This window comes from Gorilla gorilla, chromosome 15 (assembly GCF_029281585.2).
Source record: "Gorilla gorilla gorilla isolate KB3781 chromosome 15, NHGRI_mGorGor1-v2.1_pri, whole genome shotgun sequence".
In the NCBI taxonomy this organism is placed as follows: domain Eukaryota; kingdom Metazoa; phylum Chordata; class Mammalia; order Primates; family Hominidae; genus Gorilla; species Gorilla gorilla.
In genome coordinates this window covers 65,246,081-65,318,169 of record NC_073239.2, presented here as the reverse complement: position 1 = coordinate 65,318,169, position 72,089 = coordinate 65,246,081, and the positions used below count along the sequence as shown (strand labels likewise).

The following is a 72,089-nucleotide window of genomic DNA, read 5'->3' as shown; positions in this document are numbered from 1 at the left end:
CTAGATGTATTTGATCTAAACTGCTACCGAGAGAAGTTGAGAAATTTAAGGGAACAGTTAATAGAAATGATTAATTTTGCCTCCATTCACATTGATCTCCAAGCTCATTTTCTCAGCTACTTGATAATGTATCTATCAGTATATAGCAAAATTAGTAGGAATATAGAATCTAGCACTGGATAGCAGGAGACTAAAAAAGAAACAAACAGGAGATTTGAATAGTCACAAACTCAATTATGTCCCCTAATCTTGGGTGGATTATTTTAACACTGATTTAGAATTACTCCTCAATTCATAAATATAATTATTGCTGTTATTTGGGATGCCTATTGAAATTCCCTTAACATCTTTATCATAGTGGATTCTTAGTAAATATTGTTGACCTTTATTCAATTTAAACATTTGCAGAAGCTCACTTTTCAGTGCCTTTCAGTAATATTTTATATGCATGGCATCCCATGCATATAAAATATTAATTAAAATGAATTAAATATTTTGAGAAATATGATTTACCTTACCTGGTATGACTAAATGCAGAAGAAACTTCTGAGGTTTTATTTAAATATATGTTTTAATATAAATTTATAAAATCCTGTAACCTAAATTTTCTTATAATAGTTAATGTGAAGATTCAGGCTCAGGAAGATCAGGTGTATTTATTTCTGGTCTGCTCAGTATCCTATTCTTCAGAGATGTATTTACCATTATTATGATCATTGACTGGTTCTGGTGTGACTCAACACATTTCCAAGGCCCATTGGCAATAGTGTGCACATACATATCTGACCAGTCAGAGTTCTCCATTCATAGACAAGTAATTAGTCCATAAATCAGTGTATGATCCAAACTGGGTTAATAAGAATCTGGGCTGGGTCTTGCACTGAAGCTATTTGGCAAAACACATACTTTTATTTTTCTTGCATGTCAGTCTCCAAGGAACATGTAAGTTGACAGTTGCCTGGGAAATTTGCTGCTGTATTGGACCACATCTATCTGAGAGTGAATCCGAATTGAAATACGGATAGAAAGATAAAGATTTCTTACAGCTCTTTGAATTCCTGGAGCCAGCCATGCCTGAAGACAGTGCCATCCTTTGAGTCAATAAGTTATTTTTGTGCTGAGGTTAGATTGAGCTGTGTTGTCATTTGTAACAAAAATAGCTGTGACTAATAAGAGGGAGTAAATGATTGTTTGCCTTTATCAGGGGTAGGATTCAAAATTCAATGAAAATATTCTATGACTTTGTTTTCTCTGGGTGAAAGTCTTAGTCATGCCAATATTTCAACAGCTTCATGTTTCATGTCAGAGATAATTTTTACATGGTTTTGAGTACAGTGTAAACTTTGCTGTAATTACAAGGAAAATCTCTATCCAAATTATAATATAGGAGATGCATCCAAGAAATTACATCATAAAAGTACTGAATGTGTGAACTTGGATATCATAAACTTGGGGGAAAATAAGCACAAAGCCATCCTTATAAATTTGAGGAAATGATGTTGGTTTTGATTCACCAGGATAATCAATAATTTTCCTATATAGCCATGCTATCTAAAAACATTGTATGATAGACATAATCAATTTTTAACATTTTAATCCTGTGTATTAAATGTGTAAACACAAAGAGAAGCATTTTTTCACATAGTTTATAGGAATTTTTATTTGTATATTTAAGCTAGTTCTTATAGGATATTTTTATATCTGACTAACTTCTATAAGTTCACATCGAATTGTGTACAACAATTATATGTAATGTTTAACATCATTTTAGAATATTATGGATAAAGAGTTTGTATCTTTTTTTCTTTTTTTTCCTTTTTGAGATGGAGTTTTTTTCTTGCTCTTGTTGCCCAGGCTGGAGTGCAATGTCATGATCTCGGCTCACCGCACCCTCTGCCTCCCAGGTTCAAGCGATTCTCCTGCCTCAGCCTCCCGAGTAGCTGGGATTACAGGCATGCGGCTAATATTGTATTTTTAGTAGAGACGGGGTTTCTCCATGTTGGTCAGGCTGGTTTCAAATTCCCGACCTCAGGTGATCTGCCAGCCTTGGCCTCCCAAAGTGCTAGGATTACAGGCGTGAGCCACCGCGCCCGGCCAAAGGTTTTGTATCTTTAACAGTAAAATAATATTTAAGCTTAAGTAATCATTCCTTATTATGGGGGCGTTTATATGAATGCTAAATAACTTTGATTTAATTTCCCAGTTAATAACCTTATTAACAATATTTATTCTAGTAAGCAAGGATAACTACTGATATAATGATACAGGCAGGAGACAGAGAAATTCTAGAGGTGGGTCTCTGGCAAAACCCCACCTTCAAGCCGCAAAGCCTGAAACCCTTGACCCAAAGTGAGAACTATTCTTGTATTCCTGCTTGAAATTTGCCTTTTCCTAAACTACCCATGGCCCACCCTGCCCCCCCATCCTGTGCCTATAAAGACCCCAGATTCAGCTGACAGAAAGAAGAAACATCTGGGCATTGGAGAGAGGTGACTTTGACTTCCGAGACGGCAGCTGAGGAGAGGCAACTTGACTTCAGAAAAGAGGCAGAGGCATCTTGACTTCAGGGGAGAGTGACCTTCCCTTCCCGTTCCCTTTCCACCTTTCCTCTCCACTGAGAGCCGCTTTCATCACTCAATAAAATTCTCTACATTCATCATCCTTCAATTTGTGCACATGACCTCATTTCTCTTGGGCACCAGACAAGAATTCCGGATGTACTGGGTGCGGGTACCCAAAGAAGGCTGTCACACTGGCTCTTTGCCCTCGCTGGCAGAAGGCAGCCACGCTATGCAGCAAGGCAAAGGGCCCCTGAGCTATTAACACTTAACCGGTCCACAGACGGCAGAGCTAAAAGAGCACTGTAACATGCCCTCTGGGGCTTTGCGAGTTGCACGCACCCCCACCTGGATGCTGCCACGAGGCCCACAGGGAGTTTGCTCCTGTTGGTGCCCGAAAGCAGCTGGCCGGATCCCGCACTCGCTCACCTGTGTGCTCCCTCCCGCAAGGGTTTGCACGGGGTGGGTTGAGTAAATGAGGCACCCCTGTTGCAAGTCCTGTGAAGGGGTCAAGGAAATATCTTGCATCACGACCACATTTGGCTTTGTCAGAAAAGCCCTCCAACATCCATCATCTATAGAGCTTTATGGATTTTAAGGATTTTATCTGAGATAAATTCATTGGTTGCCAATTTGTGGCTTAGCTAATTTCCTTTTTTTTTTTTTTTTTATTTTGAGACAGAGTCTCACACTGTCGCTCAGGCTAGAGTGCAATGGTGTGATATCAGCTCACTGTAACTTCCACCTCCCGAATTAAAGTGATTCTCCTGCCTCAGTCTCCCAAGTATCCGGGACTGCAGGCGCGCACCACCATGCTGAGCTAATTTTTGTATTTTTGTAGAGACAGGGTTTCACCATGTTGGCCAGGATGGTCTCGATCTCTTGACCTCATGATCCGCCCACTTCGGGCTCACAAAAGTGCTGGGATTACAAGCGTGAGCCACCACACCCAGCCAGCTAATTTCCATTTTTAGTGATTGTTTTTTGTCATTGAGAGACACCAGTTTGAGAATACAGTGCTATGAATAGTGCAAGACTGGACATATTAATATGTAGCTAACTTACTTGTAATATGGAATATATAGTCTATGTGGTAAAGGTTATACTAGCTTAAAAAAACACAAACACACATATACACACATACACTAATCTAACAGCATCAAAGAAAAGTTCAGTCTAAATGTCTTCACAGGAGTCAGCAGGCAAAGGCACTAGAACATTTGCTGAAGGGGATTCTTATCTATACATTCACCTTTGTACTTATTTATTACAATTATGTTTGGTTTGTCCTTATATTTACTATCATTAATAATTTTCTAAAATAATTTTATTTTCATATCACTTACTATGCCATTAATCTATTATATTTGATAATTGTCATTTGTAAACATTAAAAATAACTACAGGATCTATTTTTCTACTTATTTTCTCATTTATATTCATTTCATAATGCTGTAACTAGATACATAATATCTCCATTAGGGAGAGTAAACAAGTAATATTGGATATCAAACAGGGACTTATATTATCTAATATAACTTTGATTCAGTTACCTTTTTACTTACTTCTGACCACTGAACAGGCATGAATAGCTCAATGTTTTATTACTGTTTATAGATCAGTTCTTAAATACATTTTTCATATCTAAGAAAAGAGAGTGCAAACTGAAAACATCTTTCTGTCCACTCAACTTGGTCCCTGCACCGAACAAGATAGAATTTACCTTAATGAATTCACCTCTGTTAAGAATCTAGTAAAGACAAATATAATAGACTCATCTGGAGGGCATATTTTAAAAATCTGTATACCTCAGAGTGAAACACACATTAACTAATCTCATCCAGACCACTCAAAAAACCTAAATGTGAATATGCTAATTTATAATAAAAATGCAATGCAATAAGAATGTGGGTTAGTGCTTTTTTCCTAAAGCTTAGTAACTTATAAAGTCAAATTATAATCCAAATAACATTTTATAAACTAAACAACAAACGGGAAATATGAATTTGTTTTTCCTTACTGAAGGCAAGTACTTCAATCATCCAAAAGGGAATTACCGGATATTAAGAAGTATCTTTTAGCTACATAGCCACAAGTGTTATCCTTCACTTTGGGAAACCTTAATAAAGGAACCCAGATGCTGGGTTCTATATAGCCAAAAGTCCCTTCTCCAAAACCATCCTCACTGCTGTGCTTGCTTTCCACTTATGTCCAACCCTCATGCATCTAATAGGTCCTATGGAGGTCTTCCTTAATGTGATACTAAATTACGTCTCTTTTATAACACTGGAGTATTGTCTTCATAGCACTTGTTGAAATTGTGATTGTAAATCAATTTAAGTGATTACTTAGTGTCTGTTGAAATGTGAGCTCCAGAAAGTCAAGGATCTTACCTGTTTTGCTCATTATTTTGTACACAATGCTTGACACAGTAAGCATTGGGTAAATATTTTGTGTGTGCTGCAAATGATAAATGAGTCTCAGTCTCTAAGCTTGGCATGACATATGTTTGATCAAATTTTGATTTAAGTGTAAATCTGGCTTCCCTAATTTAACTCTTTTAAGATTACTGTGATTTGAGTTCTGGGTCCTCCTACACATGCAGGATCTAATTGTTCACTCCCACATATGGTTAAGTTTATTGCATGTAAATTTCCCAGTTAACTCTCAGGACAATCATATATTTTAAATGTCTAGGGTGGTCACTTCTGTCATTACAATGTACCTTCCTCTGTAGCACTTACAGTCCACAACAGAAAATATTTATTTGAATGTATATACATACAGCAGTTTTTTTATTGTTTAAATTCAATTAGTTCCAATATATATTTTTATTCAATTAATTATGTATACCACAGCATGTAGTTCATCTATATAAGAAGTTATACCTAAAGGAATATGTATGTATTTATGGGCAAGTAAGACTCTATTTGCTGATCTGAAGGCCTAAAATAAGAAGTCCACCATGTGTCTGATTCAATTACAGACTTCTTCATAATGAATGAATAAATAGATAAACATAAGATAAAGAGCGGTAGATATTTACACAGTACTACGGAATTTCCTTTTAATATGATTTGGTCTATACAATGCAGAAAATGTCATAATGATATGACAAGAGTTAACTGGAGATAGATATGGGAAACAAAAAGCATTGCTTAGTCCGTAGACTACTACATCAATACCGATAACTGTCAAGAGCTGTGAAGGGTCTGAGATTTTAACCTACTTACAAAAAAAAATTTAGACTACCATCATTTTATGAATGTTAGCAGAAGACACAGACTCCTTGTTATACACAAAGATAGTTGATTATTCAGAGCAACTGTAGTAGCCAAAATATCATAATTTTGGTAGAAAAATAAATAGAAGGTGAGACAATGGAGATACAAATTAAATTGTAAAAGATGCTTTGAAGATTTTCCTATGAAGAAGAATAGAAAATGTCCCTCACAGGAGGAGTTGTAGCATCAAGTAGGAAGAATTTATTTTTGTTTTGTTTTGGGTTTTAGAAAATAGAGTCATAATTATTTTGGTAGGAGGTACTGGATCAGCTAATACTTATAATCCAGTGGATCCAGATAATTTGATGAAGAAGAAGGTGATGAATAATGAGTAAAATTTTGAGTAAAGTCAAATGAATATTCAGAAGCGAAGACAAGAGAGGACTTCGATAAGATTAAGAGGATAAGATAATAGACACATGAGGAATAAAAAATTTTATTGGATTATTGACGTATTGGTTGATAAAATAGTTTTTGTTCTGTGTTAGATTATATTTTCTCAATGAAATAAGAAGTGAAATCATTATCTAAGAGTCAAGGGTGCTAGAGAAAGGAGGTAGTAAGGACTTGGAAGATAAAAATACACTAATGGAAATATAGTAGAAGAGGGTGGATTATTTGAGGTCAGGAGTTCGAGACCAGCCTGACCAATGTAGTGACACCCCATCTCTACTAAAAATACAAAAAATTAGCAGGGCGTGGTGGCTCCTGCCTGTAGTCCCAGCTACTCAGGTGGCTGAGTCACGAGACTCGCTTGAACCCAGGAGGGAGAGGTTGCAGTGAGCCGAGATCGCGCCACTGTACTCCAGCCTGGGTGACAGAGTGAGACTCCATCTCAAAAAAAAAAAAAAAAAAAAGAAAAAGAAAAAGGGAAAAAAATTATAGAGTTCTTTGGCAGTGAGCTTTGTTTATTTGTGTTTGTAATTGTGAATTAATACTGAAACTAATTATTATGCTTGTGATATTTTCTCCCACCTACAACCAACAGCTTGATGGCACATGCAGAGATGGAATACCCTGTGTTCAAGGATGACAGAGGTTAAGTGGGCAAAAGAATCGTGAATGTTTTCAATGGAGTCAATAAAATTAATGATAGGTAAATAAATCCAAATTGAATGAAGATGGAAGTGCACTCAAGAGTGTTCTGATGAATAAAGAAAATAGATACAGTAGAACACATCAATTGAACCAATAAGAAATGGTGGTAGGAAAGTGAAGTATTTAAAATAAAGCTTTTGAAAGTGGTATATATCTTGCCACTACCTAGATTTTAGGGATGCAGGCAAAGCATTAACCTTTACAGAGAGTGAAATTTTAGTTAACATCAGGAGGAGCACAGAAGAAAAAGATGGATGATACATGCATTTTTAATTCCATATATCATCTGATTCAGAGTTACTACCAAGGGCACTGCATTGTAGTCTGGGCGCTCACTAAGGGGATGAAAGATGACAGATAAAATCAGATTAGGGCATGTCTAAGATAGTAAGCAAGTTAGAGTGCAGGCAATTATTCATAAACTCAGGAACTTGGTTCTAGAAATGATAAATATTCCCCAGAATGAACAATGGCAAATAATAGGATTTGTAATGATTGCATCACAGAACAAAGTGAGCCATTAGTTCAAAATGGTGTTACGGGTTCTTGGAGTCATTAGTCTGTCTTATAGCTAGGAATCATATAGCACTGCTCAATAGGAATATGATAGCAGGAGTATTTCCCCTAGATCCTGAGGCAATATGGTTAAAAATATAAAATCAGAAGTAAAATAGACATAACTTCAAATACTAGCTACATTACGTAATTCTCTTAGCTGTTAAGTTATTTCAAGCCAGAGGTTTTTCAATTAGGAAAAAAACCTTGGAGGGGTGATGGGAAGGTTGAAGAGTAAATGAAATGAAGTGTAGAAAAATACCCAACACGTGTCTGAATGTTACCTTCGTTTCTTTCCATTCTCCTATGGGAGCTGTGCCTCCCCCACCCCTCTTCCCTACTTCACTACCATATTAACTGTGTACATTTGTGTGCAAACTTTGTCACCAGGTAAGTAACAATAACTTTAACAATTAACAGGAGTGGCATTCATTGTTTTTTTGATAACCTGGCTCATAGTAAGCACCACTATTTATTTACTAAATTAATGAAATGTATAACTGTGGAAATGTTAAAGTTTTATATCCAATAATGGCAATTTTTGTACTGAGTTACTAATATCATTTTTATTATTAAGAAATGTGTTAAACATATTTAACAATAAATAAGATAGACAACTATTGATACTTTAGTTTCTTCTGATTTATTTTTTTCTTAAGGAAACTTTACAAGGTAAAATTATTAGAAATTCAAGATGGAATTATCCACTTCTCAAAGGAGTCAACCTGCCCTAGAAACAAGGTCGTCGAAGTAAGAAAGACAGCCAAATATTTTATTAAATATTTTAGTCCATATTTTAAATGCCAGAGCTACTACAGTTTCTATTGTGTTTTACAATTGTTTACGTAATACTATTTTTCTGCTTTGTGAATTCTCATAAGCTCCCTTGATTAATGTTTACTGAGCTCCCACAAAGAGCATGACACTATACCTGGCATTGAATTTAATGATTTCTTCAAGCTGATGAATCAGCACTGTTGGATGAAACGGTAACCTAAGGCTGGGTGTGGTGGCTCGCGCCTGTAATCCCAGCACTTTGGGAGGCCAAGGCAGGCGGATCACGAGGTCAGGAGTTCGCAACCAGCCTGACCAACATGGTGAAACCCTGTCTCTACTAAAAATACAAAAATTAGCGGGTGTAGTGGTGTGCACCTGTAATCCCAGCTACTCAGGAGGCTGAGGCAGGAGAATCACTTGAACCTGGGAGGCAGAGCTTGCAGTAAGCCAAGATTATGCCACTGCACTCCAGCCTGGGTGACAGAGCTAGACTCCATCTCAAAACAAAAAAACAAAAAACAAAAAAAAGAAAAGGTAACCTAAAATAGCAGTACTCCACAAAAAATAAATAAATACATTGCTTTCAGCCATGCTAATTCATTCTCCTTTTTAATGCTTTTGTTTTTAAGGGGCCGGCAGTCAGGCACTGTCTTTCCTCTGCCTCACTTCACAAAATGCTACCTTAGCACTGCTGATATCATTCTTGCTATTTCCATTTTCTTTTTCTTTTGCTGCCTTTAGTTAGAAATAATAAATGGACTAATTTTCTACAAAGAAGAGAGTTGATTCTAGCCTTTTGTTGTTTCAAAGGAAAAATAATTCTATAATATTTTATCAGGTACTTCATTTATAACACGATTTTCATCTAAGGTTTTTTCCACTCTGAGGACGTATTATTTCTCATCATCACTTAATTCCTTTGTTTCTTTGTTACTTTTTTTTTCCATAAAGCACACTTTTTGGAATTAAGTCCTGCTAAATCCTTTCTGGAAATTCAAATAAGAAATTGCTTTAAAAGACAGATCACAAAATTTGGCACGTATCTTCATTTTAATGGTTTTGCACAAATTTGATCATCCCCTCTTCTGCTAGATACTGGACATATACCTGAATTCAGATTAATCATGTTTTAAGAAGCAAACTTTTGGTATAATCTGCAACCTTTTCTTGCTAATGTAAACTGAAAGTATTCTATTCAAATTATTATAAGAGATATAAACCCAGGGTGCTAGAACTAATGTACTCATTGCTTGGTGTAATTTACTGACCTGCTCTGAAGGAGCATATCCTCACTTAGAGCACTAACATGAGGCAAATGTTACTTTTTGCCTGTTCTCTAGTGCAAGACAGATAAGGAAAAAGACAACCTATTGTAAAATAAATCATTTGGAAACATGCAAATCAGGGACAACCTTGTCCAAATGGTGACTATATTAACAAGTAGCTTTACCATCAATCTAAATGTAATTTTCATCTGGGTTAAGGTTTTTAACTGTGCAAAGATGGGTCTCCTTCATTTGGAGCTTTGACAAAAAGGCATGATGACTAATTTAATACATTTAACTGAGTTTTAATAAACAATTTTGGGGTTTTTGTTTTGTTTCTTTTTTTCTTAACATAGTAGTTCTCTTTTGGTCTTTTGCTATGTTTCATAAATCAAATTGCATTTTCTTCTTTCACTTGGTTAGGAGCTAGGATCTTGTATCATTCGTTATTAGGAAAAAAAATCTATAATGAAATCTCTGATGGTAGGAAGAGAATCAGCACCCTTGAGTATCTGGAGCAATTTCAGGAATATTATAAGCCAAAAAAAGGAAGATAAAGTCTCCCTGAAATACAAATTTTCTTACCATATTTGTTCCTGATCATTATGTATTATGAGTTGTGGAAAGACTGAAATAAGAGGAGTTGATTAAAGAAAATAGAATAAAATATTTAAAATCTATAAAAATTGATACAACCTTCTGAAATATTGTCCTGTCTGAGGCAAACTTTGAATGCGTCACCACCTGCTTCCCTAATAATTGTCAAAACCAGGAATTAAATAAAATTTTTCAAGATTGTATGAGCTGGACTACCTTTTTTCTTCTCAAATTTGTCTCTTGGATCCTAAATTGCCAAAATTACAATGTCTAGAGTCTTGGTAATATCTATACCCTAAGTAAGAAATTCAGGATTTAACCTTGCTTCAAATAGGTTGGAGCATAAGACCGGCCCTAATCTCTGTCTGAATTTTAAATTATTTTCTAAATTTTGTGTTTGCCTTTCTTTGCATGGGAAGACTCATTGAATTCTCTCTGTTTATTTAAGTCAAAATTCTAATGCACAGCTCATGTTCCCAGTTTTCTGTTTCTGCTACCATCGCTTTCAACTTTAAACAATTTCTGACTTACATTTCCTCTGGCTACATTCACTGTGGGGCTTTTTAATTAGAGGTCTTTTTGTTTCTGTTCTTGGATACACACTTTCTCCAGCTGCTCCTCAGAGCTATCAGAACCCCTTGACTTGTCTTTGATCTAAAGGCATAAAACCTTAAATATTATATCTTTAAGGTACATTGCTTTATCTAATAAACAATATTACCATGAAAGCTAATTTTGTTCCCAGGCCAGTATTTCCTTCAGTCTGATCATTTTTATGGTTCACTGACACTTCCAGTAGTTTTTGAGACTTGGGCCCAGTGACTTATGTTCTTTCTGCCTAGGCTGATGTGCTTGATGAAAAAATTTTTGAAGTTGCAATTGTAAATGAGACACACATTTGGGATAACTCAGAGCATACAATTCCCTTGGGTAACTGAAGAGAACAGCCCCCTTTATTCTATTAGTCTTTGCTATTTTAGGACAATTCCTATTCCTTTCCACACTACTGTCCTACAGAGTAAAAATCTCAGCATTTAATATGCAAAAGGTGCCTCTTGCATTCAAATTGTTGATAGCCCAGCAGAAAAATATTCTTCAACATTTAAAGTTAATTAATGCTTACTTTCTCATTGTATTTGTGGTTTACACCATAGGTGCTACACAATTCTAAATGATTTCCATAAATAAGGCATTGTCTTTCTTTTATCTTCTAATAACCTTTCTCCTTGTCTTTAATCATACCTCATGGCATAGATCTGTAAAAGCAATTATGAGACAACACATGTTTGGCTGCCTTGTCATTATCTATGAGTTAAGAAAGGTCAGACTCTCTCAGTACTTTGGGTGGAAATCTCCAAAGAAAAGCCAGGTGTTTCATGGATAGGCACTGGGGATTCACATGGAGGAACTTTGTCCTTTGAGAGGGAAAAACACAGTCTTCAAAAGACAGTAAAGTTCTTCCCCTCCTCCCAATGAAGCAGCTCTGCTGCTTTCAGGTGAGTAGATAAAATTGCCCATGAAAATATATATTAAAAAGAATGAACAAATGGACATCAGTGACTTTTTAAAACAAGGCTCTTCTAAGAAAGTAAAATAATTGAATAGGATTCGGAGTTGTTTACACAAACGTGGTGACTCTAGCCCTCTCTCTCCCCTCTAATCTCCACAAGGGAAAAGAGGACAGCAGGTATTCATCGTGATTAATTACACACACATGCCTCCCCAGAGTCATATCGTGGTGATAGATGTCTGCATAATGTTGAAGTCCTCTAATTAGGGCTGACTGAGTATGGTAGATTAAAATTCTAAACATTAGGCTTTGAGGAGAAACTCCAGCCCCCGTTCAATTTTCATTAATTTAGAGTCACTTCATATATTGAAACTCATCTGAGAGTATTCATGGATTCTCTGAGAAATTTAGCTACATCCCAGGAATGCAGAAATTTGACAATGATTTTAAATCCTTGAGCAGACTGGATTGTTTCAGTGGCACCTTCTGCCTAGAGGCACTGTCTTCATAACATTAATTAAGATAATAAAGAGAAAACAAATAGAATGTCTTCTAAATGATTACATTTATTTTGTTTGTTCCTTAGTTTTAAAGCCTTAACCTAGTTTCCCCTAAGTAACAAGTTCACACCTTGCTTGGATTTTTCTTACTCTACCCTTTTAAAGCAAAATTTCCATTTCTTAAATATGTTAGCCCTAAATGCATTATTTGGTGAAGAAAAATAATCCAAGCAAATTTTCATTTTATCTGCTTTTAAGTTTCCAAAAAAATTTTTTAAGGGAATGTTTTATTTTAGTACATAATGTATATAAATGAAATGATATCATTACCACACTTAGTAAAAACAAAATCAAAGGAAGAAAAACAATGTAGTCAGTCCGCTGAGGGTTATTGTAAGTAACCTATAAGTTTAGTGCAATAAATAGATTTGGTAAACTTTTAAAAAATGTAGGTATTTGGTCTTAAAACTGACTTGTTATTTCAACAAACTCATGGCAGTTGATACTGTTCCTGGTGTCAGTTTCAATGTTTGCCTGTTTTACCTCAGCCTGAATTCCAAGAGGGCAAGACTGCTTAAATAAGTGCACTAAGACTGAATGGAAGGGCTCGGGTGGAGGGAAAGTACTAGGAGAGAGTTCTTGATCTATAATCTGCTCCCACCTCTAAAAATTCCCTCTGGCAGGCCTCTCCCTTGACACTATTCTGCCTCCGAAATGCTGATAGAGCCTCAAGCGAGGATTCTTATTACTGAACTAACTCCAGGTTTGAAGACTATCACTTGACTGTCAGCTGAAAGTTTAATGAAAAACTTCATAGGCAAAATGACAATCTGAAAGTGGGAAAATGGAAATCAAACCTTGAGCATGTAACAAAATAAAATAAATAGTTTTCCCACGTGGTTCTAGCTGTTCACTTTGCATTTGGCGGCAACTGTCATTGTTGGCATTTTTGTATTTGTTTCCAGCTCTATACTCTTGGATAACAGTGGTGTATAATGTGAGTCTTCTCTTGCATATCTTCTGCATTGTCTGTGATTTCGTGATTGAGACAGAGCAGAAATGGGAATTTATATCTGCTTATTTTCTCATTCTGATGACTTTAGGTTAATAGAGAAAATTTCAAGTACCGATCATGTTCCTGTTTATAGCTATATTTACTACTTCAAGGCATATTTATGCCATCTCTGATCTCAAGGTGGTGCTGAGAAAGAGAACTGAGCACCAAACCACACTAGTTATAAGATACAAGTGAAAGGTAGTCCCGAGATACAAGGGAGAGAGGTTTTGTGCACAGTTAAAAAGAAACTATGTCACGTTATATCTTCATGTTCATCATTTATATTTTGTTGAGTTCTTTGATCCCTTTTTCTACTTCTTCTCATACTTAACCATAGCCAGAAAGCCCTCCAAATCCCTTGATTGAAATATTCCTATTTCTTGCTGCTGGGTTATTATTATTCTTGAGGCTTTTCAGTTACTGTTTATCTAAAAATTTGAAACCAATTCAGAGAGGGGGAAGAGCCAAGATGGCCAAATAAGAACAGCTCCAGTCTACAGCCCCCAGCATGAGAGACACAGAAGACAGGTGATTTCTGCATTTCCACCTGAGGTACTGGGTTCATCTCACTGGAGAGTGGCAGAAAGTGGGTGCAGGACAGTGGGAGCAGCACACAGAGCATGAGCTGAAGCAGGACGAGGCATCACCTCACCCAGGAAGTGCAAGGGGTCAGGGAATTCCCTTTCCTAGTCAAAGAAAGTGGTGACAGATGGCACCTGGAAAATCGGGTCACTCCCACCCTAATACTGCGCTTTTCTAACGGTCTTAGCAAAGGGCGCACCAGGAGATTATATCCTGAGCATGGCTTGAGGGTCCTAAGCCCACGGAGCCTTGCTCATTGCTAGCACAGCAGTCTGAGATCAAACAGTAAGGTGGCAGCGAGACTGGGGGAAGGGCGCCCGCCATTGCCAAGGCTTGAATAGATAAACAAAGCAGCCTGGAAGCTTGAACTGGGTGGAGCACATCGCAGCTCAAGGAAGCCTGCCTGCCTCTGTAGACTCCACCTCTGGGCGCATGGCATAGCCAAACAAAAGGCAGCAGAAATCTCTGCAGACTTAAATGTCCCTGTCTGACAGCTTTGAAGAGAGAAGTGGTTAACCCAGCACATAGATGGAGATGTGAGAACGGACAGACTGCCTCCTCAAGTGGGTCCCTGACCCCTGCGTAGCCTAACTGGGAGGCACCCCACAGTAGGGGCAGACTGACACCTCACACGGCTGGGTACTCCTTTGAGACAAAACTTCCACAAGAACGATCAGGCAGCAACATTTATGGTCCACCAATATCCACTGTTCTGCAGCCTCTGCTGCTGATGCCCAGGCAAACAGGGTCTGGAGTGGACCTCCAGCAAACTCCAGCAGCCCTGCAGCTGAGGGTCCTGACTGTTAGAAGGAAAACTAACAAACAGAAAGGACATCCACACCAAAACCCCATCCGTACATCACCATCATCAAAGACAAAAGGTAGATAAAACCACAAAGATGGGGAAAAAACAGAGCAGAAAAACTGGAAATTCTAAAAATCAGAGCACCTCTCCTCCTCCAAAGGAACGCAGCTCCTCATCAGCAATGGAACAAAGCTGGATGGAGAATGACTTTGACGAATTGAGAGAAGAAGGCTTCAGATGATCAAACTACTCCAAGCTAAAGGAGGAAGTTCAAATCCGTGGTAAAAAAGTTAAAAACCTTGAAAAACATTAGACAAATGGCTAACTAGAATAACCAATGCAGAGAAGTCCTTAAAGGACCTGATGGAGCAGAAAACCATGGCATGAGAACTACAGGATGAATGCACAAACCTCAGTAGCTGATTCGATCAACTGGAAGAAAGAGTATCAGTGATGGAAGATCAAATGAATGAAATGAAACAAGAAGAGAGGTTTAGAGAAAAAAGAATAAAAAGAAATGAACAATGCCTCCAAGAAATATGGGACTATGTGAAAAGACCAAATCTACGTCTGATTGGTATACCTGAAAGTGACAGGGAGAATGGTACCAAGTTGGAAAACGCTCTGCAGGATATTATCCAGGAGAACTTCCCCAAGTTAGCAAGGCAGACAAACATTCAAATTCAGGAAATACAGAGAATGCCACAAAGATATTCCTCCATAAGAGCAACTCCAAGACACATAATTGTCAGATTCACCAAAGTTGAAATGGAGGAAAAAATGTTAAGGACAGCCAAAGAGAAAGGGCAGGTTACCCACAAAGGGAAGCCCATCAGACTAACAGCAGATCTCTCGGCAGAAACTCTACAAGCCAGAAGAGGGTGGAGGCCAATACTCAACATTCTTAAAGAAAAGAATTTGCAACCCAGGATTTCATATCCAGTCAAACTAAGCTTCATAAGTGAAGGAGAAATAAAATCCTTTACAGACAAGCAAATGCTGAGAGATTTTGTCACCACCAAGCCTGCCCTAAAAGAGCTCCTGAAGGAAGCACTAAACATGGAAAGGAACAACCGGTACCAACCACTGCAAAAACATGCCAAATTGTAAAGACCATCAAGGCTAGAAAGAAACTCCATCAACTAATGAGCAAAATAACCAGCTAACATCATAATGACAGGAACAAATTCATACATAACAATATTAACCTTAAATGTAAATAGGCTAAATGCCCCAATTAAAAGACAAAGACTGGCAAATTGGATAAAGAGTCAAGACCCATCAGTGTGCTGCATCCAGGAAACCCATCTCACATGGAGAGACACACATAGGCTCAAAATAAAGGGATGGAGGAAGATCTACCAAGCAAATGGAAAACAAAGAAGGCAGGGGTTGCAATCCTAGTCTCTGATAAAACAGACTTTAAACTAACAAAGATCAAAATAAACAAAGAAGGCCATTACATAATGGTAAAGGGATCAATTCAACAAGAAGAGCTAACTATCCTAAATATATATGCACCCAATACAGGAGCACCCAGATTCATAAAGCAAGTCCTTAGAGACCTACAAAGAGATTTAGACCCCCACACAATAATAATGGGAGACTTTAAAACCCCACTGTCAACATTAGACAGATCAACAAGACAGAAAGTTAACAAGGATATCCAGGATTTGAACTCAGCTCTGCACCCAGCGGACCTAATAGACATCTACAGAACTCTCCACCCCAAATCAACAGAATATACATTCTTTTCAGCACCACACCACACCTATTCCAAAATTGACCACATAACTGGAAGTAAAACACTCCTCAGCAAATGTAAAAGAACAGAAATTATAACAAACTGTCTCTCAGACCACAGTGCAATCAAACTAGAACTCAGGATTAAGAAATTCACTCAAAACCGCTCAACTACATGGAAACTGAACAACCTGCTCCTGAATGACTACTGGGTACTAACGAACTGAAGGCAGAAATAAAGATGTTATTTGAAACCAATGAGAACAAAGACACAACATACCAGAATCTCTGGGACACATTCAAAGCAGTGTGTAGATGGAAATTTATAGCACTAAATGCCCACAAGAGAAAGCAGGAAAGATCTAAAATTGACACCCTAACATCACAATTAAAAGAACTAGAGAAGCAAGAGCAAGCACATTCAAAAGCTAGCAGAAGACAAGAAATAACTAAGATCAAAGCAGAACTGAAGGAGATAGAGACATAAAAAACCCTTCAAAAAATCAATGAATCCAGGAGCTGGTTTTTTGAAAAGATCAACAAAATTGATAGACTGCTAGCAAGACTAATAAAGAAGAAAAGAGAGAAGAATCAAATAGACGCAATAAAAAATGACAAAGGGGATATCACCATTGATCCCACAGAAATACATACTACCATCAGAGAATACTATAAACACTTCTAAGCGAATAAACTAGAAAATCTAGAAGAAATGGATAAATTCCTCAACACATGCACCCTCCCAAGACTAAACCAGGAAGAAGTTGAATCTCTGAATAGACCAATAACAGGCTCTGAAATTGAGGAAATAATTAATAGCTTACCAACCAAAAAAAGTTCAGGACGAGATGGATTCACAGCTGAATTCTACCAGAGGTACAAGGAGGAACTGGTACCATTCCTTCTGAAACTATTCCAATCAATAGAAAAACAGGGAATCCTCCCTAACTCATTTTATGAGGCCAGCATCATCCTGATACCAAAGCCTGGCAGAGACACAACAAAAAAAGAGAATTTTAGACCAATATCCTTGATGAACATCGATGCAAAAATCCTCAATAAAATACTGGCAAACCAAATCCAGCAGCACATCAAAAAGCTTATCCACCATGATCAAGTGGGCTTCATCCCTGGGATGCAAGGCTGGTTCAACATATACAAATCAATAAACACAATCCAGCATATAAACAGAACCAACGACAAAAACCACATTATTATCTCAATAGATTCAGAAAAAGCCTTTGACAAAATTCAACAACACTTCATGCTAAAAACTCTCAATAAATTAGGTATTGATGGACGTATCTCAAAATAATAAGAGCTATTTATGACAAACCCACAGCCAATATCATACTGAATGGGCAAAAACTGGAAGCATTCCCTTTGAAAACTGGCACAAGACAGGGATGCCTTCTCTCACCATTCCTATTCAACATAGTATTGGAAGTTCTGGCAAGGGCAATCGGGCAGGAGAAGGAAATAAAGGGTATTCAATTAGGAAAAGAGGAAGTCATATTGTCCCTGTTTGCAGATGACATGATATTGTATGTCTAGAAAACCCCATCGTCTAGCCCAAAACTTCTTAAGCTGATAGGCAACTTCAGCAAAGTCTCAGGATACAAAATCAATGTGCAAAAATCACGAGCATTCTTATACACCAATAACAGACAGAGAGCCAAATCATGAGTGAACTCCCATTCACAATTGCTTCAAAGAGAATAAAATACCTAGGAATCCAACTTACAAGGGATGTGAAGGACCTCTTCAAGGAGAACTACAAACCACTGCTCAGTGAAATAAAAGAGGATACAAACAAATGGAAGATCATTCTATGCTCATGGATTTTCTATATCATGAAAATGGCCATACTGCCCAAGGTAATTTATAGATTCAATGGCATCCCCATCAAGCTACCAATGACTTTCTTCACAGATTTGGAAAAAACTACTTTAAAGTTCATATGGAACCAAAAAATAGCCCACATTGCGAAGTCAATCCTAAGCCAAAAGAACAAAGCTGGAGGCATCACACTACCTGACTTCAAACTATACTACAAGGCTACAGTAACCAAAACAGCATGGTACTGGTACCAAAACAGAGATATAGACCAATGGAACACAGCAGAGCCCTCAGAAATAATGCTGCGTATCTACAACTATCTGATCTTTGACAAACCTGACAAAAACAAGAAATGGGGAAAGGATTCCCTACTTAATAAATGGTGCTGGGAAAACTGGCTAGCCGTATGTAGAAAGCTGAAACTGGATCCCTTCCTTACACCTTATATAAAAATTAATTCAAGATGGATTAAAGACTTAACTGTTAGACCTAAAACCATAAAAACCCTAGAAGAAAACCTATGGAATACCATTCAGGACATAGGTGTCGGCAAGGACTTCATGTGTAAAACACCAAAGGCAATGGCAACAAAAGCCAAAATTGACAAATGGGACCTAATTAAACTAAAGAGTTTCTGCACAGCAAAAGAAACTGCCATCAGAGTGAACAGGCAACCTACAGAATGGGAGAAATTTTTTGCAGTCTACTCATCTGACAAAGGGCTAATATCCAGAATCTACAATGAACTCAAACAAATTTACAAGAAAAAAACAAACAACCCCATCAAAAAGTGGGTGAAGGATATCAACAGACACTTCTCAAAAGAAGTCATTTATGCAGCCAACAGACACATGAAACAATGCTCATCATCACTGGCCATCAGAGAAATGCAAATCAAAACCACAATGAGATACCATCTCACACCAGTTAGAATGGTGATCATTAAAAAGTCAGGAAACAACAGGTGCTGGAGAGGATGTGGAGAAATAGGAACACTTTTACACTGTTGGTGGGAGTGTAAATTAGTTCAACCATTGTAGAAGTCAGTGTGGCGATTCCTCAGCGATCTAGAACTAGAAATACCATTTGACCCAGCAATCCCATTACTGGGTATATACCGAAAGGATTATAAAACATGCTGCTATAAAGACACATGCACATGTATGTTTATTGCAGCACTATTCACAATAGCAAAGACTTGGAACCAACCCAAATGTCCAACAATGATAGACTGGATTAAGAAAATGTGGCACATATACACCATGGAATACCATGCAGCCATAAAAAATGATGAGTTCATGTCCTTTGCAGGAAACTGGATGGAGCTGGAAACCATCATTCTCAGCAAACTATCTCAAGGACAAAAAACCAAACACCGCATGTTCTCACTCATAGGTGGGAACTGAACAATGAGAACACGTGGACACACGAAGGGGAACACAACACGCAGAGGCCTGTTGTGGGGTCGGGGGAGGGGGGACGGATAGCATTAGGAGATATCTCTTATGTTAAATGACCAGTTAATGGGTGCAGCACACCAACATGGCACATGTATACATATGTAAAAAACCTGCACATTGTGCACATGTACCCTGAGACTTAAAGTATAATTTTTTAAAAAAACCTATTCAGAAACATTATTTTAAAGGCTATTTCATTACTATTGGTATCAGGCGAGGCTAGGTTATCCAAAGGAAAAAAAAAAAAAGACCAAACGTATCTGTGGCTTAAATAATATCTGCTTTTATTTTTCTCACATGTAAAAGTTGAGGTAAACCAGCCAATTGATTTCATGTTAATTTTCCTCTACGAAATCTCTGGGAACTCAAGTTCTTCTATGGCATTATTTTTATCTTGTTTTAGGAGTAGTTTTGATCCTAAAGGCTATCTTATATTCCAGAATTGTTGCTTCAACTCCAGACAGCATACTCAGATTCAAAGAAAGAAAGGGGAAGAAGATGCAAAGGACACGCGTATTGGCTTTCTTTTGAGGCAGATTTCCAACTGTTCACGTCTCTTTGGCCAGATTATATGATATACATAATTGAAAGTGGGTTGAGAAATGCTGGGTCCAACTAAAATTAGGCATTCTATTACTATTTTAGAATGGGAAAAATGGATATTGAAACAATAATCTCTGATTTTTTTTCTAGAAATTAAGGTTTTTTTTTAATCTAAGAACTTTGTAAGCAGCAGATAAAAACTTTGGCTTCTGATATTACTTTTAACTTGCCCTATATAAACGGCAAGTTAACTACTTATACTTTGGAAATCTTGACAATAAAATGGGGATAATAATAACATAATTCACGGAAGATATGCTGAATACTGATCATATGTAAAATAAATAGGATAAAAGCCTATAAAAAATATGTGTTCTATAAGTGTTGTCCTCCTCCCTTTCTTGTAACTTCTTTTCTTGTAAGTTAGTTTGTAGTCTTACAGGAGCTTTGCTAATTACACAAAATTAACCAGCACCGTGCAACGGAAAAAAACATAACCTACAAATGTGAGCTACGAATATAAATGCATTTAATTTCACATTTTCTGTAGGCACATTTTTAAAAAATGTTAAAAGCTGGATGAAATTAGTTTAATGTCATATTTAATTTTATGTAGATAAAATACAATTTCAACATAAAATCAATAGAAAATTCTTGAGATAGTGTTTATTTTTCTTTTTCATACTAAATGTTACATATTGCTGTGCATTTTACACCTATTACCCATCTCAATTTGGACAATACACATTTTGGGTGTTTTTTTTTTTTCTCGTCACTCTGTCTTCCAGACTGGAGTGCAGGGGCACAATCATACCTCACTGCAGCCTCCAATTCCTGGATTAAAGCAATATTCCCAGTCCTCCTGCCTCAGCCCTCAAAAGCACTGGAATTATAGGCATGAGCCACTGCACCTTGTCCATAAGTTGTTAATTAATATTAGAAATGAATATGTAAAATAGGTCATGGAGTCAATGGTACTAAACATGGTTCAACTGTACTACTGAGTAGGAAGAGTCAAATCAACACTTGATTTTGCAGTGCCATCAAAATCCATGTTTGAATCATTGTACCTCACAAGTGAAAAAGAATGAATAGATCGAAAGCAGACAATTGAAATGCAGACAACTTACTGATAGTCTCTATGACAGTAATTAAATAAAACTGATAAACTCTATACATGTACTAATCAACCTAACACTTTTATGGTAAAATTAATTGATTTTATGTTTAAAATTTATCTGAAAATTACAATGAGATTATTTTAGAGAAAAATTGTTTCTTCTGATTTGAAATCCCTCATTTAGTGTATGAACACAGGCTCAGGGAAAGTAATTTACCTCTAGAAAACTAGTTTGTGACAGAATTACTATAACTAAGTCCTAAAACTAAACCTAAAAATCCATGTAAATGCTAAAGATTATTTCAGCAAATGTATAAAACACAGATTTTCATTCCAAGTTGCAATTCTGCCCCAGGGCACTTGCCACACTTCTGCTTGTTCCGTGCACACTCATGCCCAAGCCTCTGCACTCACTTGTGCTGATAATTTCATTTCCTCAAAATATTCACAAGAGCCAACTGTGTTCACAGTGAAGTCAGAGGCAGCCCTTTTATTACATAGGAGTTTATAAGTCTCCATATTTACTTAAAACAGCAGAAACATATTCATTCACAGTTCTGGAAGCCAGAAGTCTGAAATCAAGGTATCAACAGGGTTGGTTCCTTCTAGAGACTCTAGGGGAAGAATTCATTCTATGCCTCTCCTGGCTTCTGGTGGCTAATGGCACTTCTTGCTTACGGGACCACTGGCTTGTAGCAGCATTCCTCCAATCTCTGCCTCCATCTTCACATTGCCTTCTCCTCTAGGTGACCACATCTTCTGTCTGTCTCAACTCTTCCTTAGTCTTTCTCTTATAAGGATATTTGTCATTGGATTTAGGGGCCACCTAATAATCCAAGAGCACTTCTTACTCTCAAGGTAACAGTCACAGCTTCCTGTGATAGGACATAGACTTCTCTTTTTGGAAGCAACCATTCAACCTACTAAGGAGGGGTGTTTAAAATCCAAAAAGACTAAGTTAATTAACCAAAAATTAGTATAATGTGACTATTAAGCAGTAAGATTGCTTTTCTTATATGGTTTAGTTAATTCAGAATCACAAAAGAGGGGTTGTGTAATTTCAGAAAAAAAGAGTTTTGGGAAAAAAGTGCTCTTTTAGATACTTTGAAAGTGAATTTTGCATGTACGTACTGTTTTTCAAGAGACGGGTGAAACAAGAACATTTAATAAACAAAAAGCAAAAGCAAAGAATTGTGTTCTATAATAATAAAATATACTCAACAATGGACTAAGGGAGAATGGCTTTTTTTCTTCAGTCTATAAGATTGATAATAAAATTTGGCAGTTTTTGTCTTTGACACTGACTACCATTTAAGGAGGATGATTGAGTTATTTTTATATTGTGAAGCAATAATAGTTAAAAAACCAATATATAACATTCAGTGACAAATTTTTTTAAAGGTTGGCTTCTACATTTCATATCATAGGCATATTTGCTCTCACAATATTTTGTTACTTGCTATACTAAGGTTATTATTTGAAGAAGGAAATTTTCCTTTTTCAATTTATTTTTATCAAACTAATACATGAACATGTGTATTTTTTGTAATTTTTTTTTTTTTTTGAGACAGGCTTTCTGTCACCCAGGCTGGAGTGCAGTGGTGAGTCAGGGCTCACTGCAACCTCTGGAATCCTGAATTGAAGAGATTCTTGTGTCTCAGCCTCCCAAGTAGTTGGGATTACAGGGACACACCACCATACCCAGCTAATTTTGTTGTATTTTTTGGTAGAGATGGAGTTTCACCCTGTTGCCCAGGCTGGTCTCAAACTCATGACGTCAAGTGATCTGCCTACCTCAGCCTCCCAAAGTGCTAGGATTACAGGCATGAGTCACCACACCCGGTCCATACGAACATGGTTTTAAAAGTCAAATGGATATCAGTTTAAAATGGAGATTGGACATGTGCTTTTATTTCTCCCCCAGAAGTCACACTAAAAAGAGGATAGAACAAAAGAAGCCTAAGTATGCTAGGACAGAAAGACGAAAGAAAAGCCAACATCAGATAAAAGAGACTAGACATGAGAGCCAAATTGTGGAAAATTGAAAGTGTATGAAAGAATAATAACTGACTTAGGATGCTGGGAGTGTTACAGCCTAAGATTGTAGTGTGAGGAGTCAATTAGATGCGAGGTAATCCAAGCTAAAGAACCCCTAATTTCTCAGGAATTCAAGGTAAGAAACTGAAAATGACTTTTGGTTAAAAATTCTCATAAAGAGAAATTGGACTCACAGGTACCCCCACTTATCTTATTTCAAGGACTATACCTCTCAATCCTAGGAAGCTACTGGATACTTAGAACAAAGTTATACATCAACAGACACAGAAGACTGGAGGGGCGGTGTACTGCAGAGGTACATGTGAACTTCTACCTGATTATTTTTCTACTCTCTTTGAAGAATGTAGAGACCTAGACTTATACTCCTAGGAAAGATATTGGACAGTTCTTCTAGTAGAATATGAAAATAATCCAAAGAGGGTAAGATGTATACACGTTAACTGATATTCAGGGATTTTATAAAGTGTTGTGTTTTTAAGCCATACCCATACACAGAGGTTCCTGTATGCTTATGAGTGCCAAAGATTGACAGATATTTGGGAAAAGTATGTAAACTTGCAGAAAAAAGTAAAAACATACAATTATAAGAATAGATTCTGAGAAAATAAAGGCAGAGATATTTCAAGAAACAGAAATAACTCAGAAATGAAGGAATGTAATACTTACAAAAAAAGAGATTGCATCCATGAAATAAGAACAGAAGGCAATAAAAAGAAACATTCAAATAACAAGAAAGCTCTTAAAAATGAAAAAGATGATAGTGGATATTTATTTTAAAAAATAGAAATAAAGTTAAGAAAAATCTCACAAAATTGAAGCCAATGGACAAGGACAAAAAATAGGAAAAATTCAAGTCAATTTAGATCAGTCTAGAGTAGTCAGAGTTGCTTTAGGAAAACAAGAAGGTGAAAAGTAGGGATCTTCCTTTTATCAAAAAAATTGATACAATTCTTTTCAGGACTAAAATTTGTGAATTTCCACACAGAAATACCCCTGAAGTGTCCTGCACAAGAAATGAAACACATACATACACTCATGCAAGCCTTTTGTCCTGACACTGAAGAATAGAGATGATAAAGCAAAGATTCTTAAAGGTTGTGTATAAGGGAAAAAAATCAAAAAGTCTCATTGTACAATGAGACTAGATTTCTCATTACCAGCAAAAGAAGGTAGAAAGCAGTGTAGAAACGTCTTCAAGATCATAGGGAAAAAAAATTTTTCAAACTCACTTATTGTCTATCAACCAGTTAAAAGTTAAGACTGAGCTGATTACATTTTGAGACATGAAAGGGCTCAAAGAGCTACACTTTGTGTGCCATTGAAAGGTGTAGTACAACATGAAAGAGGAAAATCGTGGAATTCGGGAAACTAACAGGCTTTCAGGCTTTTACATGGGAAATAAATGAAAGGCATTTCTGAGATTAAGAGGAAGAAAAATTTCAATACAACAGCTATACAGAAAGCCCAGGAACAATAAAATCATACTGGATTAGGGCAACAGAGGGATAATTCCAAGGTAAAAGAGGCAGCAGGTTAGGATGGAGTATAGAAATAAAATAAGTTTCCTGATGGGTTTGAATGTTTTATGAGAAAGCAGGAAATTTGTCAGAGGTTTTATAGATGAATTTCTATAGGGGTTCTCTTTCCATTTAATTTGGTACAGGTTGGGTTTCTCTAAGACTACAGGTCTTCATACACAAGGAAATACATAAGCAGCACCATGACGCTGCAACTGTTGAAAACAAAAATGTGGAACTCTGAGCCTAGGTAGTGTAGGGAAAATTGAGAATAATTGCATTTCAGGGCAGGAGTTATCAAGGCCCTCCTATGCAACAGTGAAGCAGTTAACATATCTCCAGCGTTTTATTGGCCCAGACCACATGTCCAATGAGGGTCTGTTACCCAAGTTATGGTTATAAAATGCTAGAATGCTGAATTTTTTTTTTCCCTATTTCGAAAGACCTTTGTTAATGTGCTATAAGAAAAAGACAACTTCAGGGCTGGGCGCAGTGGCTCACGCCTGTAATCCCAGCACTTTGGGAGGCCAAAGCGGGCAGATCACCTGAGGCCAGAAGTTTGAGAGCAGCCTGGCCAACATGATGAAACCCTGTCTCTACTAAAAATACAAAAATTAGCCAGGTCTGGTGGCATGGGTCTGTAGTCCCAGCTACTCAGGAGGCTGAGGCAGGAGAATCACTTGAACCCAGGAGCCCGAGGTTGCAGTGAGCAGAGATGGTGCCACTGCACTCCAGCCTGGGTCTGGGTGACAGAGCGAGACTCCATCTCAAAAAAAAAAAAAAGAAAAAGACAACTTCAAATTCAGTTGAACCACCTGGAGGAAAATAGGGAAGAGCAGAACTATTTTATAATTTTGTTAAGAGGCATTCTGGCTGCTTGTTTTCAGTGGCCTGAAACAATCATCTGATTATAATTCATCTTGAAGAAGAATGAAAGTCAAGTTTTCTGCCACAACTTAAAGTTAGATCAGAAATCATGTAATTTTAGACATTTTGGAATGGGGAAATGGGAAACTGGGGACGAGTCAAATCGTCACTAGAACCTGAGCCTCAGACCCTTGACAAGTACTGAATACACCCTGCTTAACAGGGGTGATGGTGTCATCTATTATTGGACTCACCTTTTAGAAGCCATTTTTTAAGTTCTGTAACTAACACATTCCCTAAGCCATAGTATCCCCATCTATAAACTGTACTATCATCTGGAAAAGCCACATTTAGATAATGTGATCAATAAACACCCACAAGTACATTCTTTAGAACTGATGAAATAGTGGGGATTTATGGTTATCTCCACTGAATTGTAGGTTTCTGGCCAGTGTTCTGTACATCATACTTGTATCAATATCTCCTTCCATCTGACCTGCCCCCTGGGATTCCCCAACCTACCCCTGGTCTCTACTGCAGGTTTGGGCTTAAGCAGCCTTATTTGCAACCTATGGCCCTTACTCCAAATGACTAGCCAGAGAGTGAACCCATATCTAGTCTGCCCAGAGTCAACAACATTCTTTCAAAAATTCTAATTTTAAGAGGTGCAGATAGCTAAGTCAAATAGGATTCTGTTCTACAGTTTCCATAAAGCTTAGACAAATGTCTTCCTATTGTTTGTTGTATGAAATGCTGTTCAATTACACTTTTTTGTCCTTCTTTGAGTGAATTTCTGTTCCATAATACAAACAAAATCTCTTATTAAAATATTTTGGCAACTTAAACATTTATTAAATTATAGCTTATATGAGACAGTAATACTTAACATACATTACTAAGACAAGCAATGTATGTTTTTTACATGCAACTTCCCAAATGTACTTATGAGTGCCACTATAATGTGTTGTGTCAATGTTCATATTAACATAAATTTAAACTTGTATAAAATATTATAATGGGCCGGGCGCGATGGCTCATGCCTGTAATCCCAGTACTTTGGGAGGCCGAGGCAGGGGGATCACAAAGTCAGGAGTTCAAGACCAGCCTGGCCAACATGGTGAAATATTAAAAATACAAAAAAAATTAGCTGTGCTTGGTGGTGGGCATCTGTAATCCCAGCTACTCGGGAGGCTGAGGCAAGAGAATCGTTTGAACCCGGGAGGCGGAGGTTGCAGTGAGCTGAGATTGTGCCACTGCACTCCAGCCTGGGTGACAAAGCAAGACTCCATGTCAAGGAAAAAAAAAAAAAAAATATATATATATATATATATATATACACACACACACACACACACACACATCATATATATGTATATATGTATGTACATATGTATATATGCATACGTATGCATGTATATACACATATATGTGTATATATGTATATATATATTATATATATATGATAGTAGATGATGACTTGAGAGAATAAAATTTGTGACTTTCTCAAACACCCCAAATAAAGAAGACTATGGTATTATTCTATAAATCTCTCATGTAAAATCTAGCCAATTATGTGACTATTTCTAGTTCTATTTCTGAATAGGACAAAAAAAGAAAAGAAAATCTTATTTCTAATTATAATTCTGATTTAAATGTAGTCCATTAAAAGAAGTTAATAAGAGATATAAAACACTTTCTGGTTACTAGCAGATATACATAAGAAGTAATTATTACTAACAGCAATTTAGTACTATAAATTTATTTATGTTTATACATTGGTTAGTAAAATCAAGTAAAAAAACACATTAATGTATTCTTGAAAGTGCTCATTACTTTACTGAAATATATTTGATGTTGAATCTGTCATACATCCTAAAGTTCTAAATGCACTTAGAGGGGAAAGCATAATTGAGGTCAAGATGTGAAGATTTATAATTCCAAATGATTTCTGATAAATGGAATTACTGTAATTTGTAAGGTAAATTAAAAGGTTATTCATTTTGGACTATGTGACTTTTTCTCTTGCTCTTTTATGGCAGAGTTCTCCATTATTTTGTCACTGGTTATTTTGACAAATTGAAGAGATTTTTAGAAATAGCAGAGATGTTTGAGGCCAGTGGGCTTAAGTATATTTTAATGAAATACGTAGATTACTGGAGGTCTTTCAACTACCATGTCTCTTGTAGACCGTGGCCTGCTCTATGGTCTATACTGGCAATTTCTTCAGTTACAATTAATTTCACACGCAGTTAACTTTCTCTTCTTACAGGATAGCTGAGATGATTTTTGTATATCCAACCAGAAATTTTTGGTTAAACAAACATTTGTTATTTTTGAGGCACTAGACTTACAGAATTGAAAAGGCGTGTACTTTATTTTTAATAATCTCAGAATCTAATTAAGGGAGAGGTGAAAACAGCTCATGATGGTACAGGGAAGATTCATATGTACATGATTATGGGGAAACGGTGCTTATAGATTGAATTGTGTCTCCCTAAATTTCGTGTGTTGAAGCTGTCATGCTCCATTTGACTGTGTTGGAGATAGGGTCTTTAAGGTGATGAGTAAGGTTAAATGAGGTCAAAAGAGTTGAGCCCTGACTCAATAGAACTCAACAGAACTTGCCCTAATAGGAAGAGAAAGAGATACCAGAGCTCACTCTCAACCATGTGAGAACACAGCAAAAAGGTGGCTGTCTGCAAACCTGTAACAGGTCCCTCACCAGAACTTGACTACACAGGAACCCTGATCTCAGACTTCTAGCCTCCAGAACTGTAAGAATATTAATTTATGTTGTTTCAGTCTCCCAATCTATGGTATTTTGTTATGGCAGCACAAGCTAATATACATGAAATGGGAAAATTTAACTCTCATTGAGGGGACAGTGATGATATAAATCTTTACAGAGAAGCTGACTGTGGTATGTAAAATAATGTTCCTTCCCACAGAAACTTGTAAATATGTTACCTTACATGGAAAAATAGGTCTATGCAGATGTGATTAAGTTACAGATCCAGAGGTGTGATGATTAACTTAGATTGTCTTGGTGAGTACAATTTGAAGATGGAAGAAGGAACAGTGACCCAGGGAATGCAGTTGGCTCTCAGAAAATGGAAAAGTCAAGGAAATGATTATCTCCTAGAGCTTTCAGATGGAATGCTGTTTGGCCAAGACCTTGACTTACCCCAAGACCCATTTCAGAGTTGTAACTTCTAGAAGTGTAAGATAATAATTTTTGTTATTTTAAGCCACTAAGTTTGTTGTAATTTGTTACATCAGCAAAAGCAAACTAACACATCACATACTGGGCTTTGGCCCTGCTTTAGAAGGCAAAATGGGCAGAATGTGCATTCACAAGCAAAACAAGGAACTGAGTTGGGGAAAGCAGCTGTCATTGCACAAATGTCAGCATGAAAAAGAATGGCTGGTTCAGAGAACTAAGTGATTCAGCTTGGATGAAGTGCAAAGGGTGAGCTGGAATTAGGGGGTGATGAAGTCTGAAAGCATTGGCAAGATTACAATCTGAAGACATGACAGGCCTTGCAAGTTGTTTGAGTTTTGTTGTAGGGAGTGAGGTGAAGGTTTTAGAGACATCAAGTTTGGAGATGCATTTATCAAAAGACTAACAGAAAGGCAGGGTGAGAGACAGTTGGGGATTTGGAGTGGGGATAATCCTGAACATTTAAAGGCCATTTAGAGGACTATAAACGAGTACGATCTCTACCTAACTCACCAGATCCATCCTCTAGTCTTTAATATTTTCTTAAGCAGACCCGGTAATTTTCTACGACTTTGCTGTGTTTCATCTGTCCAATTTCTCTTATCCATTAAAAGTTAATGATTAAAATGTTGCATTATATAGTTAAAAGAACAATACCAACTTTTAATTTCTTATCCACTTTAATTACCATAGCTGGATTTTAAAATCTTTACTTCCCCTAAGAACCAGTTAATAAGAACACAGGAATACATAAGGATTCATTTTTCAGCTATTGCCACTTTCTCCAGATCGTTTATGTTCTCTGCATCAAAAGTTTAGGTAATTACTCTTTTCTGTGTTTCTACAATGTGTTGTACATAATAATCTACAATATGTTGTACATATGTGCATAATCATATATAGACTATGTATATAGACAGTCTATTTTCCTTGCTAGTCTGTAATTCCTTTAGGGCAGAGAGAAATTTCTTTATTTTTACATCTCTGACATTTGCTGATAAATAATAGATGCTCAATAAATGTTTGTTGAAAAATAGTAAATAAGCAATGATAAATAAATGACCACCATTATAGTTGTTGGTCAGATACATATTATCTTCCCAGAGAAAATCATCTGAATTGTGCAGAAAGAAAAAATCAACATTAAACAAGAATACATATAGATGTGAAACTCAGAATTGATGATGCCAAGTAGCCAAGGAAGATTTCATATGAAGAAAAAACAGCAGGGAAATTGTTGTACCTATGACTGCTAGGCTTATAGTAGCCCCATGACACCTGGAAGCAGCAAGAGCAAATTTTCTCAGGAAGAGTGTGCCTACAATTCAAGGGATTATCTCAGAAAAATGATCTCCAAAGTTGAGTAGGATTGAGCAGGAGATGGTAGTTGCAATAGCATCTGTATCTATTTGCAGTAACCTGCAGATAGACTCTTCAGCAATAATCAGTCCTCTGCACAACATCCAGGCAGGCCATACTGATTCTCTATTGAAAAGTGAGCTATATGGCAGTTTGCTTGGAAGAAAAAGAGAGTCGTTAGAACAAAAATGGTAATTGTTTGAAATTCTTTATTATCATAATTATTAGAATTTTTCATGACTTTGACTAGTCATATTAAATTACTTCACTACTTATTTTATGTATTTATGTACTTGACAAAGTAATCCAATTTGCTCTCTAATTAATGTAAAGAATTTTACTGTTTCCAGAATCTACTCTATCAGCAATAACATCAGATTTATGAGAGCTAATCTCATTAATATTAATGGCATTTTTACATACAAATCTCATCATGTATCACTGACAGATGAGAGCTTGGTGAAAACTCTAAAAATCTCATGGGCTAAGGACATTAGCAAAAATGGATGGTATCAAGGGATAGAAACCTTATTAAAGCATTGCCATCTAAATTATATTCATCAATTGTAAGAAATAATTGTCATTGTATCATAGACAAAATGACCATTTTTACAGAATCCAAATAGATTCAAGTCTCCTTTCTTTTGGAAGAAAGTAGAATGGTGATACCTGCAAATGGAAAAATCACTGAGAATATATTTTGGCATAAAATTTCCTTGACAGCTGTCTGATTTTCTTTTTTTTTAGAAATTATCTTTTTTAAAATGTTGCTTTAATTGAGGTATTTCAGTGAAGAAGAAAACCTCAATTAAACGCTTACTACCCTAAATAGTTCAGTCAATTTTCTGGGTAGCTACCATTTGCTATGCTTTGAAAACTTTAAGGCAATAGTATAGGCAGCAGCTGTGGCAGCAAGGGTGAAAGTGATATTACTACCATAGTAATAATGATTTTCATCAATAAGCAAAGTTAACCTTAGGCTGAGTGGTGAAGAGGGATTCCTAAGGCAACACGTATTTCAACTTGACAATTATCAGTCTAGAACACAAATACTTATACCCATACATGCATTAACTGAAAATATTTAATTGACAACATGTAGAAATCAAGGCGGCATAGGATGGAGGGCTAGTCATTTCTTTTTGTATCTTTTACATAAAAATCTATGACTGCTTCTCCTCTGAATCAAAGCACTTTAGCTAATCTTGATTAAACATATCAAATGCAATTTTCAATGGCAAAAAGAATCTTTATAAAAGTTAGATGAGTAAAAATAAAATAGTTTAGAAAAAGACAACTATTTATAAAAACTTTTTCAACTTTAACAGAGATTATAGGATATTACTTTGAACAATTTCAATCCACTTATTTAAATAATCAACACATTTGCCAACACATTTATTTAATACTGACTGTGTATAACACTATAATAGATACTGGAGGTGGAAGTGGAAGTAAAAATACAAATAAATATTTAATTAAAATAATTGTATTATGGGCCAAGAGAAAATTACAAAAGCATATGTCAGAGGGATTTAATTGAGGGTATGTGTAGACAGCAGAATGTGCGAGAGCTTCTTTAGGAACTGTCTAAAATCAGAAGAAGGAGTGAGATATGATTCGCTAGAGGATGCCATTGGGACTAGTGAATGGGAGGGTCTAGACAGACGGAACGGTGCCAGTGGTTTCCTGAGTGAGAAAAGACTGTGGCAAATTCAACTGAAAGGCCAATGTAGCTGGAATACAAAGGGGTGGAGTAAAACAACATGAAAGTAGGGAGATACTGGAGGACCTTCATCTATAAGGCAAAACTTTTGACCTGTATGCTAACAACTTTCAAAGCCATTAAGTGATTTTAAATAGGGGAGTGGCATGATCATTTCTGAGTTTACAAATCATCACTTTGGCTTTAATTTGGAAAGGGAAGCAAATGGAGAATGGATCATATTCAAGTGAAGATTTTTGTGCTAAAAATATTGTAAAATACGTGTAGCGTTTCAGGTAGTGATGTAGAAAAGCAATATACATCCTGATGGCCCAATTCTAATTTAGTTTTACATTTCAAATATTCAGCAATTAAATTCATTGTTTGGGTTTTTTAATTTAAACCAAATACGTCATATTTAATAGAATGTCATAAAATGTCTATGGGTAAAAATCAAATTATAAAATAAATAGTTTTACGTAATTAATAATTGATATAGTCATAACAAAAAAGCTCTGGTTATTAAGATAAAGATAAACTTTCCACTAGTTTTGGGTACATATTTAAAATAATGCTATCTATTATGTTATGATAAATATTTTTATCCATCATCATCTACAGATAACTTCCCAGAAATGTCAGTGGAGGGCAGAAAAAATTAATAATTCCCCTTTATTCTATAAGCAAAAAAATTAAGAAAAAGAACAGATGCAACAATAAAGCAGCAACCAGGGAGAAATATTTGTTTGTTTTCTTCTCACATATTGATCCTTTTTTTAATTTCAATAATTGACAACACAGCAAACATATCAAATTAAGTAAATAAGAGTAAAGGCTGTGGCATGGATCACAAACCTTTAGATAACTCATATTCAAACAAGAGACCCATTCCTGATGGGTTACTGAGGCAAAGTTGATATTTTATCTCACTGCTTTATAAGCTTTCTTTACTGGCTTTTGTTTCTAGTGCAGTGAAGTTGGTACACTTATCAAGAACTTGCATCCCTTTGACACATTTATCGATACAAATGTACAAGACCCTAAAATCATTTAAAATTAGCATTTACTAACACTTAACAGGTAAGATATTAATTGGCAGAAGGGTATTTTGCATGCAAAGTCCATATCGTATGTCACCTTTAATTTATAGCTATGACAAGTTCCATGCTGACACATTTGTAAAGGTAAAGCCATTAATTATTTGCCTCAGACCAAGAACATGGTATACCTTTTAATCTTCAGCCTATCATAGGTTTAATCTAAATATCTTTAAGCAGTTTTTGGCAATAATTTAGAGGGCCAACATGCAAATATTTAACCCAGAATCATGTACAACTCAAAACCTTCAGGGTATTACTATGTTGACATTCCTGATAGGCTATGTTGACATTCCTGATATATTTTTACTTCATTTCAAAAGAAGAAAATTCGACTAGATATTACTGAATTTCTCAAACTGTCTAAACAATGAATGGCAAATTGGAGACAGTTCAACAGAAATATAATTGAACTATTATAGTACTTGCTATTTGTCTATAGTTACAAATTTTAAACTAAAGACGTAGCTATCTTCTGGAATTAAGATTCAGTTTCTGTATGATAAAAATACACTAAACAGAGTAGAAGTTTTATAAGGTTAGCATTGTATGGCTAGCTTGGAACTAACTATGACCATGATCTTGACCAGATTTTTAGATTTGTTCACTTAAAAGTGTGATACAAACTTTCCAAAAAAAAATGAACATAATAAAAATAAGGCAGAAATGAACAACTTTATATATGTAAATACACACACGTATATATCTATAAATATTTTATATTTCATACACATTAATATATAATATGAATATTTATATGTGTGGATTTAGTATGATACATCTACTATTCAGAATGACAAATATTTTCTGGCTTTAACTCCTGTACTTCGTAGCCCTGAATTGTGTCCCCATCTCTGATGTACAGTTTTTTAATAGTATCAAAGACGCTTTTTTACAATAGTACAGTAGTTTGCTCCATATCTGTAGTTTGACTTTCAGTAGTTGCAGTTACCCATGATCAACTGCAATCTGAAATATTCAATGGAAAATTCCAGAAATAAGTCATAAGTTTTGAATTCCAAGCCATTCTGAGTAGTGTGATATAATCTTGCACCATCCTACTTTGTCCCACCTGTGGCATGAATCATCTCTCTGTCTGGTGCATGCATGCTGTAGATATCCCCCACGTGTGAGTCACTTAATAGCTATCTAGGTTGTCAGATTGACTGTCATGGTATGGCAGTGCTTGTGTTCAAGCCATCCTTATTTTACTTACTGATGGCCTCAAAGCACAAGAATAGTGATGCTGCCAATTCAGACATACCAAAGAGAAGCCAAATATTTGCAAAATATAAGTTGCTGTGCCTAATTTATAAATTAAACTTTATCATAGGAAGGTATAGGAAAAAAACATGGTATATATGGGGTTCATCACCATCCATGGTTTCAGGCATCCACTAGGGATTTTGGAAAATACTTCCCACAGATAAGTGAGGTCTACCGTATTCATAGTGATGGTCCTTTTGAATTCCTAAAATGTATAAATATAATGAAAAACAATGGTTTTACAAAATGCTTATTACATATAAAGGTAATTAATATCCTGTCACATCTTTTCCATTGGTTTTGTTTTCCATCAGCAACTGGAAATATCATCTGAAAGGTTCTTTGATTCTGACTCATAGTAAGCCTTTATAGAGTGTTGGAGTTTATGTGATAGTCCCTGGTCATTAACAAAATGACACCGAGGTAAGGGAAATTATCCAACAGCTGAAACAAAGGCCTTAGGTTTTGATTATGCAAACAAAACAATATTATTTATTAGAACATAGCTTAACATCTGTTTGCAACCATATTAAAATGAACTTATGATTATTTTCCATCATTCTTTGCTTTGTAACCTAATGCAATGTCTTGTGTAAAATATATACTCATTAAATTATTTAATGGTATCCTTATTCTAAAGCCTGGCTTATCTTATATATCAGTGTTAATGTTTACCCGTATAAAATTCTGTTTCAACTAATAGAATGCAAAATGATAGAAGAGAAGCTGCCAGAGTCTGGCAGAGCCATAACCAATAAGATGGCATGAATATTAAAAGGAGAAGTCATGCAAGAATAACCTTGATTACCTTTTTGTCAGAACATGGCATTTGATGAAAGGAAGTCAGTAAGCATAGATTATTTTTAGAGTGCATTTTTTTGTAGTGCCTCAAATATTTAATTCTAAAAGGCTTTGAAATGAGTTTTGCTTTGATGTGTGAACCTTGTTAGAGAGATCATAACCAAACAATGGTTGTGTATTCAGAATAAGTGGGTTTATCACTTGTGCTAACAGTTCCCATATAGAGGAGTGGACCAAACAGTCAGATAGAAACCTCAGCACCTCTGAAACCAGTCTCAGATGTTTAAAGCCATGCAACTTAGCAATAGTATCGCTACTATTTATCCTTCTAAAATTTTATTCATAGTAGTCATCAAATCTGATTTAATAGTTTACGTGTTTCTTACTCATCTCCCAGCCACAGGCAAAATAATTTTGATGAAAACAGGGACCTTATTTGTCTTACTCACTTCTTCAGGTCCAACAACTTGAGCAAAAATAATAGCATATGGTAGGCATAAGGTTAAAAATTATTATAGGAATAAATGAAACGCAATTTTATTCTCCATGCTTTTCTGCATTTTAAAAGTTTTACACACTTAGTGTGTATTTCTTTTATGAAGGAAAACAACAAAAAGTTGTGACTTTCTTATTTATATTTGTTGTTGCAGCATTTGTGCTTTGAATCTGTTCTTGTAAGCTAGAAGGCTCAGAGGACAACATAGTCTACTGTGTCTGTACAATCAGCAGTCTGAATAATTGTATTTTCCTTTTTAATATTTATGAATGATTTAAGAATGTTGAAAGAGTAAAAGAAGGGTACAAAGAGTTTTTTAAATTTTGAATATAATTTTTCACCACTGTTTGTAAAGAAAAGTTTCAGGAGTCTACATTCAAGTAGGCATAGATAATTTTTATAAATTCAACTTTTATTATTGGCATTATTTTCAATCCCAAGCTTTCATAGAGAGCCCTTTATAGCTAATGAATCTGATATCATAGTGAGATGTTAATAAGGAACTCAAAAATTGTTGTGTTTATTGAATACAGAATTCCTGAAGGCTGCATTTTTAGTATAGAGATTTCTAGTATCTGGCACAGTGCCTGGCCCATCATAAGGACACATTACCTATTTGTTAAATTAATGAACAAAGCTAGGTGTAAAAAGAACACATTCTCTTTTCTCAAAGTATCCTAATTCTATGTAGAGGTGCCTTGGAATAATTTTGTGTCAAGCCATAAAAGGTGCAGCTTAAGTAATACAAGGAGAGGTAAGTAAAGATTCTATAAATTACTAATGTTATCAATTATAAGGTGAAAAATATTTTAATAAACAACATTATCACATGCACATCAAGATACAAATATATCACTCCACCAAACATTTGAATATTAGCTAGAAGATTTAGGTAAATACTTTTTATAATCTATGCTGCCCTTCCTGTACAGCCATTGCTCTGAAATGTCGGTGCTAACCAAGACAAAGAACACTGGAGTTGTATATGGATTAAAATCATATACAATGCCTAGAAGTGCATTGGATGCATATGTATCACACGCAATGGACAATGTGGGTGTGGTGAGAGACCTACAGGAGAGAGCGTACCAGTGGAATAGAGGCCATACAACAGGGAGCGTGAAGTCAGTTAGCAAAGCTTAGGTAGGGCATACTCAAAGCTAAAATGAAGTCCTTAAACAAAAACAGATAACTCAGTTAAAAGAGGAATCCACAAGTCTGATTGTGAGTTATGCGCATGAAACAGATTGGAGATTTGATGGAAAATCAGGCTCATCTTGGACTGAAAAGAATCACAATGGGAGAACCTAAAGATCTAGAAGTATTCCAGGCAAAAGTGTACTGGTAGGTCACGGTAGAACCTATTTTAAGAGTTCCAAGTTTTTACTCTCACATGTCTTAAGGAGAGATTCCATATGACACATGAAGCTGTTCTTTCTTTCTTGTTTCCTTGTTTGCTTGCTTCTTGCTTTCCTGCTTTCTTTTTGGTACCTGACAGCTAAGTCTTACTAACCTTCTAAGAGATGTTGCCTAGGTAGGTGGACCAGCAGCTAATATATATTCTATATAATCTTATCTAAAAAGTAGATAATCTTATCTAAATACCAGGAAATAAAATCATTAACTGTCATGATCAGGAGGCTTAAAGTATATTCTCTTTTTCACATTATATATGCACAGTTTTTGGATAGTACTCTCACGGTTGGCTGATCTATCAATCTTGTTAATACAAAAGCGAAGAATTTCAGAAAACTTAAAGCAGTTTCTATGAACCTGAGGCTGGAAAACAAAGTCTGATTCAAATGTCTCTGTTTGATGCTTCCAGAGGCAATGAATGAAATGACCATATCTATCACTACAAATAATGGTAATACAGAGGAACTAAAATTGAACTTGGAAGAAATTAGGTGCTGATGAGGCTATAATCTTTCTATTCTTGTCAAGAAACAAAAAAAGGCAAATTTCCAAAGTGACACTTTTTTGACAAAATAAGACAAAAATCTAAATGAGCTCTGCAAAATAATGCTATCTGTAGGGGGTGATCATGGTCATTATATGAATTTTGCATGAAACAGAACCATCAGTCAAACCAGCAATGTCTACACTGACCCATCGCAATTAGGCATCCAAATCAAATCTCTCCAAATCAAATTTTTCCAAATCAAATCTGTAAAATCCTGGCTGCCATTCTTTTGTGATAAAGCACAACTCTCAGATTTAGGAACATAAGCCTCACTTACTTTTAGGAAATCACATTCCACTTTATTAAAGATACTTTTTTTCTTTAAGACTTCTTGATAAACTCCACATCTAACTGAATGTTACCCTATGGTAACATGATTGCTAATGATTGCTATTAATGACATGAAATATTTTTTGAGAGATAGAAAACAGTTGACATAAAATACGGACCTTCGTTAAAACATTTTGTAGAGAGGTAAGTGCAGTGTTTACCTTCGAAATACTATTTTTAACATGGTATCATAAAGGAAATGGTAAACAGTCCTCTTTTCTTATCAAAGTTCTTTGATGGTGAAAATAATACTTGTGGAAGGCAAGACTAGAAAGTATAAGTCATGTGACTTTCTCTACTAAGGATTATGATTGTGTTAAAAGGTGACAAATTGTGTTAAAATTATAAGAATGATTAAAAATTGTGTTAAAAATATGTGACTACCCAAGAATAAGCTGCCTTTCAGTGAAACAAATTTTATGTTTAATTCATTGGTATATCATATTTAAACAAAACTAAGACTATAATGGCATCTTACAAAGTCTGATTTTTAATGGCTAGACTTGACTAGGGAATGAGATTTAGGAAGATAGTTTACATGTAATTTTTAATTCTAATATTCTCTAGTTTAATATCAATGTATCATTTAATTCTACATATATTCGTTGATCACTTTCTGTGAGCAAAGTGCACACCTAGGTCCTAACATACTTCTTTCCATACTCTAACAAAACATTGTATTGGTCACGATCATAGGAGGTTTTTGTTTTAATGTTTTATTATACAAACTGTAGGCATGCACCAAAGCATATGGAAATGTATAAAAAATAATCCATGCACACAAAAATAAGCTTCAACAAATAAGAACCCATGGTCAGTCTTACTTTCTTTAGTCCCTCTCCTACTTTGCCAGTTCCCATGTTATTTTGAGGCAAATTCCATGTTTAATACAATTTTATCGATATGTACTTTAGTAATTATCTGTAAAATATATGGTTTCTTTTAGTTATATTTTTACAAAACCACCTTAACATATAACACCTAAAATTTGACTATCTCTTAATACCATCAATTACATAGCTAGTGTTAAAATTTCCAATTATCATTTTTTATTTAAAAAATTAAATTATAGCACATATAAAAAGTACACAAATAATAAATGAACAGTTTGGTGAATTCTCCTGAAGTACAAAACTTATGTAACATACAGATCAAGAAATAGAATATTCCCAGAGTCACAGAAATTTTCTTGTGCCCCCTTTCAAGGGAAACCGTTATTCTGACTTCTGCCTAGATTAGCTTTGCCTGTTTTTGAATTTGACGTAAATGAAACCAATAGTGCATACACTTTTGCATTTGGTTTGTTTTACTGAACATTTTATCTATGGGATTCTCAATATTATTGTGTGTAGTTATAGTTCATTCATTCTCATTGCTGTGTAGCATTCCATTTTGTATCATTATTAGTCAATTCTATTATCAGTTCCATGTGGAGCTATATTGGAATCTGAGGCTAAAGGAAACAATAATATGGATCCTGCTTTTTTTGCATTAATATTGATTTTAAAATGTTGTATTAAATGTTATGTATCTTGATTATTAGTCTTTTTATAGCCACTTAATTTTTTCTCCTGAAACAAGTGCTTCACTTACTTCACTCTAATCCCAACTCAGTCTACTTACTATAAATTGACATGTCAGCTGCATACAGTTTTTGGAAATTAACATAGTGTTGATGTAAACATATTTATATATTTCTGTTAAGTGTATATGCACACACACACACAAACGGGATTGAAGTTTCTACAGGTAACTTTTTTTTACCTTCTTCACAAATGTGTTATGTGTAGAAGACATTATTGTCAACTACAATGTTGTATAGCAAATCTCCAAAACTTAATCATTTTGCATAACTGAAACATTATACTAGTTGAATAGAAACCGCTCATTTCCACTCTGCCCAACCCTAGGCAACCACAATTGTACACTTTGTTTCTATGAGTTTGACTATTTTATATACTTCATATAAAAATCATGTAGTATTCGTACTTCTGTAGCTGGGTTCTTTCACTTAGCTTAATATCCTCAACGTTCATACAATTATCATAAATAGTATTCTTTTTTACAAAAGATGGAGTCTCACTATGTTGCTCAGTCTGGCCTAGAACTCCTGCACTCAAGTGAACCTCCACCCTCAGCCTCCCCAGTAGCTGGGACAAGGCACACTTCACCATCCCTGGCTCAATTTTCTTTTAAATGTCATAAAATCAAACTTAAAGGAATATTCTGTACACATTGTTTCTTTGAACAGAACCCAAGTATGATCCACACATTGCTACTGTTTGATGTGGCTCTTAAGTCTCTTTAGATCTATAGGGTCTGCTCTCATCCTGTTTTCTCCCTTCTTTCAGTTTACTGGTTGAAAAAAAACAGGTTATGTGTCCCATGGAGTTCCCCACTATCTGGATTTTGATGGTGAGTCCCATGGGTGCATTTTTAAACATTTATCTGTCAGATTTATGAGCATAATAAGCAGATTAAAATGTTTGGCAAAACTACTTTATAGGTGATGGGTGTGTTTTCTTCCACACACGGCATACAACTACCTGATTGTCTCACGTTTTTTATTAGCAGCCTTTCATGCCCAGTTCCTGTATCCGTTAATTTTGCCAAATTTATGAAACATGAAAATGCTTACATTTTTTCTTGATTTATTAGTAGACTATACCTGTAGGAATAAACATTTTCCATTAACTTTTGGGTTTTACAATGGTAGTCTTTATAGGAAAATAAAATAATTCTTGTTTTTTTCTTTTAAATTGCCTATTTTTAAAACAACATATTGCTTTATTAGTATTCACCAGTGATGGGCAATTACTTTCAAATTGTTAAGAGCACATATAGATTTAATCATATTTGGTCTGTTTCAACCTGTTACAACTATTTTCCTTAATGATGATGAAATTGTTCCGTCTTTGCTAGAATGAGATATGTTGACTCCTGAAAACTTTTGAAAAGAGCCAAGTGATCTTGTGTAGCTTCCTTGCTCTTTTTTTATAACAAAATGTTTTAGAAACATATTATAAATATGCTGCTCTGGGCCTGGAATGATCTGCTTTTCGTTTTGTAAATGGATCTGCCCTCACTTTGAGTTTGTCTGATGTTTGCCAGGATTAGATTCAGGTGTTTCGTTCCAGGTTTTAAAAATTACCTAAATAATGCTGTGTCCTTCAAAGGGTATCACATTGAAAGGCATATTATGTCAATCTGCCCCTCACAGCTGATGTTAATTTTTACACTCAATCAAGTTGTTGTGTTACTTTTCTTAGTATTACTATTTTTCATTGCAACTAATAAGGAATCTGTAGGAAAGCACTTGGACACCATGCAAATATCCTATATCTCATTTAAAAAATCTTCCTAGCTATAGCAACCATTCATCACTCTTGCCTAAACCAATCTTCACTATAATTGTTACAAAATTGTATTTTTCCATCTTCTGCAATTGCTTAACATTTACCAACTGGCAATGGATATCGTACTTCAAGAAGCACTCTTCCCCCCATTCATTTACCTGCCTATTTATTTATGATTGTTACATATTCTTGGATTCCTACTTTGATGTTTAAGTTTTCCTGGATTTGCCTGTTAAGTGTCTCTTACAACTGCCTCCTATGTCCTCATAATATGCCCCCATGTGTTTTCTGATTATTATTATTTTAGCAGCATTTTCTTACTTTCTGTAATAGCAAAGTTTTCAAGATGATGATGTGCCTATCTTACCCTAACTTTGTAATGGAGACATTTTATAATATCAGGAAAAATTTGACATCATAATCTAATGAACACTTTATTAGAAAATAAAATTAGAGGATAATATCTGCTAGGAATATAAACGCAAATACTTAACCCAATATGAGGAAATTGAATTCAGCAATCCTTCTGGATAACTAAGGATAATGGTTGCCATATAATGTCCAAAATTTTCCTTTCCAAATCAAAAAAAAGGAAAGTTCTCTTTTTATTCTTAAAAAATCAAAAGTGAAAGTTAAATTATGCAAATGTATGCCTAAAACATAATTTGAATACAACGCTGAAATTGTAAATATCTGTAAAAAGAGAAAAATATCCCACCAAATCCCAGTGCAGATCTCTCAGGCTGCCACACTGCTCTTGCACAGACACAAGGCTTTGTGGCAAGCAAAGATGGAATGTAAAAAACTGTGGGAAAGATAAAACAGGGAGATTAGCCAAAGGAGCCTAAAGATGATTTGCAATGGACACTAAAAATACTCAATCCATTCTAAATCTAAAATACTGCATAAATGTCATCTGAGCAGATTGTGACATTAACTACAAGGGAAGGAGTTTAAAATATACATATATGATTTAGGGGGAGGCAGTATTTAAAGGGGCAATTATAACTTACAATGGCCCATGCCATGTAAAGGGATACAATAGACTCAAAGGGAAATTTAAAAAGGCATAGCTTCTGGGGGAGAAAATGGGGCAAACAAGAAGGCAGAAGCACCTTTTGGCAATAGGATGATGAAGGAGAAAAGAAGAAAAAGAAGACCTTATTTGGATTCTACGGGACAAGAGAGGACTGATAATCCTTCCCCAAACAACAAACAAAAACCCCTAAATTTTGCAATAATGACTGGGGGGAGGAGGTGCTTATGGATCATGCTTTTGGTGTCATGAATAACGCTTTGATTAATCCTAGGCCACAGATACATTTTCTGTGTTTACATTTAGACTTGTGATACATTTTGAGTTAATTTGTATACAAGGTACAGGGTTTAGATTTAGGTTTGGTTATGTGTTTGCTTGTTTGTTTGCATGTAGTTATCATCAAATAGCTTCTTTTTTCATTCTGTCCAGGTTTTATAGTTTCTTTCAATGGGAAAGATGGGGTGAAATTAATTACTTTATCTTACTGAGTCCCTGCAGTATTCTCTTTAATATCACTCCAGGTATTATAACTTAGATCAGAGACAAGAAAAAGATGCCTACTATGTCAACTATTATTGTATTGGTATTATTATCCAATGCAAATAGGCAGGATAAATTAATTAGTGGTGCAAAAAGGGGTAAAGAAAAAGCTAGTCTCTATTTTGAGATGATAGGAGAGGCACCATAAAACAATGATAGCAACAATCAATGTTAAAACTAAGTCAAATTGTAAAATAATTCGGTCAAGTAGCAGAATATAAAATTAATTATCAAAAATCAATTGTTTTTTACTCAGAAATAATAGATGACATATTGGTAGGAAAACTTTAGTTATAATAGCAATAATAAATATTAAATATTTAGAAAAAGTTAACAAGAAATGTGCAAATCTTATATAGAAAAATGTTAGGACAACACTAAAGGGTACAGAAATAGAATTAAAACAACAACACAATATTTAAAAGATAACAATTCTCCATATATTAATCTATAAAGTGAATGCAGTAAGAATACAAATGCCAACAAACTATTGTAGGGAGTGAATCAAATTGTGAACTAAAGTTAATATGAAAAAATAAACATGCAAGAATAGCCAGGAAATTTTGAAAAATATATTTATGATAGGAAAGTAGCTCTGCTCTAACACTAAAACATGTGATACACTAACTGTAAAATTAAATTAGCAATGTACAGGCAAACATGGCAATGGAGTACAAGAGAAAGTACAGAAATTAACCCCAGCACATAGAGAAATTTAGCATATTATAAAATGGCATCTTAAACCACTGGGGCAAGATGGATTTTTAAATAAATGATGCTGAAAAACCTGTAGCCATATAAATAAAATTTGGCCCATATCTCATACCATATAAAAGAGTAAACTCCAAATAACTTAGGTAACTAAAAGTAAAAAGAAAACCATACAAATACTAGAAGAAACTTAGGCAAACTACTCTTTAACAATGGTATAGAACTCTGACTCAAATCCAAAGGAAATGAAAGAAAGAGCTATAAATCTGATTCCCTGAACAAATGCATTGCAAAGTGAATCATAAACCAGGCGAAATACTGTTGACAACTAGTAGATAATATTCACAGGCTATACCATGGACACAGGGTTAATATCCTTATTATTTAAAGAACTCTTAAAAATTGAAGGACAGTGCTTATTTTGGCAGGACATATACTAAAATTGGAATGACACAGAAAAGATTATCTTGGCACCTATGCAATGATGACTTGCAAATTTGTGAAGTATTCCATATTTTTATGGCTGAAATGACAGAAGTAGAATTCAGAATGGATAGGTACAAAGTTAATTGAACTACAGAAATACATTCTAACCCAATGCAAGAAAGCTAAAAATCAAGATAAGAATTCAATGAGCTGACAGACAAAATAGCCAGTATAGAGAAGGATGTAACTGAACTGACAGAGCTGAAAAACACAAGAATTTCATAATGAAATTACAAATATTAATAGCAGAACAGCCGAAACAGAGGAAAGAATGTCAGAGCTTGAAGAATGACTTCCTGACATAAGATAGGCAGACAACAATAGAGACAAACAAAGGAGAATGAATGAGCAAAACCTCTTAGAAACATGGGATTATGCAAAGAAACGGAATCTGCTGAACCTGAAAGAGATAGGGAGAATGCAACCAACCCAGAAAACATATTTCAGGTTGTCATCCAAGAGAATTTCCCCAACCTAGCTGCAGAGGCCAACATTCAGTTCAGGAAATGCAGAGAATCCCTGTAAGATACTTCACAAGAAGATCATCCCCAAGATATATAATTATCAGATTCCCCAAGGTCAAAATGAAAGAAAAAAAATGTTAAAGGCAGCTAGAGAGAAAGACCAGGTCACACACAAAGGGAAGCTCTCAGACTAAGAGTGGACCTCTCAGCTGACACCCTACAAGCCAGAAGAGATTGGGAGTCAATATTCAACATTTTTAAGAAAAGAAATTCCAACCTAGAAGTTCAAAAGCTGAGGAGAAATAGGATCCTTTTTAGACAAACAAGTGCTGAGAAATTTGTTACCACAGACCTGCCTTACAAGAGCTCCTGAAGGAAGCACTAAATATGAAAAGGAAACACTGACACCATTACTAGTCACTACGAAACACATTGAAGTACACCGACCAGTGACATTATAAAGTAAACACGTAAGTCTGCAAAATAACCAGTTAGCATTGTGATGACAGGAACAAATCTTCACACAGCAATACTAACCTTAAATATAAATGGGCTAAATGTCCCAGTTAAAAGACACAAACTGGCAAGTGGGATAAAGTGCTAAGACCCTTTGGTATGCTGTCTTCAAAAGACCCATCTCACATGCAATGACATACATAAGCTCAAGATAAAGAATTAGAGAAAAATCTACCAGGAAAATGGAAAACAGAAAACATCAGGGTTGCAATCCTAGTTTCTGACAAAACAGACTTTAAACCAACAAATGTCAAAAAAGACAAAGAAGGCCATTACCTAATGGTAAAGGCTTCAATTCAACAAGAAGATCTAACTATCCTAAATATACATGCACCCAACACAGGAACATTCAGATTCATAAAGCAAGTTCTTAGAGACCTTAAAGAGACTTAGACTCCCACACAATAATGGTAGGAGACTTTAACACCTGACAATATTAGACATATCTTTGAGGCAGAAAATTAATAAAGATATTCTGGACCTGAATTCAACACTGGATCAAAAGGACCTGATAAATATTAAAAGAACTCTCCACCCAAAAACAACAAAATATACCTTCTCATTGCTACATGGCACATATTCTAACATCAATCCATAATTGGGAGTAAAACATTCCTCAGCAAATGCAAAAGAACTGAAATCATAACAGTCTTTCAGACTATAGTACAATCAAATTACTGATTAAGACTAAGAAATTCACCCAAAACTATACAATTGAATGGAAATTGAATACTCTGCTTCTAAATGCCTATTATTTAGGTAAATAATAAAATTAAGGTATAAATCAAGAAGTTTTTATTTTATTTTATTTTATTATACTTTAAGTTTTAGGGTACATGTGCACAATATGCAGGTTAGTTACATATGTATACATGTGCCATGTTGGTGTGCTGCACCCATTAACTTGTCATTTAGCATTAGGTATATCTCCTAATGCTATCCATCCCCCCTCCCCCCACCCCACAACAGTCCCCAGAGTGTGATGTTCCCCTTCCTGTGTCCATGTGTTCTCACTGTTCAATTCCCACCTATGAGTGAGAACATGCAGTGTTTGGTTTTTTTGTCCTTGCAATAGTTTACTGAGAATGATGATTTCCAATTTCATCCATGTCCCTACAAAGGACATGAACTCATCATTTTTTATGGCTGCATAGTATTCCATGGTGTATATGTGCCACATTTTCTTAATCCAGTCTATCATTGTTGGACATTTGGGTTGGTTCCAAGTCTTTGCTATTGTGAATAGTGCCACAATAAACATACGTGTGCATGTGTCTTTATAGCAGCATGATTTACAGTCCTTTGGGTAGATACCCAGTAATGGGATGGCTGGGTCAAATGGTATTTCTAGTTCTAGATCCCTGAGGAATCGCCACACTGACTTCCATAATGGTTGAACTAGTTTACAGTCCCACCAACAGTGTAAAAGTGTTCCTATTTCTCCACATCCTCTCCAGCACCTGTTTTTTCCTGACTTTTTAATGATCACCATTCTAACTGGTGTGAGACGGTATCTCATTGTGGTTTTGATTTGCATTTCTCTGATGGCCAGTGATAGTGAGCATTTTTTCATGTGTTTTTTGGCTGCATAAATGTCTTCTTTTGAGAAGTGTCTGTTCATGTCCTTCTGCACAGCAAAAGAAACTACCACCAGAGTGAACAGGCAACCTACAAAATGGGAGAAAATTTTCACAACCTACTCATCTGACAAAGGGCTAATATCCAGAATCTACAATGAACTCAAACAAAGTTTTTTTTAAACTAATGAGAAGTTACAACATACCAGAATCTTTGAGACACAGTTAAGGCAATGTTAAGAGGAAAATTTATAGCACTAAATGCCCACATCAAAAAGTTAGAAAGATGTCAAGTAAATAACCTAATATTACAACTAATAAAACTAGAGAAGCAAGAGCAAAAAATCCCAAACTTAGTAGAAGACAGAAAATAACAAAAATCAGAGTTGAACTGAAGGAGATCGAAACACAAAAAAACCCATTCAAAAGATCAATAAATTCAGGAGCTTGTTTTTGAAAAAACTAATAAAATGGATAGACTGCTGGCTAGAATAATACAGAAGGAAAGAAGATTCAAATAACCACAATCAGAAACAACAAAGGGGATATTAACACTGACCCCACAAAAATATAAACTATCATCAGAGAATATTATGAACACCTCTATGCACATAAGAAAATCTACAAGAATGGATAAATTCCTGGACACACACACCCTCCCAAGGCTAAACCAGGAAGAAAATGAATCCCTGAACAGAGCAATAATGAGCTCTGAAACTGAGGCAGAATAAATAGCCTACCAAAAAAAGGACCAGGGCCAGATGAATTCACAGCTGAATTTTATTGGAAGTACAAAGAAGAGCTGGTACCATCCCTACTGAAACTATTCCAAAAAATTGAGGAGAAGGGACTCCTCCCTAGCTCATTCTATGAGGCCAGCAATATCCTGATACCAAAAACTAGCAGAGATAGAACAAAAAAAAGAATACTTCAGGCCAATATCCTTGATGAACATCAATGCAAAAATTCTCAACAAAATACTAGCAAACCAAATACAGCAGCAAATCAAAAAACTTATTCATAACAATCAAGTAGGCTTTATCCCTGTGATGCAAGGTTGGTTCAACAGACACAAATCAATAAATGTGATTCACCACATAAACAGAACTAAAGACAAAACCTGTATGATTATCTCCATAGATGAAGAAAAGGATTTCAATAAAATTCAACATCCATTCATGTTAAAAACTCTCAATAAATTAGATATTGAAGGAACAGATCTAAAGATAATAAGAGCTATGTATGACAAACTCACAGCTAACATCATACTGAATGGATGAAAGCTGGAAGCATTCCCCTTGAAAACTGGCACAAGACAAGAATTCCCTCTCTCACCACTCCTATACATCAGAGTAATGGAAGTCATGGCCAGGGCAATCAGGCAAGAGAAAGAAAGAAAGGCATCCAAATAGGAAGAGAGGAAGACAAACTATCCCTGTTTGCAAATGACATGACCCTATATTTAGAAAACTTGATAATCTCATTCCAAAATATCCTTAGACTTCAGCGAATTTGTAGGTTACAAAATTAATATGCAAAAATTACTAGCATTCCTTTACATCAACAACAGTCAAACTGAGAGCCAAATCAGAAATGAACTCCCATTCACAACTGCCACAGAAAGAATAAAACACAGGAATACAGCTAAACAGGGAGACGAAGGACCTCCACAAGGATAACTACGAACCACTGCTCAAAGAAATCAGAGATGACACAAACAAATGGAAAAGCATTCCATGCTTATGGACAGTAAAAATCAGTATCGTTAAAATGGCTATACTGCCCACACCAATGTAAAGATTCAATATTATTCCTATTAAACTAACATTCAGATTCTTCACAGAACTGGAAAAACTATTTAAAAATTCATATGGAAACAAAAAAGAGCCAGAATAATGAAGGCAATCCTAAGCAAAAAGAACAAAGCTGAAGACATCATGCTACCTGACTTCAAACTATATGATGGGGCTACGGTAACCTAAACAGCATGGTACTGGTACAAAAACAGACACATGTATCAATGGAACAGAATAGAGAACCCAAAAATAAGACCGTACATCTACAACTATTTGATCTTCAACAAACCTGATAAAAACAAGCAATGGGGGAAGTATTCCCTATTTAATAAATGGTGCTGGGAGAACTGGCTAGCCATATGAAGAATACTGAAACTGGACCCCTTCCTTAAACCATATACAAAAATTAACTTAAGTTGGATTAAAGACTTAAATGTAAAACCCAAAACTATAAAAACCCCGGCAGACTGCCTAGGTAATACCATTCAGGACATAGGCACAGTCAAAGGTTTCATGACAAGATGCCAAAAGCAATTGCAACAAGAGCAAAAATTGACAAACGAGATGTAATTAAACTAAAGAGCTTTGACACAGCAAAATAAACTAACAGAGTAAACAGACAACCTACAGAATGGGAGAGAATTTTTGCAAACTGTGCATCTAACAAAGGTCTTATATCCAGCATCTATAAGGAACTTAACCAAGTTTACAAGAAAAAATCAACCCCATTAAAAAGTGGGCAAAGGACATGAACAGACACTTTTCAAAACAAGACATATTGCAGCCAACAATTATATGCAAAAAAGCTCAACATCACTGATCATTAGAGAAATGCAAATCAAAACCACAGTGAGATACTACCTCACATCAGTTAGAATGGCTACTATAAAAAGATGAAAAAATAATAGGTGCTGGCAAGATTGTGGAGAAAGAGGAATGCTTATGCAATGTTGGTAAGAGTGTAAATTAATTCACTGATTGTAAAAGACAATGTGGTGATTCCTCAGTAACTTAAAGTCAGAAATACCATTTGACCCAGCAATCCTATTACTGGGTATATATGCCCCAAAATATAAATTGTTCTATTATAAAGACACACGCATTTGTATGTTCATTGCAGCACTATTCACAATTGCAAAGACATGGAATCAACCTAAATGCCCATCAATGACAGACTGTATAAAGAAAATGTGGTAAGTTTGTTAGCAGTAGAATGTATCCAAGCCATGGGACACCAAAGTATGTTACTGGCAGCTAATGCATATGGGTCTGCAGCAGCCTCAATTCTTGCCTCCTCAGAAGAAAAATTTGACTGAGGGGCAGAATAATAAAGGAGCGACCGAGGCAAGTTTTAGAGCAGGAGTGAAAGTTTATTAAAAAGATTTAGAGCAAGAATGAAAGGAAATAAAGTACACTTGGAAGAGGGCCAAGTAGGCAACCTGAGAGATCTACCTGTGTTTGACATTTGACTTGGGGTTTTATACATTGGCATTATTCCAGGGTCTTAAATCCCCTCTCCTCTGATTATTCCCTTGGGTTGGGCTGTCCACATGTACAGTGGCCTGTTAGCACTTGGGAGGGGCCGCATGCACAGTGTGTTTATTGGAGTTGCATGCATGCTCACTTAAGGTGTTCTTCCCTTACCAGTCCAGCATTCCTTGAGGAAGGTCAAATACCAGTTAAACTCTGCCATTTCGCCTTTTAGTGTGCATGCTTGAGCCCTCTTGCCCAACTCCCAAGACCTTGTTGAGAAGATGCTGATCACCTGTTTTAGGTTTTTTCTATCCACTGGGAGACAGGCTTTCCCTAGTGCTGGCTGTGAACAATTATTATTTTAGAGAGACAGTTAACAACCACCTGACCATCACCTGATGGTTGCATGGCATTCCTGGTGGGGATGTGGGGAACCCTCTCCTCCCCTGCTCATGCCTGAGTAGCCATCTACTCTCACACATATACACAATGAAATACTATGCAGCCATAAAAACGAATGAGATTATGTCCTTTGCAGAGACATGCATGAAGATGGAGGCCACTATCCTTAGCAAAATAAAACAGAAACAGAAAACCAACACTATATGTTTTCCCTCATAAGTGGGAGCTAAATGATGAGAACATATGGACACATAGAGAGGAACAACACACACTGGGGCCTATCAGAAGGTGCAGGGTGGGAGGAGAAACAGGATCAGAAAAAATAACTAATGGGTACTAGACTTAATGTGTGGGTGATGAAATAATCTGTACAATCAACCCCCGTGACACAAGCTTATCTATGTAACAAACCTGCACATACGCCCCTGAACTTAAAATAAAAGTTGAAAAAAATTGAAGGACAAAGTCAAAAATCTCATATTGAGTTGTCAATTGAATATAGGTATTCTAAAGCAAGCAGTGGCTTAAATATAAAGCTATGAAATGAAAATAAATCACCTAGGGAGATAATGTGCATATAGAAGACCTAAGATGACTGTGTATTCAAGCACAAATATGGTAGAAGCGAAAGAAGGAAATATAATTGAGAAAGAATAGCCATTTGATGAAAAATTTACATACATCTTATGTTTTTTTCCCATCTTAACACCAGGAAATGGCTCAGAAGTGAATTCTATAAAATGAAGACGTGAGAAGTTGTTATTATAACAAAGTAACTTATTGATAAATTTATTCTTCATGCATAATAGCTTACTGTTAGTTTGTATCATTTAAACAAACAACCGTGATCATTTCTGTGTCGAATTAATGATTTCAAAACTTAATTAAACTAATTTGTATAATATCTAAATTATGACTCCTACAATGAGATATACTAACTCTCCACAACATTATTCTCTGTGAATAATTAAGTGCCTGTTGGAACCATTTAGGAAATTATCATCTTCTCACTGCTGTACAGAGTCCTGAAAATGCAGCTTTTCAAAATACAAAACTTATTTCTAGAAGAAAACAAATGCCCAAATAGCATGGCTTATTAAATAACACATTTTAATTATGGAGTAGTCCTTTCCCAAAACCACTGAAATCAGTTATTGAGTGAAGAATATAAACTCCTTTACCAGTGTTTAATCTATGCTGTCTCACTCTTGGTGGCCCATGTTAAAATGCTATGACAATAAATAGAGCTTGCTGTGTTTGACACACTATTTGGAGTAGCTAAGGCGAATAGAGGAACATTTACTGCTTTTAATCATTAACATGAAATGATTGATCAACAGTATTACTGGAATGCTCATCATTTAAATATAAAAACACTTTGAAGTTTCTAATTTTAGAAGGAAATAATTGAATAATCAGCCAAATTAATCATTGTGAATACCTTAGTGTCAGGACAGACAATTTGTAATTTTGAAAAACAGTAGTATGAAATAACAAGAAATCTCACTGAGTTAATGTGATTTATTTTCTGAAATGTTATTTAAGTGGAAACTAAACTTGAGTCACTTTGACACAGATTGAGTCTAGCAAATAAAAGAAAGAAACCTGACTTACTTACAAATTTAAAGACATTCATCATTTGTACTTGTCCTTACAGGAGGCAATTCATCACTCCAGGAATGTGTCTTTGTATTCATCATCCCGTAATGTTTATAATAACCAAACTTACTCATACTGAATGGCTGGGATATTTTTAAATGCAATGTTTACTTGTTGTTATGTTTAGATTAGAAAGTAAGATTAGGCAAGGTGCATATTCAATCTCAAGGTCAAAGAATTAGAGAAAGGTTGGGAGAATCAGAGACAGACATTTTAGTCATCTTTAAAAGACTCTAAGAAAGTTGTAATGAAACCAATTTTTTCTGTAATTTTAAAGAGTGAAGATTCACTGAGTTTCTCTAAACTTTATTTGTAGAGGTTAAAATACAGATAGATAGATAGATAGATAGATAGATAGATAGATAGATAGATAGATAGATAGATGTAGATTGTATTATCAGTACTTCAGAAATCCTATCTCTACTTTCTTCATAGTTTCCCTTCATTTTAGGGTCAGTCTTGCTTTTATATTCTACCTATTAGGTCTAGGAAGAAAGAAATCTGTTGAACACACTGATGGAAATTCTTATATGACTATTCCTGAGGGTAAACAATTTTTAAAAGAGGAGTTGAAATAATGAATTCTTAACCTATATGAATATAACTCTTCAAATTAGATTAAAGGAACACCAGGATATATAAGAGTAAACACAAAACTAGATAATAATTTTGAAGGAATGTTTATGTAATGAAATTAATCATAATATAGATTGTTTATTTCATCCAGAATACCAGATTAGAGAAACTATAGTATCATTTAAAAGGATTTAAAAGGCAAAGTTTGGAATCTCACAGAGCAGGAGTTCACAAAATGTGTTAAAACATGGATAACGTCAAAAAGTTTTGCAGATCTCACCTAAAAATAATTTCTTTCTTTCTTTTTTTTTTTTTGAGAAAGAGTCTTGCTCTGTCGCCCAGGCTGGAGTGCAGTGGCACCATCTCAGCTCACTGCAAGCTCCGCCTCCTGGGTTCACGCCATTCTCCTGCCTCAGCCTCCCGAGTAGCTGGGACTACAGGTGCCTGCCACCACGCCCGGCTAATTTTTTGTATTTTTTAGTAGAGACGGGGTTTCACCGTGTTAGCCAGGATGGTCTCGATCTCCTGACCTCGTGATCCGCCCTCCTCGGCCTCCCAAAGTGCTGGGATTACAGACGTGAGCCACCGCGCCCGGCCAAAATAATTTCATTAATGGACAACCCAGTTACGGTTAAAGCATTACTGAAAACGTCAGTATTTTTATGAGTTTGTATTGAATTAACCCAAGTTATACTGGAAAAACAGTAAGAAAATTTCGTGTGAACTGTTTTTATTTTTTTCAATGACAAAGTCCTATGCAAATAAAAATTTGAGAGCTTTAACAACTTTACAATGGTCAAGGTCCCTGAACATTCCCACCCCAAATATCAACTTGTCCACCCACATGTTTATGGCTCAACATCCAAATAGAAATAATGTATATGAATATACGGTACAGTTATAAACCAATGAAAAATAACTAATGAAACAACAGGTTGTTAACATGTTAAAATATTGGGAGGCAGAACAAATGTAGGTAGCCCATAGGTTATGAGGAAATTATTATCTTAAAGTATATTTTAAAACTACTCTAGAACTTGAAAATCATCTTCTTGTGGAAACAATGGTGGTTAGGTTGTCACAGAGGCAATTTCTCTTGTATACCTCCAGGACAATTTATTTCTCAAATTCCATCTGGGAGTCCAGAAATACACTTCAGCCCCTGCAGGAGAATGACTAATAATCTATTTTGGTAACTGTGTGAACAGTAGGATTTATATACATTTCTGTGCCTAGAAATTTGTTTCCTTAATATTTGTTTAAGGAGAAGCAAGCTTCAATTCACTTCTTGGGGTTTTATACTGTGCATGCCTATGAGGTGGGTGTAAGAGGTCATGTTTGCTATGTTTGCATAACAAACTACCTGTGTTTCAAAGTAGTCTTAATTGTTCTTTGTTCCTGCAGCTGATTAAGTTCAAATAGCTCAAATGTATGCTAAAGAATACTTGTACTGAATGAAGCACGTATCATGAGAGATGAAAAGTCCTGACACTATAGATTTAAATTTTCTGGTTTTCCAAAGGTACAATATGTGGTCATGGTGAAACCTTTCTGCCAGTACATTTTAATTCTGATAGGAAGGCATGGCCCTTGGAAGTTGGGACAGAGTTCATTGTCCACAGAATTTTACACTTGGCTTTTGTTCTGAGTTGTCCAGCAAAGGCTCTTATTAATATCAATTTTCCTGACAGCTTTTATAATGTGGACACATTAATACTAGGAACTGGACTGTGATTACCGATATAAACTACTAAAGTGTTGTCAGAGAGCAGTGACTTTGGATCATTTACAGAGAATTTAATGCAGTGAAGAAAATTGACCTCGTCAAGAATTTAGCTTGTGTATGAAGTAAGGAATACATTTATTACTTCATACTAAAAAGAAATGATTTGGGAAATAACATGATTCCATGGTTCTGATTGACTTTTGAGTATGAAAACATGGGATTTTCTCCATAATTTCTATTGATGTGTGTGACCTCAGGCAAATAATTTTCTTGGCTATTTCTTGAATATCCTATCAGAAGCAAGGTAAATCATGATTATTTAAAATAATGTGTATAATCCTAAATAAAATATCTTACCTTGATTACAAGGCTTAATGATGCATTTTCTTTCTAAGACCTGTGGCGAAACATCATTGTATTCTTAAATGAAAAATAGATATTTTTAAGTATTCCATGAACATAAAAATATAGTAATACACGAAATAGCTTTCAAATTCCCATTTTTTTTTTTTGTAAGTATTCTTCATTGTTCAACACCTTTTTTTTTTTTTTGAGATGGAGTCTTGCTCTGTCACCCAGGCTGGAGTGCAGTGGCGCGATCTCGGCTCACTGCAAGCTCTGCCTCACAGGTTCACGCCCTTCTTCTGCCTCAGCCTCCCGGGTAGCTGGGACTACAGGTGCCCGCCACCATGCCCGGCTAATTTTTTGTATTTTTTAGTAGAGACGGGGTTCCACCGTGTTAGCCAGGATGGTCTATGGTCTCCTGACCTCGTGATCCCCCTGCCTCGGCCTCCCAAAGTGCTGGGATTACAGGCATGAGCCACTGTGTTCAACAACTTTTAATAAAGTATGTGAATATATTCTTAGGTTTCTTGTCATAAAAACTCTGAGGTTCAACTTAGTGATTCCTGGATCTACTGCAAAGAGATGGGCTTTGCCTTGTCTGACCATAGAAAAAAGCAGAGAATTAATCTAAGATCCGAGCCGCTATAATTACTAGAAATCCCAGCCACTTACATGCTACTAGTCCTCTCTTTTGCCAATTGAAGATCCCTCCAACAGACAGACATCCTGACACTAAAGGAGGTGAAGCAATACAGATTTGGAAAAATTGATTAATTGGCATGAAGAACAACTAGACCACTTGGCCGGGCGCGGTGGCTCACGCCTGTAATCCCAGCGATTTGGGAAGCCGAGGCGGGCGGATCACCTGAGGTCGGGAGTTCGAGAACAACTAAACCAGTAAATTTTTTTTTAAGTTTCTATCAATTACCAATTTTGTCTATAACCTAACACCTTTTTATAATCTCTACTTCTGTTTGCTGCACAAATTCCTACAAAATCAGATTTTTGTCTTGGATGAAACCACCAAAATAATTGTTACTGTGTCACCTCTGGTTATTCTTTATTTCACTTATGTAAGGAGTTTTGCATTATAATATTATTGACATGAAGGGAGTTACACTATTCAGACAATCAGGAGTAGCTATGTCAAACATAGTGATTGCCCAAACACCAGTTTCCATTAGTGAGACCTTGTGTTCTTGGCTCATCCCACTTATCCTTGTGCATGCTCAGAAGCGTTTTAGTAGCTATTTTGCATCTCTTTGTCTAGGAACATCTCCTTGACCAAGGCAACTTCACTGAGTAGACCTGACAACCATGGCTTAATTTTTCACTAGGCCATATTGACCCAAACTTTCCAGACTAGTAAATTTTATTCTCATTATTTCAGTAGAAAAGTAAAAGTAATCTCAATCTCATTAAACTTAAAAGGAACTTTGTCCAAATGCAACAATTATTCTAATTCTTATACATCAAAATTATAGTTTCATTTTCCCAAAAGTATTATTCTTATATTAAACAATGAAATACAATACAAAAAGAAAAATCCCTTTGCTATTCCATAGGTCCCATTACTTAGTTTCCAGGGAAATCACAAATTATTATTTATTTGATGTAGAGTAATATCAATACCAGGCACATCCTCAAACTCATTGTGCTAAGACTCGCTCTTAGAAATTTAGGATTCTAAGTGGAGTCTTCAAAATAACCTGTTATGGGTTCTTTGCCCTAGCTCTGCTTAAGAGGTTCATACTGGTGAATTTGCACTGTTGTGTAATTTATAAGAATAAACACAATTACATTTACCAAACTTACCAATAATATAAATAAGAAAATCTCAGTACATATAAGAATTATTCTGGAAATAATTCTCTGTTTATTGAAAAAGTATAATGTCAAATCGGCAGTTCTTTTCATACACTTTCCATTTGGTTTATCATATTGAAATTGACTAGTAGGACTTGCTAGATAAATAAATTAAAAAGATGTTTTATACTTCAATTTTTATTTAAAATAAATACAATTTAATGCATTAATAATATCAACAATAGTAATAATCACAGTAAACTATCTGCATTTTGTATTGTTAGCAAATATGGGGAAAAATAACAGCTAAAATATGTTTGCACAGCTCATTTTTTATGATAGTATGCTTAGCATTTTTGGAGTTGCTGAATTAGGACTGCAGAAAACAGATCAATTACTACGCAGCTCAGAGTCACAAGGATAAATGTTAAATCGTCATCTTATAATTGCAGAGATAATTAGGACATGTTTAATTTGATGATTATTGTCATTTCCTGACTGAGCATACAGTGGAAGGATATCAACAACATTTCTCAGTCAGAAAGGTATCAACACACTTTAACCTTTTCTTAACAAGAAGACCCATATATATTCAGGCCAGCATACTCTCTGCTCTTTTGTCCATGAAACAACTGAGAAAAAGAGCAACTCTAAGGCAAAGCTGCAGGTAAGAATACAGAAGGAATGCTATTCTTACTGAGCCCTGAGAGTTCTGTCTTTCTCCTATCCATAGTAGATGTTATAAAGAGTAACATAATTGTCCAGCTGCACCCTTCATGGTAGAAAAAATAATGTTTTTGGTGTCCTTCCACTCTTTCTGAGGGTTTGCTGCCTAAAGCAGAGCTGCAGTTGTATGATATGTGTCAGACTTAAAGTCCTATGTGTAGGAGGGTGTCCTGGGAGAAAGGAACAAGAGCCACCCTTAGCATGGAAATGACCTGACTGGAATTTGTGAAGCCTGCTTCTCATTCGAGTTCCTCTGGCTTTTAAAAGTAACACCAACCAAAATGTCCAACAATGATAGACTGGATTAAGAAAATGTGGCACATATATACCATGGAATACTATGCAGCCATAAAAAATGATGAGTTCATGTCCTTTGTAGGGACACGGATGAAGCTGGAAACCATCATTCTCAGTAAACTATCGCAAGGACAAAAAACCAAATACCACATGTTCTCACTCATAGGTGGGAATTGAACAATGAGAACACATGGACACAGGAAAGGGAACATCACACACCAGGTCCTATTGTGGGGGTAGCGGGAGGGGGGAGGGATAGCATTAGGAAATATACCTAATGTTAAATGACAAGTTAATGGTGCAGCACACCAACATGGCACATGTATACATATGTAACAAACCTACACGTTGTGCACATGTACCCTATAACTTAAAGTATAGAAAAAAAAAGTAACAGGATATTGTCCTTTGACAGGTGACAAGCCTAGCTGCTGGCAAAAAAATGAACCGGAAGTAAAAATAATTTTCTTTCCTTTTCCACCAATGGAGATCTTTTGTAGTATCTTGAACTTATGAACTGAGTTAAGATGGAGATGAGTAACAGATTTTGATTTGTTTTAGGGATAAGATAGTTAAGAATAAAAATACTGCTATGTTTAAAATGACTTGATAATATATACATATGTGTACACACACATGAATGTGTGCACACTCACACTCAATACATTTAATTGAAATTGTTTGGGAGTAAAAATAAGTTTGGCAGATCTTACTTCCTATGTGTCTAATCTGTGAGCTGCCCAAACTGCAGACGACAGTAAATACACTTTGGTCATGACAGTGATTTAGCTCTTTTGGGGTTTGTCCACTATTTCATACTAGTTAAATCTGAAGTCTGTAATTGTAAGACTAATATGTACATCTAGCAAAATAAATACAAAAATATTTAATAATCTTTTCCCTTACTAATGGTTTCCCATTGTAATTAGAATGAAACCAGCCCAGAAGGTCAGTTGTGAACTTTTTCTGTCTCCCTTCTCCCGCAGCACCTCTTTCCTCCCTCCATTTCACGTCTATGTTCTCTTGCTTTCTCTGATGCAGTCACATTGACATTTTGCCCATCAAAATGGCCAAGGCCATTCTCTCCTCTCCCTGGAATGTTCTTCAGATCCAGGTATGGCCAGCTGCCTGTCAGTCACTTCTCATCTTCAACAGTGCTTACTCCAGGGAGGCTTCCTGCATGACCTATCTAAAATTTCCCCAAACCTAGCCGCTCTCTAACATAAACTTTCTCTTCTAGATGGCACTTGTCCTCTGAGAGCTGATTTACTCATTTTATTGTCCAATTTCCTGCACGTTCAACTCCACATTTGACCTCCATGAGGGAAAGACTTTGTCTATCTTTTTTACTCCAGGGATTTCATAGGGTGAACTCTCAAATAATGATGAATCAGAGATTTGATCACATGCATATCTGATATTTGCTAGAACAATTAGTTTCTAATCAGGAGTTCTTATTTTTGAATAAAGAAGTCATAGAAATAACAATGATTTCATAAAACTGTGGTAAATATGTGATATTTCATTCAAATAACATGTGATATTTCAAAGTAACCTACAAATCATCCCCTCCTATTTTAACTCAACACAAAGCTTTAAAGATTATGAAGGTACATACACATCTTGTAGCACGATTCAAAATACTTTTTTTCTGTTCCAGAAGAAATTCGTAAATACTATTTATTACATTCAAGCCATGTAATAAAACAAATAATTGATCTCATAGTTTTTTTTAAACAAAATACAATAGGGCAACATATATTCAACTGGATAAAGGGAATCAGCATTGCCAGATGCAATTTTAGCATTTGCTTGGTTTATTTCCATGTCAGACTGTGTTTATCTATGTCTGTTCTAGGTCTAAATAGCATAAAAGACAAATTAATGCAAGTGTCTTTAAACCTTAGTTCTCTTTAACTTAATCTAATTGTAATAGATCCCATTCCTGTCTTTAGAACTCCAGTCTGCCTGCAAAACACACCTCATCCTTTGCACTGAAATCCAGTCTCCTCAATGATTTCAGTGATGTGGAGCTGATCATATCTGTCCCCTTAATAATATAAATTAATTCTCCTTGTCATTTTTATGACAAATTCCTTATTGTAGTGCAAAATCTATTCAAGGCTTGAACCTCTCTCCCTCACATGTCCTACTTCAAACCATAACATTCTGACCACCCTTCATGCCCTAGTCTCTATGTATCTGGAAATAGTATTTATTCTGTCCTAGCATGTTCTACCAATTCTCATCTCTCCCAGATTTGTATGACTAATTCCTAGTCATCATTCGAGCCTTAGCTCTGTTATCTTGAGTGTGTGTGTGTGTGTGTGTGTGTGTGTGTGTGTGCATCCTTCTCTGAGCCCTGTAAGGACTCTCTCTAATAGCCTTTACATCTTTCTAACAAAGCTCCATTGCATTGTTTAATATTTGTCAGTTTGCTCTCCTATCTGCATCATTGGATTTTGAAATTCTTGAGCAAAAGAGACTTTTTCTTTCTTCTTTCTTTCTTTCTTTCTCTCTCTCTCTCTTTCTCTCTCTCCCTTCCTTCCTTCCTTCCTTGCTCCTTTCCTTTCCTTTCTCTTTCTTTTTCTTTTCTTTTTTTTTTTTTAAGATGGATTCTGGCTCTGTCATCCAGACTCTAGAGTGCAGTGGCACGATCTCAGCTCACAGCAACCTCTGCCTCCCGGGTTCAAGAAGTTCTCCTGCCTCAGCCTCCTAAGTAGCTGGGATTACAGGTGCATGCCATCACGCTTGTCTAAGTTTTGTATTTTTAGTAGTGACGGGGTTTCACCATGTTAACCAGGCTGGTCACAAACTCCTGACCCCAGGTGATCTGCCCACCTTGGCTCCCAAAGTGCTGGGATTACAGGCATGAGCCACTGTGCCTGACCTAAAAGAGATTTTTTACTTATATGTTACTTCCCTAGCATAGTACTTGAAACATGATAGATTTCTCATTAATATATTTTTGAATAAATTGGCAAAAATATTTAAAAAATGAGTAATTTTGAATTCAATATTGGCCTTTAAGCTCCAAGAAGATAGCTACTGTTGTATCTGGTTCACTGTATCTATTGGATCTAACAGAGGTCTGGCACATGGATAGAGTTTAATAAATACATGTTAAATAAATGGACAAACAGATTTAACCTTAGGCAATACGCAGTTATGATTATACAGTTCAAGTGACTCCCTCAATGTGGAAAGTCTATCCATTAGGATAGCAAAGTGGCTAAAGTGTAAAGTCTGCATTTGGGGCTAATTATTTGATCTTTTTCTAAAGTTAACTTGTTTTCAATATTTGTAGAATTTTTGGAAGATTAAAGATGGAGGTCAGTATATAGCTTTTGGCCTATGGTCTGGCACTTAAATGACCAATTGAGGTAAGATATTATCAATGCTACTTTTACTGTCACTTTTCTTCTTCCTCCTCCTTCTACCTGCACTGCTAGATGAGAAAGAGTTAGAAACTTTTAAATGATAAGGATAAAGAAGAAACAATGGGGATGATTAATGATCAAATGATACACTTTTTTAACTTCTCTGAGTAATGCCTTCACAAAGTCACAAGTACACCGTTGTATTTTGATATATAAATTCATTATGTATTAGAATTAGTATATTTGCAGTACATCTTTACAAATGGAATACCACTAAGTTTAGCCAAATGTATATTTTAATATAAATAGAAAATAATCAGTGACAGTAGTAAATATTGAGAATATAAATTCATATGCCCATATGAATATGAATTGCCAGGCCACCCACATGTCAGCAATGGGATCCAAGAATTCTCAAGTAAAATGCTTATTGCCTCCAGCCTCAAATTCATGACATTAATTTTCTAATTAAACGTGCTTGTCTCATGCATTTTGTGTTGCTACAATCTGATTCTGCACTAAACCAGTTCAAATTGTTTTATGTTTTCGGTCTTGATTCATTGATATGCATTCGACAAAATGCTCTTTTCCTTTCCAGCACAACTAGATACCAAAGCTTTCATTTGTATTCCACGCAGTTTGGGTAGCAATCTGGATTTTCTGTCAACATTCCATGATATTATGTTCACGAGACTCATTCTCCAGAATGTCAGGGATATTTATAAGCTTGACTGGCAAGAAGGGCCTACGTGACTTTGACAGTGTTCTAACAATTGTTTGTGGTATTTACAAACGAGTCATCTCATAGGCACCCAGCCATCACACAAGCTGATTGCTCATTGGGCTTACACAGTGATGATAATAAATAGTCCGTGTATAAAGAAAGGTTAACACAAACTTTGCTATAGTCATGTAAATTGCACTACAATATTTTGAGATACCTATACTTGAATCGCTAGCACAGATTTTGTGTGTCCCCTTCCCCCACAAATATGCTAACTTATTATTTATCTTAAAAGAAGTACATTCTAGATAAAATTATAACATCAGAAAAGTACTTATGATCTCTTTTCTCAGTTTCCTACTCTGACTTACGTGAATTCCCTAGGCTGGGAAAGAAAACTATAGGTAAAAGGAAGGAGTTTAAAGGAAGCTTAAGCTATAGCTTCAGCCTTCTACATCGGGTATGATAAAGTTCTCTGAACTACAAGGTAAGTATGTTATCGGGAGGGAATGGAGAAGGAAGACGTTGAACCCATCAAAAATCCCATCACATATATTCTTCTATTTTTGCATATGAAAGTTGACTCTCATGACGATTGCTACACTAAACAAATTGCTAGAACTTTCCATTGATCACTTTTTCTTACCCTACTGTACACTCTTTCCCCTCTTACTCCCAACTTGTTGGCTCTCTATTAGGGCCTTTAAATGATGTCTCTATTTAGAAAAAAATTTTTCTTTTTATTAGATAACTTTCAATGATTCTTTTCAAGAACAAACTTTCCTTGGTCTTTCCTGGTCTACTGATATCAGGAAAGTCTAAGAAACAATGGTAGTAAAAAATATAACCTCCAGATCTGAATAAGATATAAGAGAACAGTGTTTTTACCAAAAGGAAAACATAATATGAATATATGAAATATCAAGATTAATATATCTTACATTATGGTAAAATAAATATACTACTTTACATAGCAGAAAATAAAATAGTTGAGCAAAGGATAGATTTGATAAACATATCCAGAAAAGTAAAAAAATGTTTAGAAAGGTGGGATTTATGAAGAAATTAAATTTTATATCAGGACATATGTTGTGTTTTAAAATTTAAAACATTTGATGTCTCTGGAACAGATAATAAAACAGAAGTAAGATATGACAGAGCACATATTTCCTTTTCTAAGAAAACCAAGAGACATGTCTAAAACCAGTACACAATGTTATAAGTAAATTTTGTCCAAACAGTTCCAATAATAGAGATATAGAGATATTGTTATTATATAATAGATATTATTATTAGATACAATAATGTAATAATCTCTCAAGCACACAAAGAAAAGTGAACAAATAAGCAAAGGCAGCAAACAAAATAGGTTTCCTGTGAAAGAATAAAAGTGAAGATGGTTGAAGACTGCTTTATGACTTAAATGCACCAATAAAATGGAGTAAACTCTAATACTTAAAAAGCTTCGGTTGGTGTGGAAGCCATGATATAGTTCATGCGTGAAGGCAACAAATAAAAAGATATTTTCAGATAGACACGTTTCATGTATGTTTCATGTATGTTATTAGAATTCTGAAAGATGAGTCAAAATAGGAAACTCAAAATTGGGAAGTAATGGCTACAAAAGACTAGACACAAATAATGAAAAGTTTTAAAATATAGAAATAGGAATGAATAGGGTTTCACGCTCAGAAATAAGAATAAATAGAATTACAAGCACAGGTGTTCTTTAAAGTGTGGTGTGTGGGGGTATGTGGTTGTATGAGGTTATGGGTGTGAGCATGTGTATGTGCCTCACACATGGCGTTCTTTTTGGCAAACGTCTCGACTTCCCCTGCAGCCTCTTTCTACCATAATCTAGACTAGGATACCTCTTCTTTCACTTTGTCTGTTAAGTGGCTGCCATCAACTTTCTGTTTTCCACAAGTTTTTTGAAAAATGTATTCTATTAGTGCAACATCCTTTCATTTTTCTTCTTTCAACAGATTTGTCTTCGGTTTCTTCACTTTGTTCCACAGGAATCCTGAGATAGATGGGGAGCAATCCCATTTGTAAACGTGCAGCTATTATGAACAATCTAAGGCTTCATTTCTTATGCCCTAATGCACATCCTTCTCTGTGTCTGAATTTACAGTTCATTGTAGCAAATGAAACTGATATCAATTTGAGGCATTAAAGTTTTTAATTGAAATGTAAAATTATATAAAGGACATCTATCATTGAATAATCCATTTTACTTTTTTCAAATTTTTATAGGAATGAATTTATAATGACATAAGTAATTATTAAAGTTTACTCTCTAATTATGACTGCTATATTGACAGAAATTATATTTTAAAAATACTTTAGTTATACTTAAGACATATTTGAATTTAAACTGTCCCTAAATCAACAAAAGGATGATTTTATCTTTTGCAATTCTGTCTGCATCACATTTATTGGAGTATACCACTTTTACATTACGAAAATTTATATCCAGATACTCAAATTTGGTATTTCATGGGAAAGACTATGATACTGGAAATCAGAACTTTTGGGGTTTAATTACACGTTTTCAATCTCTGTGTGAAGTGGGCATATTCTTTAGCCTCTCCATACTACAATTTTCTAGTTTGTAAAAATAAAGAACCTGAAGTAATTGATTTGTTGGATCACTTTCTGGTGTACGTTTTTCCAAAATTTAGGAAAGTAATTTGGTAAGTGTAACATATTTTGTATGGAATTTTAAACAAGTTTTTATGGTTTAATCAGCATTAACCTGGTTTTATGACTACCTGTGTTCATGTAAGAAAAATTTTGCAAGAAAAGCTAGCTAAGGAAACATTCCTTAATTTAAAATTAAAATATAGGGAGGAAACAATAAAACATTAATGAATAACCTAAGAAATGGACTGCATAGAAATAAAGAGTGCTCTCTAGTTATGTCTCTGGAATTTATTAGGAAAGGATGCAAATATGACCAATGGAAAGCAAGTTCTACTGTATTTCTTTCAATTTTTAATATCTATATGTATTTCAGGATACCATGGATTTCAAAATTAAAATGTAATTTACATGTTAATCATAATTTGAAGATATTTTAGGAGGATAAACCATGAACCTCTGCATTAATGTCTTAGGAGTGAAATAAATTTTTCCCTGTTTATGTCTCAGGGCTAAGTTTTCACACGTAGAACATACCACGAGGGATCTTTATTCTTGAAGGAATTACAGGTAAAGTGAAACTCTTACAGTGGGTACCTGAATTCTGGGTCCAATAATATGAAGTCTCCAAGGGGTAAAGACTGACATTTCAAATCTACTCCAGATAGGTGGGGCATGATTAGACCTTTATGTATGTGTTCCTTTTTTTTGGAAAAACTATGTTTTGGTCTTTTGGAGATGAATATTTAAAGCTTGGGAAGTCTGGTATTCTAGAGGCAATGTACTTCTGTGGGACATGATTGAACAGTTATAATTTATAAGCAGAACTGTATCTTTCTAGTGTGTACATTTTAAGAAAAGAAAATTATTTCCCCCCTTAAGAAAATCATGAAAATTTCTCTGTGCCTAGAATAAAATAAACACATTTCTTATTCTTATAGAGTTGTAAAAGGTTGAGGTCCAAAAAGCTGCTACCATTATATAAGAAACAAAGGGCCCTACATTCAAGGAAAATGTGATGGTTAATTTTATGTCAACTTGACTAGACTACAGGGTGCCTAGATATTTGGTTACACATTCTGTGTATGTCTGTGAGAGTTTTTCTTGATAAGATTAACATTTTAATTGGTGGACTAAGTAAAGCAGGTTGCCCTCCCCAGTGTGGGTGGGCCTCATCCAATTTATTGAAGGCCTGAATAGAACAAATAAATGAGCAAGAGAGAATGCCCTTTCTCTGCCTGATGATCTCAAGCTGGGACATTTTCTTTTGTCCTCATACTTAGACTGGAGCTTATACCATCAGTTCTCCTTGTTCTCAGGCCTTTGGACTATAGATCTTGGGACTTCTGAGCCTCCATATTCACATGAGCCAATTATTTATTTTTAAAAATGCACTCTATCAGTCTACCTGTCTCTAAGTATATAAGTATATAGATACATATATTATATATATACACACATATGTGTATATATCTCTCAAATACTTATATGCATGTATATATACATATAAATAAAGAGAGAGAGAGAGAGAGCATTTTTAAAAATAAATAATTGGATCATGTGATTATGGAGGCTGAGTAGTCCCAAGATCTGCAGAATAAGTATATATATATATACACACACATATATATGTATGTACTTATATATACACATATATGTATATATACATATGCATATATAAGTATTTCAGAGAGATATCTACATTATGTATATTTGTGTAGATAGATATATACACACACATGCACACACACACATATATAAGTATATATATATATATGGGAGCGCAGGAGCTCCTATATTTTCCCACTCCTGGAAGACTCTTGGTCTGGGATTATGCCAGGAATCCAGAGGTGAAAGGGATCAAAGTGGAAAAAGGTGGTGCTGCCATCCAGGTCCTCAAGGAGCCTGAAGTGTGCACAGACCCTGTCTGGCCATGGGCATCTGCATCTACAAGGAGGGGCAAGATGTGCCTCTGAAATCGGATGTTGAATACCCCAAGATGCTGGAGGAGCTGAACCCCAAGGGCCGGTAGTACTGGCAGCTGCTGCGGAAACAAAGCATGGGGCACCACCATTGGCTGAGCAAGAACAAGAATTTCTAGTGGGGATGGGCATCCCCCACCCCCACCACTGAGGACTTTTATTTTCCCAGAGAACACGGACTTTTGCAAGACTAGAGGCTGCTCCCCAGCCTGGGTTTCCCTGTGGCCCACAATAGGGCTGGATCAGGGCCCTAGAGGCCAATAAAGGCTAATGTATGTTAAAAAAAAAATAGTATGTGTATGTGTATGTATGTATAAATAGATAGATAGATAGATAGATGTATTTGAGATATATATGTATAGATATACATGTTTATAGTTGTATATATATGTATGTGTATATACACACACATACATATATCTGAGAGGATAATATCTCAGCCATCATATAGATATATGCATATGTCTGTATATACATATATATCAAATACTTATATGCATATATACAGACAGAGAATGATACAGAGATAGAGTATATATATGTCTATCAATACAAAGAGGTGTGCACAGAACCTGTCCAGCTCACATGCGTCCCATGGGCATCAGCATCTACAAGGAGGGAGATGAAATGTATCTTGAAAATGAATGTTTGCACAGGAGTACTACTTCTAGACCTTAGGTGACAAAATTCGAAAAAGACCCATTCTCCTATATTTGTACAAAATCTACCAGCACCACGACATTTATGCTTGCAGTGGTCTTAGGGGAATTGAGAGCCTTCTTTCTTGGAATTCAGTTACGCATTCTCAAAGAAGACATTGGAGAGAGCGTCAGAGACCTGATAGCTTGAAGAGGAGACCTGGTTAGAAAAATTTTAGAAGTTGAAATACAACTTTGGGGATTCTCAATAATAACTGGAAGTCACTAAAAGAGTACCTGAGTCTGTGCAGTTTTGGTAATATTTTCTTACTTTGGCTATAAATGTAAATGGAACTTAAGTGTATCATCTTCAAATGTAACAATTATACATGAACATTGGTGACTGCTTATCTCATTTTATCTGAAACCTTTGTTGCCTCTTTACCTTTTTCTGTCAAAAATGCAGTCATACCAAATGCTTCCAGTGAGTTTACTCACATTGTGAAGGATAAGCAGTTTTTATCTTGAGTGGAAACTTAAATTTTCTTTAGTAGCCAAGTGAAGGCTGCAGACTACCTTTGCTTAACAAAATGAAAAGGGGGAAAAATGTACTTATTTGGAGAGAGAGGCAAATATTCAAGGGCATTATTTTTATCAAGATATTTCTCTCTTATGCTACAAATGTAGCAAGTTAATCCATAATGCTTCCTCATCAGGGAAAGAGCAATTAAAAATAACTACAACTGCATAACTGCACCACTGTTTTTAGATGCCTAATTACAGAACCTCTTCAGAGCTATAGAAATGTCAGCTCATTAGAACACAGTTTTTTATTATTTTAAGCAGAGTACGACCAATATAAAAGGGGCCATCTTAAAGCTAGGCATTTGTCATGACAGGACATATGACTAAATTATTGTTTCCGAGTCCTTAAATATATGTTGATACTAATTCTGGGTAAGGTTTATTGCTTACGGGAACAATGTGAAGGATAGGAAGGAAAAGTAAATCTAATGTTTAATAGGATAATTTCAAATTTATACTTTAAGAAAATTACTATATGACTTCATTTTACAAAGATCATACGTTCCCCTTTACTCATCTAAATAATTTGAAGCTTTTCTGGAGTTGGGTAGTATTTCAATTAGGCAGCTGTTTTCTTCCACTACAATCCTTTTAATATCTTTACTATGGATGCTTTAATATCTTTACTATGGATGCTAATGAGAATGAATAGTATTGGGGACTTAAATCCAAGAAAAAAAGTCTCACACTGTTTTCCATCTGGCATATGCATGAATGATTCTATCATGAGCCCTCAGGAAACCAGTAAAGGCAGGTGATGGACCCAGACACTTCTTTCATCCTGGTAGAGATGCTGAATGGAATTATCATAACTGAGTAGTATCTAATATTAATGCTCCCCAATTTTTTTCTTATCATAACTATGAGTACGTTATTCCAGTGAAATGTGCATGTTCCTACCTCTTTATACTTTTATGTTTGTTTGACTACTATTGTTTTCTGTGTGGAAATAATTTCAAAACAGGATCTCATTTTTCAAATGGTACAGGAGTAGCCCCCAGATCACAGGTGACAATGGTTACAAAGAACAGCTTGAATAAAACTTTAGAACTGCTGTGTAAATCACTTGATGTCCGGCAGTCTGGTTTCTTGTTCCCATCTTTCCCAAAGAACTGAGAGGCCTTAAACATTTCCTTCTTCCACTCTGGAACTTGTTTTTCTCCAATGTAAAATAAGACTTGATTTCCATAGTTTATAAAGGTCCTTCCAGTTTTGGCATTTAATGATTTGATTTGAAGAATTCAGTCTCTCTCAGCTGTCCATGGAATTGCACTTTCCTTTTGTCCTCATTAAAGTGACTTGTACCGCCACCCTCTTCTTCCACTAGTTGCATTTGAAGAGCAGATAAGAGCAGAGGTCTGTACTCCCTCCTAATCAAAAGGAGTTCTGCATGTTCTGTGAGGGGGACAAGAGGATTTTGCTTTCTTGGTATTAGTATGAGAGAATAAATATCTATTTCCACTGGTCATCTGTGATAGCTAGTAGAGTGAGTGAATCATATCAGGATTTTCTGTCAAAGTGACTGACAAGGTCTTCTAGAATATCAAGTGGGATTTTTTCCTGTTGTCCTACAATTGATACCGTGGCCCAAAGCTGAGCACAAAATTACCAAGTACCCAAAAGTATAAGGTGAAAACCCCACAGCAGGTCAGACCAGCCAGTTTTCCTTGGGGTTAATTGAGAGGCTTAACAACTCAGCCATCTTTGCTCCTGCCTCCCGACTCAAGCTAGCATAAGAAGATGGCTGAGAAAGTTATACTTTCTTAGAGAATGTAGGGTCCATGGACAAGGGGCCTAAAACCAAGCCCCCCCGGCCCTCGTCCACAACCCCAAATATCACGTGCAAAGACTAAGGGTACTTGTAAAAAGTGACTGGTATCTTGGTCTCCAGCTTGATGCTTGCCGAGCCTTGGAAACCGCTTATTCACCTGATGTACAGATAAGAGCAGAGAGCGATAAAATGTTCCTGTGACTTTTCGGGGAGCTTGATATTATGGGATTTTAGACCTGATTAATTCTTCTCCCATGCTGTGGGGAAAAGAATAGTATATATTTGAACTTAAGAGTGATACGCGCCTCTGATGTAGGGAGGTCTGCACAAGAAAAGATTGCTGAAGCAGTCTGTGTAATAGTACTAGAAAGGGAAGTGGTTTGGTGTTCCAGGGAAGAAAACAGTGAACCATTCCCCTTGCATACGGGGCCCAAAGTAGGAGTGAACAAAAATTCAGCTCTTACCATGGCGCCACATGTAAGAGCAGTGGGTAGGGAAGAAGGGGTTTTGTGAAGCTACTGAGATAAACAGAGGCATGCCCAACTTGGTGGTGTACACCAAGCGTATACCCATGTGAAGACCACCACCTAAGAAAAGGGGTAAAGATCAATCAGAAGAGACTAAACCAGAGTGAAGCCTTTACCGGCACACCAGGAGACCTTGGCTTTCCCTAGCCTCTCTCCCTGAAACTTTTACCCTACCTTGGATTCCATGCATAAAAAAGAGACGGGGAAGTGTCCTAGTGTCAAGCCAGATTCTTCCCCATTTCAGAGAGCCATGGCCAGGGAGGTAGCCTGCCTCAAGACAGGGGGGGGAAATCAAACTTTGAATTGAATTGAGAATAAAGTTTTAAATGTGAAAACAACCAAATCTGAATAACTGAAATGAGGTTATTCTAGTAACACAAAGTGACAAATTCTGGAATGGAGACAAGCCTTCTCAATATGAAGGAAGTATTCATTAGAATAGTTGTTTTATCTGAAAAAAATAAAATTTATATTATCAAGACTCCTCCAAAATTCGAGAAAAAAATCCAGCTTTTCCCTTTACACAGCTAAGGGTACATTTGAAATGGATCTTACTATTTTACCTTTAAGCCACAGAATATTTTCTCAATATCCCAATTTTTCACAGCTATACCAAGATCCTCTCTCTAAGTTAAAAGATTCAGAGAAAAAAGAGTTTGAAAGAGGAACAGATTATTTATTGAAGCATGGTAAAAAAAAAATCACTTTAAAAAATCTTAAATGCAGGGGTAGAGTATTCTCTCAGTCTTCCAGATATTTACTCTCATTTTCAATTTTCCTGGCAACTAGATGAATGTACTTAGTCTGGAGCCTACCTTGAAATATCAGACCTTCAAACTACATCAATATTATTAATAAAAGTCATTCCAACTATATCATCTGTATTAATAAATCTGTAATCATCAGATCTGAATAAAGAAATAACTAACCTTGGTAAACTATTTTAAGAATAAAAGCCTTCCATGCATTGAGCTTGTTTGTACCTTGACTTAGTTAACTGAATTTTTTTATCTCAAATGTTAAAAATTTAAGTCAGCTCTGTCTCTTTTTAGATGTGTGAGTTTGAGCTTACAAATTGCCTTCTAATTACTTACTGTAGAATTTGGCGTGTAGAAACTGCTCAACAAAATTAGTTATAAATATTGGTGTGATTATCATCAGTAACATATGATTTTGATAGATATCGATATTCACATGTACACAACCTGAGCATAGGTTTATTTCATGCTACATTTATGTATATGGTTTATGATTTCAATCAATTTTGGGGGTATATTATAGGTATGTAAATACAGGTCCTTCTCAGAGTTTAAAGAAAAGGTTGAATTATTTAAATTTTGCACCAACTCCTAACTCATTAAAGTGCTTTCAGATGATTTTGTTGAAAATTTAGAATGTTACATAAAGATGCCATTGGAACAGAATAACATTATTGTTCATGCTGCAAACATCACAAGCAAATATAGAGAAAAGTAGTTCTTTTCTCTCTATTTCCAACATTATCTATAGTACCTATATCCCTGGATTACTACTAATACAGTTTTCAGTTATATTTATATTAAGAGAACATAGTATAAACCAGCTGGTTGCTTGAGAGATCATAAAACAGCAATAGCAATCTCTAACAGCATCATGGCACTGTTTTTAAGGTAGAGGCTATGGGTTGTAAAAATAGACCTAAAAATTTAGTGGTTCTTACAAAACGGATTTAAACCTATGTCCGAAATAAATCTTGAGCTGTAGTCACATTCCCATGGAAGTGACTGAAATCAAATAGACTAAAAAGTTTCTGAGTTTTCAAAAGAACTGCATTCCTGATGATACCAGTAGCTCTGTATATTTAAAAACAGCAGCAACAACAACAACACATGGTCCCATCCCTAAAGTAATCTCAGACCCAAAACCTACAAAAACAAATTGTGAAATGTGTGCAGTGTAGCCAAATAGATCATACTGTATCTGGTACAACTCACATGGGACTATTTAAACCAATGGAAAAACAAGATTTATTTAGAAGGATTGAAAATTGATATGGTTTTGCTGTGTCCCCACTCAAATCTCATCTTGAGTTGTAGTTCCTATAATCCCCACATGTCCTGGGAGGGACCCAGTGGGAGGTAATTTAGTCATGAGGGCAGTTATCCCATGCTGTTCTTGTGATGGTGAGTGAGTTCTCTGGAGATCTGGTGGTTTTACATGGGACTTTTCCCCCTTTGCTCAGCACTTCTCCTTCCTGCCACCATCTGAAGAAGGACGTGTTTGCTTCGGCTTCTGCCATGATTGTAAGTTTTCTGAGGCCTTCCCAGCCCTTTGAAACAGTAAGTCAGTTAAACCTCCTTCCATTATAAATTACCCAATCTAGGGCAATTCTT

General features: G+C 35.6%; 1 non-coding gene across 1 annotated transcript; it reads left to right on the top strand.

Annotated features, from left to right (window-relative positions):
* Positions 1-44,030: 44,030 nt before the first annotated feature.
* LOC115930621 (U6 spliceosomal RNA) lies at positions 44,031-44,137 on the top strand. The gene has a single exon (XR_004067246.1). It is a non-coding gene; the product is annotated as a U6 spliceosomal RNA (small nuclear RNA).
* Positions 44,138-72,089: the final 27,952 nt, after the last annotated feature.